The sequence below is a fragment of the Bombina bombina genome, chromosome 1 (assembly GCF_027579735.1).
Source record: "Bombina bombina isolate aBomBom1 chromosome 1, aBomBom1.pri, whole genome shotgun sequence".
NCBI lineage: Eukaryota > Metazoa > Chordata > Amphibia > Anura > Bombinatoridae > Bombina > Bombina bombina.
In genome coordinates this window covers 981,075,977-981,143,285 of record NC_069499.1, presented here as the reverse complement: position 1 = coordinate 981,143,285, position 67,309 = coordinate 981,075,977, and the positions used below count along the sequence as shown (strand labels likewise).

The 67,309-nt window shown below is 38.9% G+C and overlaps 1 protein-coding gene across 1 annotated transcript; it reads right to left on the bottom strand.

The window, feature by feature from the left end:
- Positions 1–30,131: 30,131 nt before the first annotated feature.
- MRGBP (MRG domain binding protein) lies at positions 30,132–46,067 on the bottom strand. The gene is made up of 5 exons (XM_053707722.1): positions 45,874–46,067; positions 43,347–43,468; positions 35,973–36,054; positions 32,858–32,932; positions 30,132–31,160 (listed from the first exon to the last, which is right to left on the bottom strand). The coding sequence occupies exons 1-5, from the start codon at positions 46,010–46,012 to the stop codon at positions 30,961–30,963; spliced, it is 618 nt and encodes a 205-aa protein (XP_053563697.1). The 5' UTR covers positions 46,013–46,067; the 3' UTR covers positions 30,132–30,960.
- Between the last annotated feature and the right edge of the window lie 21,242 nt (positions 46,068–67,309).

Here is a 67,309-nt window from a genome sequence, read left to right as displayed (position 1 = left end):
ATACACTTATACATACAGATACACACACACAGTTCTGGATACAGATAGACACACACACTACATCATATATGGGTATCTGTAATTCATTGTATGGGATCCTGGGGTTGGCAAGCACATTAGCTGGCAGTCTGCGGCTGCCACTGTTCGTTACCCTGGTATTAGCACTGCTCATTGTATAAAACTGAAGGCATGCTAGTATTATTACCCATGGTCAGAGTGTATACAGCCTTCTTACTCCTGCTTAACCCACACACCATTCCTTTTCCACAGGGAATCTAACAGGTATCTAACCCTGTGAGAGCAAAGCCAGCTGCTTCTGAGTATGGGCCCAATAGAATTAAAAAATTATTTTGTTTTAATGCATGGGGCAAATCGGGACAGATGGCTAGCAACCCGGGACAGGGGGACAGACCCCTAAAATCGGGACTGTCCCGCGAAAATTGGGACAGTTGGGGGGTATGGGTAGGTATCTGACGGTATTCTCCTAAAACTTTGGGGCTTGGTTAGAAGTCTGAAAATCAGAGCAATGAAATTAAAAAATAAGCAAAACTATAAAAAAAACTTAAAAAAAACTTAAAAAAAACTTTATGGGCTAAATAAATAGATCATCTACAAAACATGTATGCAACTAAAAATGAGTGTATAATGTCCCTTTAAACTTCCAGCTACATAACAACTTATTGCCTTCTACATCATTCTGCACTTCCTAAACACCTGCTATTTGATCATCATTAGCTCCATTTTGCTGCAGGAAAGAGTCAAAATAAATATGCTAGCTGATTTGAAGCCATTTTAATGTCAAGTTCATTCTCTAAAACCTTTAACTCTACAAAGGACCTTAAAGGGACACCAAATTAACCCCCACATCCTGTCCACACCACCCCAGTTTAACAAATCACTGCCACCACCAAGAACTCTGAATAAAGGGGTGTCTTGGAAACCCCAACTAACTAACACAAAATTAACAATTAGGTAACGCGTCTTTAACCTTGTCTCTTCAGAGTGTGAATTCAGATATTAGAGCCCAAAAACAGAATTCGATTTGTTTAATAACAAAAATACCAATACAGCTTACACAGTGCCAAATTATAAAAACATTCAAAATAACATATATGTGCAAAATACAGTTCTTTCAAATAAAATGGGACATAACAAAACACACAATATTTAAGCTTATTACCAAGTTCTTGGGATATGTGGAGAACCTGCATCCATGATGTTACTCCTTCTGGTCCCACACACTCTGACTAAGCTTTGGGTAACAGTCAGTTCTAACTCAGTATTTCCTTTATCTTGTCAAGGCCCCCGCCCTTGTTATAATTTACGATCATCCAACCCAAATTTTTTCTTTCCTGATTCAGATAGAGCATGCAATTTTAAGCAACTTTCTAATTTACTCCTACTATTAATTTTTCGTTCTCTTGCTATCTTTATTTGAAAAATAAAGCATCTAAGCCAAGGAGCCAGCCAATGTTTGATTCAGACACTGGACAGCACTTGTTTATTGGTGGGTGAATGTATCCACCAATCAGCAAGAACAACCCAGGTTGTTCACCAATAATGGGCCGGCATCTAAACTTACATTCTTGCTTTTCAAATAAAGATACCAAGAGAATGAAGAAAATTTGATAATAGGAGTAAATTAGAAAGTTGCTTAAAATCGCATGCTCTATCTGAATCCTGAAAGAAAAAAATTTGGATTCAGTGTCCCTTTAACTCACAGTATCAGAAGGTACCAGCCACCAAGAGGAGAGAGGAGGAGGGGGGTCTTCGATCACAGCATTCCTGAACACAGATGTTACACAAAGAAATAGCAGTTCAGATTAACCTGGCAATGCTAAGACCACAATACCACCTCTGCTGGGTGGCTGTTCCAGTTATCGACTACTGCACATGAGTGTATCATGACTGTTATTGTTTGAATAAAAATGAGGGCAGCTGAAGAGGCAAAGCTGTGGAAACATGAGGTAGGAATGACTTAGGAGGACGGGGCTAGGATATTGGAGGAGGAGGGGTATAAAAAAAATCCCAATTTTTGAAAATAAATAAATAAATAAAAAAGTTTATTGTGTGCAGAGGTTCACAGCAGGCAGAGGTGAGTCAATTTGGGACCAAATACAATGCTGTGAATATTATCCCTATTATTATTATTTGTATTATTATTATTTCAGTAGTGTACCTGCAAAGTGTATTTAGTGTTTAGACACAATAAATATTATGGAACCTCTATATCATTCTGATAATGTAATTCAGTATATATATATACCGTATATATAATAGCAGTTACCAACTTTGCAGGGGCAATGTTTGCAATTTAATAACACTCTGAATTATATCATGTGCAAAGGATAATATATATAAAACCTGAATCCTTTTAGTTCTGATTTGTCTATTAATTAAACTGAGACCAGATCAATAAAAAAACTTAGTTTATTAAAATAATTATTGGAAATAATAAGAAATATTTGAATAAAGCAAATCAGTAAGCATACATCATTACAATGATTTAACGATTATCAGGTTAAAACTAATGAAAACCGTCACTAAATTATTTTATTTGCAGTAGCTTGCGTGTATAATAGAGAAACAGAAACTTTTGTTATTTAAATTCTCAGGATAGCTGGCAAGAATCAGGAAAGCTAATAATTATGGCAAACCATAAGAAAATTATCTCATTACCGGATTCTGATTGACCCAGTGTTATTGTTGACCGATAAGACCAGGTTAACAGGAATTACCTACCAAAAACATTTGTGACTATAAAGGGCAAACCAGAATTTATTAACTCACCTGATTCAATAGGAAAACTTTGAATTTGAATATATATATATATATTTAGCATAAATCATTTTAACAAAACTGTTTCATGTGAGTTTGTTTCATACTTATCAACATTGTGGGATCCTTTATTGGGGGTCAGTGTAAAAAGACCCTCTTAGGTTACCCCTGAACCCTCTCTTGCCATTATCCTGACTTATCCATCTGGTCAGCTTAGCCTCTCATCTCCTCTGGATAGGGTGTGGTCATCATGCATGCTCAGTGTGGCCTCTTATGCCGTCTGCTTGTGTCCCCTTGTGCCTTTCACAGAGAGGAACTTTCCTGTAGCATATCAGTCTGATCCTGACTTAACAGTGCAGCCCAGCCCCGAAATACCAGGCAATCCCTCTCTGAACGAGAGAAACTACAAAACCCCAAACTATCACACCGGGACAGCAGAGCAGAAAGCAGAATTAGGGACTGTCCCGCACAAATCAGGACATTTGGGAGGTATGGATAGCCTCATTTTGGTGTGTTGTTGATGCTAGGGCTCATAGAACTATGTTTGTCTCAACTAATAAATCGTATATTAAAATAAATAGGAAAGTCTAAGAATATATGGTATTTTGTGAAATTCTATATAGGATGACTATTGGTAAAACTTATTTATGTTTTTGATTTGTTTTTTTGCATTTCATATGGTGGCATTTTTTATATTATGGTATTTCTGCAAACTAAAGGAAAAAAAAACAAGATACAATTTGTATGGGTGCCTCACAGAAAAAAAGTTGTGTGTAAGCGCAATGAGGGCCAAACAACTACAACAGCTGCATCACAGAGGTGTGGGCAGTGGAGTTAATTCCTTGACCAATGCGACATTGTAGAGTGTCTTCTGGCCACCTGAATGATGCTGATGTTTATGTGCATTGATCCCTGATATTATCACTTAAAGGGACATAATACTCATATGCTAAATTACTTGAAACTGATGCAGTATAACTGTAAAAAGCTGACAGGAAAATATCACCTGAGCATCTCTATGTAAAAAAGGAAGATATTTTACCTCACAATCTCTTCAGTTCAGCAGAGTAAGTTCTGTGTAAAAAGTTATACTCAGCTGCTCCCAGCTGCAGAAATGAACTGTAGCCAATCAGCATCAGCAGTGCTGAGGTCATGAACTCTTACTGTGATCTCATGAGATTTGACTTAACTCTCATGAGATTTCATAGTAAGCTTCCTTTACCTGATTGGTGAAATAATATGAGAGTGCACGAGGCTCATCCTTTCAGCTGTCCCAGGACAGACATACTAATATGCTGCTTAGAAATCCTTTACAATGGGATGTGGCTACTGAGGAACTTTTGAGGTAAAATATCTTTCTTTTTTACATAGAGATGTTCAGGTGATATTTTCTAGTCAGTTTTTTTTACAGCTATGCTGCATCACTTTCAAGTGTTTAAACATTTGGGTATTATGGCCCTTTAAATGTCTTTTGTTATTTTATTTTTTTTAGTCTAAAAATCTCTTTAAAAATAATTGTTATGCATATAATAGTACATTATTGTGTTTGTTTGTTTCTCCTGCATCTTTTATAGTCTAAATGAACACTAGTGTTTTTTGTCTTAATAGATACGAAAATATTGGTTCCCTTTTCCATATACTATTCCATCATTTTAATTACACAAAAACACAGAATATGAATAAAGTTATTACTATTTCTTCATATACAGTAATAAACAGATCAATCTATTAATTGTTAGTGATGCAGTCATTTTTCTTCCGGTTTACGGTTATCCTTTACGGCTCACTCAGTTCTCAATACTTAGTGAATAGGCTCAATGAATAAAAACACTGATATAAATAGGGAGTGCATTTTCTTGTTTTGTTGAATCTAAGGGAGTAATTACACAACACCCGTTCTCAAGAATTCAGTGGCATCCTCCTATGCATTTAAAATAATTAAAGGGACAGTCAACACCAGAATTGTTGTTGTTTTAAAAGATAGATAATCCCTTAATTACCAAATCCCCAGCTTTGCATAACCAACACAGTTATAATTATACATGTTTTACCTCTGTAATTACCTTGTATCTAAGCCTCAGCAGACTGCCCCCTTATTTCAGTTCTTTTGACAGACTTGCATTTTAGCCAATCAGAGCTGTCTCCATGGTAAATTCACGTGCATGAGCTCAATGTTATCTATATGAAACACGTGAACTAATGACCTCTAGTGGTGAAAAACTATCAAAATGCATTTAGAGTAAAGGCGGCCTTCAAGGTCTAAGAAATTAGCATATGAACCTCCTAGGTTTAGCTTTCAACTAAGAATACCAAGAGAACAAAGCACAATTGGTGATAAAAGTAAATTGGAAAGTTGATTAAAATGACATGCCCTATTTGAAACATGAAAGTTTTTTTTGGACTTCACTGTCCCTTTTAAGTAGTTTAATTTCTCTCATTTAAAGGAATTCACTTACTCTCCTCACATGCACAGTTTTTGTTACCCTATCATACAATAAAACATTAATTCCCCTCCTTCTGTGCATATATAACACAATTTACATATTTCATACAAGGGCACAGTAATTCCGCTCATTTATACAGAGACATAGTTATACCTCTCCAACATATAGCTATATTGTGATTTCTCTCCTCCAAGAACAGGGATATTAAAATCCTCCATATAAACACATTGATTAATTTTCTGTGTAATAGGTTTGGGGTGATTAGGTTAATAGGTTATGGCAGATTAGGGGTTAATAGTGTAGTGGTGCTAGGATGCGCTGGATGTGAGGGCACCTAAGGGGTTAATAGTTTAGAGACGCAGTATATGTATATACAATGTTTAAATTATTTGCATTTTCTTATATAATGCATATTATTTTAAAGGTACAGTCAACACAAACATTGTTATTGTTTAAAAATATAGATAATGCCTTTACTACCCATTCCCCAGCTTTGCACAAAAATTAACATACTTTATAACCTTTAAACCTCTAAATTTCTATCTGTTTCTGAGTCCCTAAAGAGAGTCCCATGATCACATGCTATTGTATTGATCATGGGACTGTCAAAGCAGTCAGAAGATGCTTAGAAACAAGGTAATCACAGAGGTAAAAAGTGTATTACTATAACCATGTTTTCTGTGCAAAACTGTGGAATAGGTTATAAAAGGATTATCTATCTTTTAAAACAATAAAAAAAAATTAAAGTGAATGTCAATTTTCAGCAATGAGTGCCTGGTTTTTAAAAATACTTTTAAAAACAGGGGCACTTTCATTGATGAAAAATTACATTGCACCTGATTTGTAGGAATACTTACCTTTTACTTCTAAAAAGCCAGATCGACGATCTCAGCCTCAGTTCCTCTGTACTGACGTCAGAAATGACAAAACCGGCTTCCTCCAATCATGGCTTGCACCCCAGAGCGTCCATCTCGTGATGCCCGGCTGTGATTGGAGGAAGCCAGTTTCGTCATTGCTGTGGTTGTACAGCAGGAAGAAGAAGGCGGGGATCATCGATCCGGCTTTGCAGAAGTAAAGGGTAAGTATTTCTACAAATCCGGTGCAATGTAAATTTTTATCAATGAAAGTGCCCCTGTTTTTAAAAGTATTTTTAAAACCCAGGCACTCATTGCTGAAAATTGACATTCACTTTAAGTTGACTAAATATTGTTTAGATTTTTTTTTAATTTTTTTTTTTTAACAATTATATTTATTTTTCTAAATATAATTATGTTAACAAAGTCAGTAGTCACAAATTCATTTTTTTACATAACGGCATGTCTTTTATAACATAATTATATTTAGAAAAATAATTATTAAAGTGAAGGTCAATTTTGATGAATTAGTGCCCGTTTTTTTTATAAAGCTATTAAAAACAAGGGCACTTTAATTCATCAAAATTGAAATTTCACTTGTTTTCTTCTAAAACTTACCTTTTAATCCTTACATCCGCTCCAGTGATTCCCCCGGCCGTTGGAAGCCTCTTCTTACGTCAGAAATGACGAATCCGGCTTCCTCCAATTACGGCTTCCCCCCGGGGGGATCATGACCCGAGGCAATGCCGTGATTGAAGGAAGTCGAATTCGTCATTTTGGACCAGCGAAGAGGGCTTGCGATGGGCGGAATGGGTGTCACATTCTAATAGAGATTTACATCCCATAAGTAAACCAACTAATGTCATATTCTAAGGGAGAGCCATGGCCTGTGAGGTACTTAGTGTCACATTGTAATCGGCCTCTTCTTAGGGTAAAAAAGAATAAAAATGACCTCATCAATACAATTTCTGTCTGAAACTGAATGCAGAAATGAATGAATAAGTAAAATTTAGTCTCCCATAATAACGTCACAGGTGAAAACATGAAGCATTAAAGGGACATGAAACCCACATTCCAATTTACTTCTACTATATAATATGCTTAATTCTTTAGATATCCTTTGTTGAAGAAATAGCAGATACTGAGCCTATTTAGAGAGAATGAAACAAATGATATAACAAGTAAATTGGAAATGTGTTTAATATTACATGCTCTTTCTAAATCATTAAAGAAAAAAAAACATAATTTATGTAAGAACTTGCCTGCTAAATTCACTTCTTTCATATTGGCAAGAGTCCATGAGCTAGTGACGTATGGGATATACAATCCTACCAGGAGAGGCAAAGTTTCCCAAACCTCAAAATGCCTATAAATACACCCCTCACCACACCCACAATTCAGTTTAATCTATAGCCAAGTAGTGGGGTGATAAAAAAGCATACAAAAAAGAGGAACTGGAAATATAATTGTGCTTTTATACAAAAAATCATAACCACCAGAAAAAGGGTGGGTCTCATGAACTCTTGCCAATATGAAAGAAATGAATTTATCAGGTAAGTTCTTACATAAATTATGTTTTCTTTCATGTAATTGGCAAGAGTCCATGAGCTAGTGACGTATGGAATAGAAATACCCAAGATGTGGAAGTCCACAGAAGAGTCACTAGAAAGGGAGGGATAAAATAAAAACAGCCATTTTCCGCTGAAAAAAAATAAATCCACAAAAAAATAAGTTTTTCTCATAAATTGAAAGAAAAAAAACTTAAAACATTAGCAGAAGAATCAAACTGAAACAGCTGCCTGAAGAACTTTTCTACCAAAGACTGTTTCAGAAGAAGCAAATACATCAAAATGGTAAAATTTAGTAAATGCATGCAAAGAAGACCAAGTTGTTGCTTTGCAAATCTGATCAACTGAAACTTCATTCTTAAAAGCCCAAAAAGGGGAAACTGATCTAGTAAAATGAGCTTTGATCCTCTGAGGCGGGGACTGTCCCTCCTCCAAATAAGCTTTATGAATCAAAAGCTTAAACCAAGAAATGGCAGAAGCTTTCTGACCTTTCCTAGAACCAGAGAAGACAACAAATAGACTAGAAGTATTCCTAAATTCTTTAGTAGCTTCAAAATAATATTTCAAAGCTCTTACAACATCCAAAGAATGCAAAGATCTTTCAAGAGCATTCTTGGGATTAGGACACAAGGAAGGAACAACAATTTCCCTACTAATGTTGTTAGAATTCACAACCTTAGAAAGAAATTTAAACAAAGGCCGGAATTCTAAAAGAATGCCAGAAGAATTTATGAGAACACCATGAAATATAGGTCTTCCAAACTCCATAATAAATCTTCATTGAAACAAACTTACGAGCCTATAGCATAGTATTAATCACTGAGTAAGGGAAACTTCTAGGACTAAGCACTAAGCGTTCAATTTCCATACTTAATTTAACGATTTGAGATCCTGATGGAAAAACGGACCTTGAGACAGAAGGTCTGGTCTTAGAAGAAGTGGCCAACGCTGGCAACTGGACATCCGAACTAGATCCGCATACCAAAACCTGTGAGGCCACGTTGGTGCTATCAGAAACACATATGATTGTTCCATAATGATCTTGGAGATCACTCTTGGAAGAAGAACTGGAGGCGGAAAGATATAAGCAGGTTGGTAAAACCAATGAACTGCTAAAGCATCCACCATCTTCACCTGAGGATCCCTGGACCTGGACAGGTACCTGGGAAGTTTCTTGTTTAGATGAGAAGCCATCAGATCTATTTCTGGAAGGCCCCACATCTGTACAATCTAACAAAATACATCTGGATGGAGAGACCACTCCCCCGAATGTATGGTCAATTTTGATGAATTAGTGCCCGTTTTTTTTATAAAGCTATTAAAAACAAGGGCACTTTAATTCATCAAAATTGAAATTTCACTTGTTTTCTTCTAAAACTTACCTTTTAATCCTTACATCCGCTCCAGTGATTCCCCCGGCCGTTGGAAGCCTCTTCTTACGTCAGAAATGACAAATCCGGCTTCCTCCAATTACGGCTTCCCCCCGGGGGGATCATGACCCGAGGCAATGCCGTGATTGAAGGAAGTCAAATTCGTCATTTTGGACCAGCGAAGAGGGCTTGCGATGGGCGGAATGGGTGTCACATTCTAATAGAGATTTACATCCCATAAGTAAACCAACTAATGTCATATTCTAAGGGAGAGCCATGGCCTGTGAGGTACTTAGTGTCACATTGTAATCGGCCTCTTCTTAGGGTAAAAAAGAATAAAAATGACCTCATCAATACAATTTCTGTCTGAAACTGAATGCAGAAATGAATGAATAAGTAAAATTTAGTCTCCCATAATAACGTCACAGGTGAAAACATGAAGCATTAAAGGGACATGAAACCCACATTCCAATTTACTTCTACTATATAATATGCTTAATTCTTTAGATATCCTTTGTTGAAGAAATAGCAGATACTGAGCCTATTTAGAGAGAATGAAACAAATGATATAACAAGTAAATTGGAAATGTGTTTAATATTACATGCTCTTTCTAAATCATTAAAGAAAAACAGAATTTATGTTTACCTGATAAATTACTTTCTCCAACGGTGTGTCCGGTCCACGGCGTCATCCTTACTTGTGGGGATATTCTCTTCCCCAACAGGAAATGGCAAAGAGCCCAGCAAAGCTGGTCACATGATCCCTCCTAGGCTCCGCCTACCCCAGTCATTCGACCGACGTTAAGGAGGAATATTTGCATAGGAGAAACCATATGGTACCGTGGTGACTGTAGTTAAAGAAAATAAATTATCAGACCTGATTAAAAAAACCAGGGCGGGCCGTGGACCGGACACACCGTTGGAGAAAGTAATTTATCAGGTAAACATAAATTCTGTTTTCTCCAACATAGGTGTGTCCGGTCCACGGCGTCATCCTTACTTGTGGGAACCAATACCAAAGCTTTAGGACACGGATGAAGGGAGGGAGCAAATCAGGTCACCTAAATGGAAGGCACCACGGCTTGCAAAACCTTTCTCCCAAAAATAGCCTCAGAAGAAGCAAAAGTATCAAACTTGTAAAATTTGGTAAAAGTGTGCAGTGAAGACCAAGTCGCTGCCCTACATATCTGATCAACAGAAGCCTCGTTCTTGAAGGCCCATGTGGAAGCCACAGCCCTAGTGGAATGAGCTGTGATTCTTTCGGGAGGCTGCCGTCCGGCAGTCTCGTAAGCCAATCTGATGATGCTTTTAATCCAAAAAGAGAGAGAGGTAGAAGTTGCTTTTTGACCTCTCCTTTTACCAGAATAAACAACAAACAAGGAAGATGTTTGTCTAAAATCCTTTGTAGCATCTAAATAGAATTTTAGAGCGCGAACAACATCCAAATTGTGCAACAAACGTTCCTTCTTTGAAACTGGTTTCGGACACAGAGAAGGTACGATAATCTCCTGGTTAATGTTTTTGTTAGAAACAACTTTTGGAAGAAAACCAGGTTTAGTACGTAAAACCACCTTATCTGCATGGAACACCAGATAAGGAGGAGAACACTGCAGAGCAGATAATTCTGAAACTCTTCTGGCAGAAGAAATTGCAACTAAAAACAAAACTTTCCAAGATAATAACTTAATATCAACGGAATGCAAGGGTTCAAACGGAACCCCCTGAAGAACTGAAAGAACTAAATTGAGACTCCAAGGAGGAGTCAAAGGTTTGTAAACAGGCTTAATTCTAACCAGAGCCTGAACAAAGGCTTGAACATCTGGCACAGCAGCCAGTCTTTCGGTTGCTAAAATCATTTTCCTCATACAAACAGAAATCTTCATCTCTTTTCTGTTTCTGAGTAAATAGTACATACCAGCACTATTTCAAAATAACAAACTCTTGATTGAATAATAAAAACTACAGTTAAACACTAAAAAACTCTAAGCCATCTCCGTGGAGATGTTGCCTGTACAACGGCAAAGAGAATGACTGGGGTAGGCGGAGCCTAGGAGGGATCATGTGACCAGCTTTGCTGGGCTCTTTGCCATTTCCTGTTGGGGAAGAGAATATCCCCACAAGTAAGGATGACGCCGTGGACCGGACACACCTATGTTGGAGAAAAAAAACATAATTTATGTAAGAACTTGCCTGCTAAATTCACTTCTTTCATATTGGCAAGAGTCCATGAGCTAGTGACGTATGGGATATACAATCCTACCAGGAGAGGCAAAGTTTCCCAAACCTCAAAATGCCTATAAATACACCCCTCACCACACCCACAATTCAGTTTAATCTATAGCCAAGTAGTGGGGTGATAAAAAAGGAGTAAAAAAGCATACAAAAAAGAGGAACTGGAAATATAATTGTGCTTTTATACAAAAAATCATAACCACCAGAAAAAGGGTGGGTCTCATGAACTCTTGCCAATATGAAAGAAATGAATTTATCAGGTAAGTTCTTACATAAATTATGTTTTCTTTCATGTAATTGGCAAGAGTCCATGAGCTAGTGACGTATGGAATAGAAATACCCAAGATGTGGAAGTCCACAGAAGAGTCACTAGAAAGGGAGGGATAAAATAAAAACAGCCCTTTTCCGCTGAAAAAAAATAAATCCACAAAAAAATAAGTTTTTCTCATAAATTGAAAGAAAAAAAACTTAAAACATTAGCAGAAGAATCAAACTGAAACAGCTGCCTGAAGAACTTTTCTACCAAAGACTGTTTCAGAAGAAGCAAATACATCAAAATGGTAAAATTTAGTAAATGCATGCAAAGAAGACCAAGTTGTTGCTTTGCAAATCTGATCAACTGAAACTTCATTCTTAAAAGCCCAAAAAGGGGAAACTGATCTAGTAAAATGAGCTTTGATCCTCTGAGGCGGGGACTGTCCCTCCTCCAAATAAGCTTTATGAATCAAAAGCTTAAACCAAGAAATGGCAGAAGCTTTCTGACCTTTCCTAGAACCAGAGAAGACAACAAATAGACTAGAAGTATTCCTAAATTCTTTAGTAGCTTCAAAATAATATTTCAAAGCTCTTACAACATCCAAAGAATGCAAAGATCTTTCAAGAGCATTCTTGGGATTAGGACACAAGGAAGGAACAACAATTTCCCTACTAATGTTGTTAGAATTCACAACCTTAGAAAGAAATTTAAACAAAGTCCGCAAAACAGCCTTATTCTGATTGAAAATCGGAAAAGGAGACTCACAAGAGAGAGCAGACAATTCAGAAACTCTTCTAACTGAAGAGATAGCCAAAAGAAACAACACTTTCCAAGAAAGTAGTTTAATACCTAAAGAATATATAGGCTCAAAATGAGGAGCCTGCAAAGTCTTCAAAACCAAATTAAGACTCCAAGGAGGAGAGATTAATTTAACAGGCTTGATACGAACCAAAGCCTGAACAAAACAGTGAATATCAGGAAGCTTAGCAATCTTTCTATGAAATAAAACAGAAATAGCAGATATTTGTCCCTTCAAAGTACTTGCAGACAAACCTTTATCCAAACCATCCTGAAGAAACTGTAAAATTCTAGGAATTCTAAAAGAATGCCAGAAGAATTTATGAGAACACCATGAAATATAGGTCTTCCAAACTCCATAATAAATCTTCATTGAAACAGACTTACGAGCCTATAGCATAGTATTAATCACTGAGTAAGGGAAACTTCTAGGACTAAGCACTAAGCGTTCAATTTCCATACTTAATTTAACGATTTGAGATCCTGATGGAAAAACGGACCTTGAGACAGAAGGTCTGGTCTTAGAAGAAGTGGCCAACGCTGGCAACTGGACATCCGAACTAGATCCGCATACCAAAACCTGTGAGGCCACGTTGGTGCTATCAGAAACACATATGATTGTTCCATAATGATCTTGGAGATCACTCTTGGAAGAAGAACTGGAGGCGGAAAGATATAAGCAGGTTGGTAAAACCAATGAACTGCTAAAGCATCCACCATCTTCACCTGAGGATCCCTGGACCTGGACAGGTACCTGGGAAGTTTCTTGTTTAGATGAGAAGCCATCAGATCTATTTCTGGAAGGCCCCACATCTGTACAATCTAACAAAATACATCTGGATGGAGAGACCACTCCCCCGAATGTAAGGTCTGATGGCTGAGATAATCCGCTTCCCAATTGTCTATACCTGGGATATGCACCTCAAGAAATTAGACAAGAGCTGGATTCTGCCCAAGAAAGTATCCAAGATACTTCTTTCATAGCTAGGGGACTGCAAGTCCCACCCTGATGATGATTGACATTTGCCACAGTTGTGATATTGTCTGTCTGAAAACAAATGAATGGTTCTCTCTTTAACAGAGACCAAACCTGAAGAGCCCTGAAAATAGCACAGAGTTCTAAAATATTGATTGGTAACCTCGCCTCTTGAGGTTTCCAAACCCCTTGTGCTGTCAGAGATCCCTAACCTGAAAGACTTGCATCTGTTGTAATCACAGTCCAGGTAGGACGAACAAAAGAGGCCCCCTGAATTAAACGATCATGGTCTAACCACCAAGTCAGATTGAGTTGAATGTTGGGATTGCGAGTATAATCCCTGCACCATTGATTCAACATACAAAGTTGCAGAGGTCTCATATGAAAACTAGCAAAGGGGATTGCGTCCGATACTGCAGTCATGAGACCTAAAACTTCCATGCACATAGCCACTGAAGGGAATGATTGAGACTGAAGGTTTCGACAAGCTGAAAACAATTTATTTAATTTGTCTCTTGTCTGTCATGGACACTGAATCTATCTGGAAACCTTAAAAGGTTACCCTTGTCTGAGGAATCAAGAAACTCTTTGGTAAATTGATCCTCCAACCATGTTTTTGAAGAAACAACACTAGTTGATTCGTGTGAGATTCGACTAAATGTAAAGACTGAGCTAGTACCAAGATATCATCCAAATAAGGAAACACCGCAATACCCTGTTCTCTGATTACAGATAAAAGGGCACGAGAACCTTCTAAAAGATCCTTGGAGCTGTTGCTAGGCCAAATGGAAGAGCAACAAATTGGTAATGCTTGTCTAGAAAAGAGAATCTCAGAAACCGATAGTGGTCTGGATGAATCTGAATGTGAAGATATGCATCCTGTAAGTCTATCATGGACATATAATGACCTTGCTAAACAAAAAGCAGAATAGTCCTTATAGTCACCATCTTGAAAGTTGGGACTCTTACAAAACGATTAAAAAACTTCAGATCCAGAACTAGCCTGAATTAATTTTCTTTCTTTGGGACAATTAATAGATTTGAATAAAACCCTAGACCCTGTTCCTGAAACGGAACTGGTATGATTACCCCTGAAAACTCTAGATCTGAAACACACATCAGAAAAGCCTGAGCCTTCACCGGATTTGCTGGAACGTAAGAGAGAAAAAATCTTCTCACAGGAGGTCTTACTCTGAATCCTATACAACACCCTTGAGAGACAATATTCTGAATCCACTGATTTTGAACAGAATCTGCCCAAATATCTTGAAATAATTTCAATCTGCCCCCCACCAGCTGAACTGGATCGAGGGCCGCACCTTCATGCATACTTGGGGCTGGCTTTGGTTTCTTAAAAGGCTTGGATTTATTCCAACTTGAAGAAGGTTTCCAATTGGAACCAGAGTCTTTAGGGGAAAACTCCCTTCCCCCCCCGTGATAGTTGAAATAATTGATTCCAACTGAGAACCAAATAAATTGTTTCCTTGGAAAGAAAGAGATAGTAATCTAGACTTAGATACCATGTCCGCATTCCAAGATTTGAGCCATAAAGATCATCTAGCTAAAAAAGCTAAAGGCATAGATTTAACATCAATTTTGATGATATAAAAATTGGCATCACAGATAAAATGATTAGCATGTGGAAGCAAACGAACAATGCTAGACAAATCAGGATCTGTTTCCTGTTGCGCTAGGCTATCCAACCAAAAGGCTGATGCATAGAAATGGCAGGCCTGAGAAGATAGCCAGAATATAAATACGCTTTCCTTACATAATATTCAAGTTTCCTATCTAAAGAATCTTTAAAAGAAGTACTGTCTAGTAGTACGTTTGGCAAGAGTAGAAATAGCCCCATCAACTTTGGGGATTTTCCCCCAAAACTCTAATCTAGCCGCTGGCAAAGGGTAAAACCTTTTAAACCTAGAAGAAGGAATGAAAGAAGTATCAGGCTTAACCCATTCCTTAGCAATCACATCAGAAATAGCATCAGGAACTGGAAAAACCTCAGGAGTAACCACAGGAGGTTTATAAACAGAATTTAAAATGTTTACTAATTTTGATATCAAGAGGACTAGACTCCTCAATATCCAAAGTAACCAACACTTCTTTTAACAAGGAACGAATATACTCAATCTTGAAAAGATAAGTAGATTTGTCAGTGTCAATGTCTGAGGTAGGATCTTCTGAATCAGAGAGATCCTCATCAGAAGTGTATATATCAGTATGTTGTCAGTCATTAGATATAATTTTTCATATCAACAGGGATATCGTGCACATTAGATGTTGAAGGGACAACAGAAACTTTACTAGTACTGATGGAAACATTTTCTGCGTGCAAAAACTTATCATGACAACTTTTACATACTACATCTGGAGATATAATCTCAGCTAATTTACAACAAATACACTTAGCTTTGGTAGAACTGTGATCAGGCAGCAGGGTTCCAATAGTTGCTTCTGAGACAGGATCAGATTGAGACATCTTGCTAAATGTAAAAGAAAAAACAACATTAAAGCAAAATTTACAATTTCCTTATATGGCAGTTTCAGGAATGGGAAAAAATGCAAACAGCATAGCCCTCTGAGCATATAGAAGGCAAGAGGCATATAGGAAGTGGGGCAAAAGGAAGTTAAGATTTTTTTTTTGGCGCCAACAACATCCGGAAATGACGCAACTCACGTCATCACAGACGCAACCTCGTGCAAGGAAACCTGGCGTCAACTAAGACGCCGGAAATGATTAACTTGCATCATCGAATTCTCGCGCCAAGAATGACGCAATAAATAACAGCATTTTGCACCCTCGCAAGCCTAATTTTGCCCTGGAAATTAAAAGAAAAAACAGTCAATTTGAAAAAAAGGACTATACCCCAGGTAAGACAAATAACTTCCTAAACATGCTTCCCAAACTGAAACTGAGTCTGCAAAAGGAAATATACATAGACCTGACTCATGGCAAATATAAGTAAAATACATATATTTAAAACTTTATATTAATACATAAAGCGCCAAACCATAGCTGAGAGTGTCTTAAATAATGAAAACATACTTACCAAAAACACCCATCCACATATAGCAGATATCCAAACCAGTACTGAAAAAGTATCAGCAGAGGTAATGGTATATAAGAGTATATCGTCAATCTGAAAAGGGAGGTAGGAGATGAATCCCTATGACGATAAGAGAGAACCGTTGAAAAGATTTCTCACGAGGAAAACCATACAATAAATAGGCAATACTCCCTTCACATCCCTCTGACAAACACTGTAATCTGAGAGGAATTGGGCTTCAGAATACTTAGAAGCGCTTATCATAGAAGAAATCATAGAAATCAAGCACAAACTTACTTCACCACCTCCATAGGGAGGCAAAGTTTGTAAAAACTGAATTGTGGGTGTGGTGAGGGGTGTATTTATAGGCATTTTGAGGTTTGGGAAAACTTTGACCCTCCTGGTAGGATTGTATATCCCATACGTCACTAGGTCATGGACTCTTGCCAATTACATGAAAGAAATTGTGTTTCACATACCTTTCATGTGTAATTTCACCTAGACTAACATTTTAGGACTGTTCTTCAAAGAAGAGAGAAGCTGAATCCCACTAGCATTTATTCCTTCTTATTTAACAAAAAACAGAATTTATGCTTACCTGATGAATTACTTTCTCCAACGGTGTGTCCGGTCCACGGCGTCATCCATAACTTGTGGGAATATTCTCTTCCCCAACAGGAAATGGCAAAGAGCACAGCAAAAGCTGTCCATATAGTCCCTCCCAGGCTCCGCCCCCCCAGTCATTCGACCGACGGTTAGGAGAAAAAAAGGAGAAACTATAGGGTGCCGTGGTGACTGTAGTGTATAGAGAAAGAAATTTTTCAAACCTGATTAAAAAACCAGGGCGGGCTGTGGACCGGACACACCGTTGGAGAAAGTAATTTATCAGGTAAGCATAAATTTTGTTTTCTCCAACATTGGTGTGTCCGGTCCACGGCGTCATCCATAACTTGTGGGAACCAATGCCAAAGCTTTAGGACACGGATGAAGGGAGGGAGCAAATCAGGTTACCTAAACAGAAGGCACCACGGCTTGCAAAACCTTTCTCCCAAAAATAGCCTCCGAAGAAGCAAAAGTATCAAATTTGTAGAATTTGGCAAAAGTGTGCAGAGAAACCAAGTCGCTGCCTTACATATCTGATCAACAGAAGCCTCGTTCTTAAAGGCCCATGTGGAAGCCACAGCCCTAGTAGAGTGGGCTGTGATTCGTTCAGGAGGCTGCCGTCCGGCAGTCTCATAAGCCAATCGGATGATGCTTTTCAGCCAGAAAGAAAGAGAGGTAGCAGTAGCTTTTTGTCCTCTCCTCTTACCAGAATAAACGACAAACAAAGAAGAAGTTTGTCTGAAATCCTTTGTTGCTTCTAAATAGAACTTTAAAGCACGGACTACATCTAAATTGTGTAACAAACGTTCCTTCTTTGAAACTGGATTCGGACACAAAGAAGGAACAACTATTTCCTGGTTAATATTCTTGTTGGAAACAACTTTTGGAAGAAAACCAGGCTTGGTACGCAAAACAACCTTATCTGAATGGAACACTAGATAGGGTGGATCACACTGCAAAGCAGATAATTCGGAAACTCTTCTAGCAGAAGAAATAGCAACCAAAAACAGAACTTTCCAAGATAGTAACTTGATATCTATGGAATGTAAGGGTTCAAACGGAACCCCTTGAAGAACTGAAAGAACTAAATTTAGACTCCAGGGAGGAGTCAAGGGTCTGTAAACAGGCTTGATCCTGACCAAGGAGAAATAAAAAACAGAGGGGCGCCTCATGTGTGGTATAGTCTGATTGAAGACATAAGAAAAAGCAACAGAATAGCCAAATGAGTACTCACATACTCCACGAGCACACTCATGTGCTGGTAGGGGCAGGCTGTAGATTTAGATGGGTGTGACAGCTCACCCTTTCAAGGATACTTCCAATACTGTAGTTCTGCAACAGGTGTAAAACAAACAGAGAGCACTATATGTGCAGACCATTAAGGATGATACATAGAAATGTGCTTTATAGTATAAAGTGGGTACTCACATACTCCCAAAGCACACCAATGTGCTGGTAGATACAGGCTGCAGATTCAGGCAGGTGTGGCAGCTCACCCAAACAAACGATCTTTTGGTATTGATGCAGTGAAAACAAAGGCAGGTTTAATGCTTCTCAGTAGCTGTGCACTTAATAGTGATTGCAGGCAGATGGTAGGAAATGAGATCCACTCCAAAAGTAAAAATTTGCAAATATTTATTAAAAACAAAAATTTAAAAACAACACCAGGGTTGTTATACAAAGTGGATTACAGGGTCACCCAGTTGGCCCCAATAATTGCAACGCGTTTCTCGGTTGGCAAACCGTTTCATCAGGCATATCATAATCATTCCTACCTCTGCCTTTTATACCCTACAAACAAACAATTGTGTCCATTCTAAGAGGTGTGTTCCTAATTGATTCTCACCTGTGTGAGCTATCAGGTGATCCTGACCAAAGCCTGTACAAAAGCTTGTACATCTGGCACAGCTGCCAGTCGTTTGTGTAACAAGACAGATAGAGTAGAAATCTGTCCTTTTAGAGAACTCGCTGACAATCCTTTATCCAAACCTTCTTGGAGAAAGGAGAGGATCCTGGGAATTTTAATCTTACTCCATGAGAATCCCTTGGATTCACACCAACAGATATATCTTTTCCATATTTTATGGTAAATATTTCTAGTCACAGGTTTTCTGGCTTGGACCAGAGTATCTATCACTGAATCTGAAAACCCGCGCTTGGATAAAATCAAGCGTTCAATTTCCAAGCAGTCAGCTGGAGAGAAACTAGATTTGGATGTTCGAATGGACCTTGTACTAGAAGATCCTGTCTCAAAGGTAGCTTCCATGGTGGAGCCGATGACATATTCACTAGGTCTGCATACCAAGTCCTGCGTGGCCACGCAGGAGCTATCAGAATCACCGAGGCCTTCTCCTGTTTGATCCTGGCTACAAGCCTGGGAAGGAGAGGGAACGGTGGAAACGCATAAGCTAAGTTGAACGACCAAGGCGCCACTAATGCATCCACTAGAGTCGCCTTGGGATCCCTGGATCTGGACCCGTAGCAAGGAACCTTGAAGTTCTGACGAGACACCATCAGATCCATGTCTGGAATGCCCCATAATTGAGTCAACTGGGCAAACACCTCCGGGTGAAGTTCCCACTCCCCCGGATGGAGAGTCTGACGACTCAGATAATCCGCCTCCCAGGTGTCTACTCCTGGGATGTGGATTGCAGATAGGTGGCAGGAGTGATCCTCCGCCCATTTGATGATTTTGGACACCTCTCTCATCGCCAAGGAACTCCTTGTTCCCCCCTGATGGTTGATGTAAGCAACAGTCGTCATGTTGTCTGACTGGAATCTTATGAATCCGGCCTTCGCTAGTTGAGGCCAAGCCCGGAGAGCATTGAATATCGCTCTCAGTTCCAGAATGTTTATCGGGAGAAGAGACTCTTCCCGAGACCATAGACCCTGAGCTTTCAGGGAATCCCAGACCGCGCCCCAGCCTAATAGACTGGCGTCGGTCGTCACAATGACCCACTCTGGTCTGCGGAAACTCATTCCCTGGGACAGGTGATCCTGGGTCAACCACCAACGGAGTGAGTCTCTGGTCATCTGGTCTACTTGAATCATTGGAGACAAGTCTGTATAGTCCCCATTCCACTGCTTGAGCATGCACAGTTGTAATGGTCTTAGATGAATTAGAGCAAAAGGAACTATGTTCATTGCTGCAACCATCAACCCTACTACTTCCATGCACTGAGCTATGGAAGGCTGCAGAATAGAGTGAAGAACTTGACAAACGTTTAGAAGCTTTGACTTTCTGACTTCTGTCAGGAAGATCTTCATTTCTAAAGAATCTATTATTGTTCCCAAGAAGGGAACTCTTGTCGACGGAGACAGGGAACTCTTTTCTACGTTCACCTTCCACCCGTGAGATCTGAGAAAGGCTAGAACAATGTCTGTATGAGCCTTTGCTTTGGAAAGAGACGACGCTTGGATTAGAATGTCGTCCAGATAAGGTGCCACTGCAATACCCCTTGGTCTTAAAACCGCTAGAAGGGACCCTAGCACCTTTGTGAAAATCCTTGGAGCAGTGGCTAGCCCGAATGGGAGAGCCACGAACTGGTAATGCTCGTCCAGAAAGGCGAACCTTAGGAACTGATGATGATCTTTGTGGATAGGAATATGTAGATATGCATCCTTTAAATCCACGGTAGTCATAAATTGACCCTCCTGGATTGTAGGTAAAATTGTTCGAATGGTTTCCATTTTGAACGATGGAACTCTGAGAAATTTGTTTAGAATTTTTAAATCCAGAATTGGTCTGAAAGTTCCCTCTTTTTTGGGAACTACAAACAGATTTGAGTAAAACCCCTGACCTTGTTCCACAGTTGGAACTGGGTGTATCACTCCCATCTTTAACAGGTCTTCTACACAATGTAAGAATGCCTGTCTCTTTATTTGGTTTGAAGATAAGTGAGACATGTGGAACCTTCCCCTTGGGGGTAGGTCCTTGAATTCCAGAAGATAACCCTGAGAGACTATTTCTAGTGCCCAGGGATCCTGAACATCTCTTGTCCAAGCCTGAGCGAAGAGAGAGAGTCTGCCCCCTACTAGATCCGGTCCCGGATCGGGGGCTACCCCTTCATGCTGTTTTGGTAGCAGCAGCAGGCTTCTTGGCCTGTTTATCTTTGTTCCAGCCTTGCATTGGTTTCCAAGCTGGTTTAGTCTGGGAAGCGTTACCCTCTTGTCTAGAGGCTGCCGAGTTGGAAGCCGGTCCGTTCCTGAAATTGCGAAAGGAACGAAAATTGGACTTATTCTTAGCCTTGAAAGGTTTATCTTGTGGGAGGGCATGGCCCTTTCCCCCAGTGATGTCTGAAATAATCTCTTTCAATTCTGGCCCAAAAAGGGTCTTACCTTTGAAAGGGATATTAAGCAATTTTGTCTTGGAAGATACATCCGCCGACCAAGACTTTAGCCAGAGCGCTCTGCGCGGCACAATTGCAAACCCTGAATTTTTCGCCGCTAATCTCGCTAACTGCAAAGCGGCGTCTAAAATAAAGGAATTAGCTAACTTAAGTGCGTGAATTCTGTCCATGACTTCCTCATACGGAGTCTCCCTACTGAGCGACTTTTCCAGTTCCTCGAACCAGAACCACGCCGCTGTAGTGACAGGAATAATGCACGAAATAGGTTGAAGGAGGTAACCTTGCTGTACAAAAATCTTTTTAAGCAAACCCTCCAATTTTTTATCCATAGGATCTTTGAAAGCACAATTGTCCTCAATAGGAATGGTCGTGCGTTTGGCTAGTGTAGAAACCGCCCCCTCGACCTTAGGGACTGTTTGCCATAAGTCCTTCCTGGGGTCGACCATAGGGAACAATTTCTTAAATATAGGAGGAGGGACAAAAGGTATGCCTGGCTTCTCCCACTCCTTATTCACTATGTCCGCCACCCGTTTAGGTATCGGAAAAGCATCAGGGTGCACCGGGACCTCAAGGAACTTGTCCATCTTGCACAATTTTTCTGGGATGACCATATTGTCACAATCATCCAGAGTAGATAGCACCTCCTTAAGTAATGCGCGGAGATGCTCTAATTTAAATGTCACAACATCAGGTTCTGCCTGCTGAGAAATTCTTCCTGTATCAGAAATTTCCCCATCTGACAAACCCTCCCTCACTGCCACTTCAGATTGGTGTGAGGGTATGACAGAAAAATTATCATCAGCGCCCTCCTGCTCTACAGTGTTTAAAACAGAGCAATCACGCTTTCTCTGAAATGCTGGCATTTTGGATAAAATATTTGCTATGGAGTTATCCATTACTGCCGTCAATTGTTGCATAGTAACAAGCATTGGCGCGCTAGAAGTACTAGGGGTCGCCTGGGCGGGGATAACTGGTATAGACACAGAAGGAGATGATGTAGAACTATGTCTACTTCCTTCATCTGAGGAATCATCCTGGGCAACTTTACTATTTGTGACAGTACTGTCCTTACTTTGTTTGGACGCTGTGGCACAATTATCACACATATTTGAAGGGGGAATCACATTGGCTTCCATACATACAGAACATGATCTATCTGAAGGCACAGACATGTTAAACAGGCTTAAACTGGTTAATAAAGCACAAAAACCGTTTTAAAACAAAACCGTTACTGTCTCTTTAAATGTTAAACAGGGCACACTTTATTACTGAATATGTGAAAAACTATGAAGGAATTATCCAATCTTTACCAAATTTTCACCACAGTGTCTTAATGCATTCAAAGTATTGCACCCCAATTTTCAAGCTGTTAACCCTTAAAATGAGGAAACCGGAGCCGTTTACAATTTTAACCCCCTTACAGTCCCAGCCACAGCCTTTGCTGCGACTTCACCAATCCCAGGGGGGTATACGATACCAAATGAAGCCTTCTCGGAACGTTTTCAGTGGATTCCAGACCCTCACACATGCAGCTGCATGTACTGTTCTCAAAAGTAACTGCGCAGTAATGGCGCGAAAATGAGGCTCTGCCTACTACAGAGAAAGGCCCTTCCTGACTGGGAAGGTGTCTTAACAAGTGCCTGGCGCTAAAAAACGTTCCCCAATGTTATAAAAGTGTGAAATTCAACTTCAAACTGCATATAATCCTTAAATAAAGCAATCGATTTAGCCCCTAAAAGTGTCTACCAGTTTATAGCCCATAATAAGCCCTTTATTCTGTTTGAGACTAAGAAAATGGCTTACCGATCCCCATGAGGGAAAAATGACAGCCTTCCAGCATTACACAGTCTTGTTAGAAAAATTGCTAGTCATACCTTGAGCAGAAAAGTCTGCAAACTGTTCCCCCCAACTGAAGTTCTCTCAGCTCAACAGTCCTGTGTGGGAACAGCAATCGATTTTAGTTACTGCTGCTAAAATCATACTCCTCTTTTAAACAGAACTCTTCATCTCTTTCTGTTTCAGAGTAAATAGTACATACCAGCACTATTTTAAAATAAACTCTTGATAGAAGAATAAAAAACTACAACTAAACACCACATACTCTTCACCATCTCCGTGGAGATGCTACTTGTTCAGAGCGGCAAAGAGAATGACTGGGGGGGCGGAGCCTGAGAGGGACTATATGGACAGCTTTTGCTGTGCTCTTTGCCATTTCCTGTTGGGGAAGAGAATATTCCCACAAGTTATGGATGACGCCGTGGACCGGACACACCAATGTTGGAGAAATAACTTTTTGTGTTTTTTTTTTTTAAAACTAGATATACAAAAACCTGGAAACTGTGGCCTAGTTCTCTTTCATTGATGGCGTCCAGACAAACACATAGGGTTATCCATATTATTAAATCAATCATTCAACCAATCAAAAATAAATACTGTACCTAGTGACTAAAATAATGGGCTAAAAAATAGGGGGATAAAACATGCTGAAAGCTGATGCAACTTCAGGAATTTCTTTGTAATCTTTTAAATTCTTATAAAAAGTGACTTGCTGATACATGATGTTATGGATACAGACATAAAATTTTGCAGCGGAGTAGTTTGAATTCTGTAGTCTAGATCAGTGATTTTTAACCTTTTTTTTGCCGTGGCACACCACCATCCCAAAATGTAAAAACAAATCACACATTGTAGCCTAATACAGCATATATATATATACACATACACACAAACACACACATACTGTATGTATTGTGCTGTTATGCCATGCCTTCTACAAACTACCCCTGCACTGGGAGTAAAAAACAAGCAAAGTTTAAAAATATGTCACACTGTTGTCAGTCTGCCGTGGCACACCTGAGGATCTCTCACGTTGTAGACAATGATATAAAATCACTATATATATATATATATATATATATATATATATATATATATATATATATATATATATATATATATATATATATATATATATATATAAGGTTTTCAAGGGGCTTTTTCACATCTGAGCAATGAGGGGGGAAAAAATTGAACACTATGGGTAGAAAAGTTATTTTATTTACTTGTATCTCACTATAAAGGAAATTATCTTCTTTAGAGCTTAAAATATGTTAAACAGTTTTGATTTACTTAAATAAAAAGAGAGAAGCGCTCAACCTGGGAACGAACAATAGCATAATAGCTTGTTCTATGGCAAGTTACCACCCTAGAAGCAGCCTCTTTTTGCTCAATATGTGCCTTTCACAGAGAAGAACTTTCCTGTAGCATATCAGTCTGATCCTGACTTCACAGTACAGTCCAGCCCCGAAATACCAGGCAATCCCTCTCTGAACAAGAGAAACAGCAAAACCCCAGACGTACGTTTCGGCCTATTGTGGGCCTCGTCAGTGAGGTGCAGCCATATCCCTCTAGGCACACTGAGCAACGGGTCCACGTCTGGATTCCCGCATCACACTTAGGGAGACTTCCCCAAGTGTCATAATTTGCATAAATAAAAAGAGAGAAGCGCTCAACCTGGGAACGAACAATAGCATAATAGCTTGTTCTATGGCAAGTTACCACCCTAGAAGCAGCCTCTTTTTGCTCAATATGTGCCTTTCACAGAGAAGAACTTTCCTGTAGCATATCAGTCTGATCCTGACTTCACAGTACAGTCCAGCCCCGAAATACCAGGCAATCCCTCTCTGAACAAGAGAAACAGCAAAACCCCAGACGTACGTTTCGGCCTATTGTGGGCCTCGTCAGTGAGGTGCAGCCATATCCCTCTAGGCACACTGAGCAACGGGTCCACGTCTGGATTCCCGCATCACACTTAGGGAGACTTCCCCAAGTGTCATAATTTGCATAAATAAAAAGAGAGAAGCGCTCAACCTGGGAACGAACAATAGCATAATAGCTTGTTCTATGACTAGTTACCACCCAAAAAAAAAAAAAAAAAAAAAAAGAGGCTGCTTCCGGGTGGTAAATTGCCATAGAACAAGCCACTGAGCTGTTGTTCGTTCCTGGTAGAGCGCTTCTCTCTTTGTATGCAAATTATTATGACCCTGGGGAAGTCTCCCTATGGGTGATGGGGGAAACCAGACGTGGACTCCTTGCCCAGTGTGCTTAGAGGAATGTGGCTGCACCTCACTGACGAGGCCCATAGGAGGCCGAAACGATCGTCTGGGGTTGTCATGTTCCTTGTTCAGAGGAGAATTGCCTGGTATTTCGGGGCTGGACTGACCTTACTTGGCGGGATCAGACTGATATACTTCAGGAAAGTTTTCTTCTGTGAAAAGCACACTGGTCTAAAAGAGGCTGCTTCCGGGTGGTAAATTGCCATAGAACAAGCCACTGAGCTGTTGTTCGTTCCTGGTAGAGCGCTTCTCTCTTTGTATGCAAATTATTATGACCCTGGGGAAGTCTCCCTATGGGTGATGGGGGAAACCAGACGTGGACTCCTTGCCCAGTGTGCTTAGAGGAATGTGGCTGCACCTCACTGACGAGGCCCATAGGAGGCCGAAACGATCGTCTGGGGTTGTCATGTTCCTTGTTCAGAGGAGAATTGCCTGGTATTTCGGGGCTGGACTGACCTTACTTGGCGGGATCAGACTGATATACTTCAGGAAAGTTTTCTTCTGTGAAAAGCACACTGGTCTAAAAGAGGCTGCTTCCGGGTGGTAAATTGCCATAGAACAAGCCACTGAGCTGTTGTTCGTTCCTGGTAGAGCGCTTCTCTCTTTGTATGCAAATTATTATGACCCTGGGGAAGTCTCCCTATGGGTGATGGGGGAAACCAGACGTGGACTCCTTGCCCAGTGTGCTTAGAGGAATGTGGCTGCACCTCACTGACGAGGCCCATAGGAGGCCGAAACGATCGTCTGGGGTTGTCATGTTCCTTGTTCAGAGGAGAATTGCCTGGTATTTCGGGGCTGGACTGACCTTACTTGGCGGGATCAGACTGATATACTTCAGGAAAGTTTTCTTCTGTGAAAAGCACACTGGTCTAAAAGAGGCTGCTTCCGGGTGGTAAATTGCCATAGAACAAGCCACTGAGCTGTTGTTCGTTCCTGGTAGAGCGCTTCTCTCTTTGTATGCAAATTATTATGACCCTGGGGAAGTCTCCCTATGGGTGATGGGGGAAACCAGACGTGGACTCCTTGCCCAGTGTGCTTAGAGGAATGTGGCTGCACCTCACTGACGAGGCCCATAGGAGGCCGACACGATCGTCTGGGGTTGTCATGTTCCTTGTTCAGAGGAGAATTGCCTGGTATTTCGGGGCTGGACTGACCTTACTTGGCGGGATCAGACTGATATACTTCAGGAAAGTTTTCTTCTGTGAAAAGCACACTGGTCTAAAAGAGGCTGCTTCCGGGTGGTAAATCGCCATAGAACAAGCCACTGAGCTGTTGTTCGTTCCTGGTAGAGCGCTTCTCTCTTTGTATGCAAATTATTATGACCCTGGGGAAGTCTCCCTATGGGTGATGGGGGAAACCAGACGTGGACTCCTTGCCCAGTGTGCTTAGAGGAATGTGGCTGCACCTCACTGACGAGGCCCATAGGAGGCCGAAACGATCGTCTGGGGTTGTCATGTTCCTTGTTCAGAGGAGAATTGCCTGGTATTTCGGGGCTGGACTGACCTTACTTGGCGGGATCAGACTGATATACTTCAGGAAAGTTTTCTTCTGTGAAAAGCACACTGGTCTAAAAGAGGCTGCTTCCGGGTGGTAAATTGCCATAGAACAAGCCACTGAGCTGTTGTTCGTTCCTGGTAGAGCGCTTCTCTCTTTGTATGCAAATTATTATGACCCTGGGGAAGTCTCCCTATGGGTGATGGGGGAAACCAGACGTGGACTCCTTGCCCAGTGTGCTTAGAGGAATGTGGCTGCACCTCACTGACGAGGCCCATAGGAGGCCGAAACGATCGTCTGGGGTTGTCATGTTCCTTGTTCAGAGGAGAATTGCCTGGTATTTCGGGGCTGGACTGACCTTACTTGGCGGGATCAGACTGATATACTTCAGGAAAGTTTTCTTCTGTGAAAAGCACACTGGTCTAAAAGAGGCTGCTTCCGGGTGGTAAATTGCCATAGAACAAGCCACTGAGCTGTTGTTCGTTCCTGGTAGAGCGCTTCTCTCTTTGTATGCAAGTTTTGATTTACTGTTCTCTTTAAAATATCTTTACGTTTCTGAGGCAATCACGGATAGAAATGTACCTGCCTTCCATTTTGTCCACTGGCTTGACTTACATAACCAATTAATTATAATTAGGAAAAATAAATAGTTAATTTCAATATAATTTATTTGCCACGGGATTGGGCTTTGTGATCAATATAGAGAAAGCAGTTGTAACCATACACAAAAAAATATATATTTTAGGGATCAATATTATTTAATTAAGTTGAAGACAGAGAGGTTTTTAAAGACGAGCTGAGGGAAGTCAGCAAATCTATGTATTGTTTTCAAGGACAGTGATGGTTAAACTTGGCACCCCTGATGTTTCAGAACTACATTCAACTAGACTGCACTATGCCTAAGCATCATGGGAAATTAGGTTTTAAAACATCTGGGGTGCCAAGTTTAACCATCACTGTTCTAAGAGAAGCCTTGTTTTCTTGCATCCCTCCTCCTTTAAAGCATTTCTTCTTAAACATTGGACCACCTACATTTTTTTAGTGTGTCCCTTCAAGTTAGATAATGTACTGTGTACAGGCGGACAGGAGAGCAGGAATGATCACTGGTACAACAATAGGCTAAGATGGAATTAGTAACAAATCAACAGCAGTGAAGCAATTGGGCATAAAGGAATAAGAGACTGGTGTTGACCTCTGCTTGACCTTCAAATGTAGCCTCCGTTTGGCTAAATGTCCAACTCTTCACACAACCTTGTTCATTAAGGAAAATCCATTTAGATTCAATTCTTTGTATGTTTTCTGTATTATGACGTAGACACATACATTTTTTAACAGTTTTACAGTGGGTATTGAAAAGGATGATTTTAGGAGGGTGTGATCCTTTTTCCAACTCAGTGATTCTGTTTTTGAATTGTCTTTATTTTTGCCTGACATGTTGGTGCTGTATCTTTCACTTGGATGTTATAAGTTGCACTGAGTAATTACAACTGGATAAACAAAAACTACGTCTGTCTTTACTTCAGGCTGCAAAGCAACAAAATCTGATTATTTTCAAGGGGGGAGATTCTTTTCAATACCCACTGTAAATGTACACAGACATTTTAGTCACTTGGCCAAAAAATGCAAAGATTATATATTTTTGTTGCGTGCATTAATCAAAAGAATTAGAGGCAACATTGCTTGAAGAGTACACACTGTGCTTGGGCGTTGCTCATTGCCACACACAGGGTAAAAGCATACATGATAAATACCTGGAGTTAGACCAATAGTCTAATCATTAGTAATTGGTGGGCCTGTGCACATGCAATTTTAAGCAACTTTCTAATTTTCTACTATTATCAATTTTTCTTCGTTCTCTAGCTCTTTTCTAATCCTCTCCCTCCTAATGGTGTCCACCATCTTAGGTACTGGCAGCTATCTGCTAGTACCCAGGTTATAGATACATTGTTATGTTTTTTTAAATGTTTTTCTGTAGTGTAGCGGTCCAACCAACCCCCCTCCGATTGCTAATACAGGCCCCCCCCACCTAAAGTCATAATTGTTTTCTGTAGCGTAGCATTCCCTTTCCCCCTCTCACAATAATTTTTCTGTAGTGTAGGGTCCTTTCCCCTCCTCCCTCCACTGCTGTGCTGCCCACCTGCCTCCCTCCCACCAGCACAAACGGAAGTTTGTTACAGACAGTGACAGAGACTGTGTCACTGCCTGTAACAACCGGGCAATCTGCCTTCATATGGAACTGGAGCACCAATCGTGTTACGGTTCAAAATGCAGACAGATACCTGCAGCTCAGGGACAGCAACTCCTAGCTGTAACTTTACAGCCAGGGCTGCGGTAACTCCCTTAAGCAAGGACATGTATGTATGTATATATATATATATATATATATATATATATATATATATATATATATTATGCGGTACAATCAACGTACATATACATCCTTTTGGGTGAAGGGGTTAATACTCCTTAAGCTCAAAATCTTTACCTTTCAAAAACACAAACTCATGATCTGCATCGAATCTCACAATTTGGTAATGAAAAAACAAAAGTGCAGGATTAATAACAAACAAAATAGCGATTTTGTGGGTTTAGAGCTTACATCACAGGTTGAAGGGGCCTGTAAATTATATTAGATTCCTTTTAACAGTTTTTAGTGATGCTAATAGGCGACGTGTTCAATTAACATGTTGTGCTCCAAACCCACAGAGATAAGTTTATGTCTTAAAGTATTTAAAGGGATACTAAACCAAAAAAATTTCAGATAGAGGATGCAATTTTAAGCAACTTTCTAGTTTACTCCTATTATCAATTTTTCTTCGTTCTCTTGGTATCTTTTTTTGAAAAGAAGTAATGTAAGCTTAGAAGCCCAGCCATTTTTGGTCCAGCAGCTGGTTAAAGCTTGCCGATTGGTGTCTTAATGTAGACAACAATCAGCAAGCCCTACCCAGGTTCTGAACCAAAAATGGTCCGGCTCCACATCTTACATTCCTGCTTTTCCAAATAAAGATAGCAAGAGAAAGAAGAAAAATTGATAATAGGAGTAAAATAGAACGTTGCATGCTCTATCTGAACCATGAAAGAAAAAATGTGGGTTTAGTATCCCTTTAAACAAGGGCATTATCGGTATAGTGGCATGTGTAGTTGTTGGGTTATTGATTTGGCTAACTTTTGTTATACACACTGTCTTTATGAATGCCTTACCTTCATAAATAGTTGCAAATAAAACAAAAACACACGAGTCATGACGACTTGAAATTACTTTTTATATAAACAACAATAAAAATATTAAAACGAGTTTTAAATAGGGGTGTAAACAAGCTAACAGCTGTATGCTAAAATACTAGGTAATGCTAAATGAAGAACAGGAGAGTGTTGCACAAGTTCTCTTAAAGACCCTGCAAACACAGTGCATTTTACAATCGCCAAATTTCCTGTTCAACAACTCCAAGGCACTACTTTTGTAGTTCTAATGACAATAACTGTACATCCTTATTCCAAGTAAAAGTTCAAATATCTCAGTATAAACAGCTTATTACTCTCTCAACCATGTACGCTTAAGAACAGCTCATCTACTCTCCTGCTGTAACGGAGGGGCAGATTTGGGAAGTATATCGCGCAACCAACATAATAGAATGTGCAACTGCAACCTAATGAGATAGTAATCCAAAAAACTAGTTGCTACTTATATGAAAAGCTCATGTTGGTTCTTTTAAAATGTGCCATATTAAATTAAAAAATATTGCGGCAGATGTCATTTCCCCCACCCAAAACACAATTGCCCACCTCTTTTTTCTCTCCATGTAACGGATGTCTGAGGTATATTAACATGAGGAGGGCATAATCATTTTCACTCAAAACCTGCTATTTTTAATAGCAGGACAGCAGCCTTTTTAAGAAGGTAGTTCGTTCATGTCACCTTTTCTCTGACTCCGCAAACCATCTGAACATCTAATCTCCATTTAGTACAAAAGTAGTCAGCACAAATAAATATTGATGCTTCTACATCATGAACCCAAGCATCCTTCTTCACCATCATCTTCAATGTCATCATCATCTGCCACTCAGGCCTTCTCCTATGTGCGTCTCCGCTTGTTGGCGTTCGGACTGGAAGGATTGCTGTTGGCATTCACAACTTTCTCAGTGAGCCGACTCCTCTTACGTTTGTCCCCTGATTCCTTGGAGCTTGATTCTGACAAAGTTCTCTCTTTTTCTTTTGCAACTGGTTTGTCCAGTGCTTTCACTGTGCTCATGGAGGAGTTTCCAAAAGCGGAAGCTTTAATTTAAAAGAAAAACAAGTTAGAATGTTACTTTTTAATATTCCAATATTATGCGTAATAATATTTTCTTGTTAGATAATACATTTTAATAGAAGATAAATAACATGAATTCCATTTGTGACCGCCTTTTAAAACAGTAAACCATAAGCCTTCCATTGAAGAAAGTGTATATATATATATATATATATATATATATATATATATTATATATATATATATATATATATATATATATATATATATATACACACACAGGTGGTCCTCGGTTTACGACAGTTCAATTGGCGCCGTTTCATGTCATGTGACTGCTATTCAAAAGCATTGAGAAGCAGTGCATTGATTAAAATAGCCAGTCGGTGGAGCTGTCTATAAATCAGTCCAGACTGGAATGCATAGAAAGAACGGTTTGCAAAAAAATGCATGTAAATTCTGTGTTGTGTGATTTTTTATTAGGTTTATAATGCTGTTTTAGCAAATGTTTTTGTTCATTTAACTTAGTTTAATTATATATTCTGTGTTGTGTGATTATTTAATTAGGTTTATAATGCTGTTTAGCATTTAAAGTCTTCATTTCAAAGCTTTAAAAATAATCTATTAGGTCTTACTTATGACAATTTTGATAGGGGCCTGGAACCTAACTCCCTCATGTCCTATTGACTTACATTATAAACTGGGTTTCAATTTACAACAGTTTCGATTTACAACCATTCCTTCTGGAACCTAACCCCGGCGTAAACTGAGGGCTACCTGTATTATATATATATATATATATATATATATATAAAATTATCAGTTATTGGTAGAGCGCCAACAGATTCTGCAGCACCATAAACATAGGTATGGCATGCAAAGTAGCATTTACAGAGAACAAGTGGGTAGAGGGCCCTGCCAAGAGGTCCACTGTTGTAAATCAGCTCTCATGAAGGTGATCTACGAAACAGCTGGGCTTGTAGGCTTGCATGATAAGGGGGTTGAAGGTTGATGACAAATGGAAGAGATAAACTGAGGTAAGAAAGGTCAGTGTGTATTGTATACATCCCTGAGCTGTAGGACTTTAAAGGGACAGTTCACCCCAAACTTTTCTCCCCTTTAAATTATTCCCAATGATCCTTTTAACCTGCTAGAGTCTATTAAATTGGTTACAAGTAGCTCCTTTACTCCTATTTCAGCATTTTAAATAGCTGATTTAGCCTGTGGTATCGCCACCTATACTGAACAAATTAATACTGGAGTATAGGATATTGAATAGCCTAAGTATACACAGCCAGCAGAAGAGATTACACTCTCAGTGGGATGCAGGATAGTTAAGTAATAAAATGATCATTTTCCATTGTTCTCTCTATGTATTGAGCTTTGGTGTTCCAGCCAAATAAAAGATAAAGGAAGCAAGTCTGTTTACACAAACTTACAAGATGAAGAGCGACGTGTAAGGAAGATCAGCTTGGCAGAGGGATTTATTATGGATTGTAAAGGAGTTAGCAGCTGGGGAGACCAGAAAGGGCGGGGTTGCAATAGTGTGTGTGCGTATATATATATATATATATAATATATTAAAGACGGGAAATTACTGACTTATCACAAAGAAAATCTTTTTGCAGGTATTTCATTAACAGTGTCTCATTGCCCAGGGATAAATAATCCTGCTTCGTAAAATACCACCCAGACATCATCTAGTCTCTAAGAAGTTGCTCACCTTCCTCTGAAGATGTCTGGAGATCTGCATCCTCTTTGTGCTCCTCCTTCACCTGTTCCTCAGGGGCCACCTTACCTGAAATAAGAAAGAAGTTATTAGAGACTGTGCAACTGGTAAAACAGTCCAGTTTTGACTTTGATTGACAAAATTAAACAGAAAAAAAAAATTCAAATATGTCGAGCAACTAAAGGAAATTCAATTCAAAATTTTAAAATTCCCCATAAATTGCTTAAATTATGTGTAGTTAAAATAAAAAAAGTTTTTTTTAGGCTTTTTATGTACCCAGCAGAATCCACAACCTTAAAGGGCCAGTTTACTCACAAATTTTCTCCCCTTTAATTTGTTACCAAAGATCCACTTTACCTGCTCGGGTGTATTACATTTTTTACAAGTATTTCCATTACCCTTATATTGGCATTTGAAATGGTTTATTTAGCCTGTGGTATCCCCACCCATCCTGAAAGTTTTTGGCCTCAAGGCCAAGCTGTGTTAACACAGTCAGTGGAAGAAATTTCACTGCCAGTGGCTTATAGAAGAGATAAGGTAATAAAATGTTAATTTTCCATTGTTCTCTACAAGTATTAGTGATTGGTTTATGGACAGAAAAAAGATAAAGCATGTATGTGTACACAATGTGATAAAGTAATGAGATCAGATATCTACAAGCTCAACCCATTTTATTAAGTTGTGGCTTCAAAACACAAAATCAGCTATTTAATATACACAAATAAGCCTTAAAGTGTCAGTAAACATTAAAAATAATGTTATATAATTCTGCACATAGTGCAGAATTATATAACATTATATTAGCGCAACCTTTATAAAACAAAATTCCCCCTTTGAATTTTAAAGCAGGAGCGAGCTGCACTTAGTGCTATGGCACGGTCGGGCTGGGCTGTGACTATACAGCTGGCCCGATGCGCTGTTTGAAAAAAACCAGACCCGCTCAGCAGATCATAGAGAGCCGGTCTGTAAAACAGCAGGTTTTTTTTTAAATTCAAAAGGGGGAATTTTGTTTTATAAAGGTTGCGCTAATATAATGTTATATAATTCTGCACTATGTGCAGAATTATATAACATTATTTTTAAGGTTTACTGTCCCTTTAAAAAAGCAAATCTCATACATTTTATATGGTAAAAAAGTAATTGGAAACACATTAAAGGAACACTCAAGTCAAAATTTAACTTTCATTACTCAGAAAGAGCCGCAATTTTAAACAACTTTCTAATTTACTATCATTAACAAAATGTGCAGTCTTTTTATATTTACACTTTTTGAGTCACCAACTCCTACTGAGCATGTGCAAGAATTCACAGAATATACGTATATGCATTTGTGATTGGCTGATGGCTGTCACATGATACAGGGGGAGTGGAAATAGACATAACTTTGTAATTTGTCAGAAAAAAAATCTAGTACTCGTTTGAAGTTTAGACTAAGAGCTATTCTATTGTCTTTTTATTGTGCATCTGTTGATTATGGAAATCTACTGTATTTATCGGTCCTTTAAGGGAAAACAATTTTATAGTATACTGTCCCTTTAACCCTGCAAAATGTTACAGTGATTGCTTGATCACTGTAGGGGCTCATTTATATCTGCTACTTACTGCAAAAGAGACAAGATAAATTATTACAAAAAGAAGTTTTTCAAGTTCCATGTACTTTGAATGAAAATCAATGCAAATTTGGCTAACAAAAGGAATCTTTTAAATGGCTGTTAAATGTTTTATTTTTTTATTTGAATACAGAGTTTTTACAATACAGAATATTTGTGCGTTTGTTGCCTGGTGTCACATTCCACAGCCTAAATTGCACTCTCTCTAACTCATCAGGGTTCAACTAGGATTGTGCTATTTATTTGCACAATTTTCACAGTTCACAAATTGCACTTAGAGAAGTAGGGGGAGTAACATGTACACTACAACTTATTCACTTGTTCCTGACACATTTTTCAGTGAAATTAGCTTGAAAGTGAAACACCAGGAAGATTCAAGCCCTGTTTTATACTGAACTGTTTTTTGTCGGTGTCTGTTTCATAGAGCATGGAACTACATTTTAAGGACATTCAATACAATAATGTAGAAATAAAACATCACAATATACATCACTTATTTTCTGTTCAATGGACACCTTGTAAATTACTTCAATTGAACAACTGTAGAAAAATGTTGCAACATACATTGCTTTTGAATGCAGTTTTTTAGTATTCAAACTGCACCCACCACGTGGCTTATTTGGAGGACCCCTTTACAACTATTTCTACTCCTCCTGTATCATGTGAAAGCCATCAACCAATCACAAATGCATATACGTATTTTCTGTGAATTCTTGAACACGCTCACTAAGAGCTGATGACTCAAAAAGTGTAAATATTAGAAAAAAAAAAAAGCTGTGCACATTTTGTTAATGGAAGTAAATTGGAAAATTGTTTAAAATTGCTATTCTATCAGAATCATGAAAGTTTAATTTAGACTTGAGTGTCCCTTTAAAGGGATATGAAACCCAAAACTTTTCATTTGTGTGTCAGACAGAGCATACCATTTTAAACATAATTCCAATTTACTTCTATTATCAAATTTGCTTTGTTACCATGGTATTCTTTGTTGAAGAGATACGTAGGTAGGCATTTGGAACAATATGGCAGGAAATAGTGCTGCATTCTAGTGCTCTTGCAAATGGATAACATTTTTGCAAAACTGCTGCCATAAAGTGCTCCATAAATGGGCCCGTTCCTAACCATGTCCCTGCTTTTCAATAAACGATACCAAGAGAACAAAGACAAATTGATAATAGAAGTAAATTAGAAAGTTGTTTAAAACCGCATGCTCTATCTGAATTATGAAAGAAACATTTGGGGTTTCATATCCCTTTAAAAGCACTGCACACAAAACATAAACACTAAAGTTTCACATTAAAAAAATAGTAGTAGGAAATACGTTATCCGATATCTAGAGGGGGAGAGAAAATGTGAACCAAAAAAATAAGAGTGTGATTTTATTTTTAATTTTGAGTTGTGGCTTTTATGTGGCACTTGACTGTATATTCAGTGGGTCCTTGTTTTTTTATTAGATTAAAAAAAAAAAATCTCTGTCTTTTGGTTGATCATGAACTTACCTTCCTTCACCTCTTGGATAATATCTTCAGGTAGAATAAAGTTCTTCTCTGAGTTTGGAAATGGAAGGATCTCAGATTCATGCTGTGGACACAAAAATAAAATAAAATGAATGCCCAAAACACAGTAAAATCTGAAAATCAGTTAGACCAAGCATTTTTAGAAAATAGCTTTACTTTGCCGAAATACCGTAATAGGGGAAAACGCAACCATATAAAATGCAGTAAATATAAAAAAAAAATTACATTTTTTTGTCATCTATGGTGTGCATAGAAAATAGCACCACAGGCGTCATTATTTCCTAAATATCTTTAAAGGGACAGTCTAGTCAAAATTAAACTTTCATTAATCAGATAGGGCATACAATTTTAAACAACTTTCCAATTTACTATTATCAAATTTGCTTTGTTCTATTGGTATTTTTTGTTGAAAGCTAAACCTAGGGAGGCTCATTTGCTAATGTCTAAGCCCTTGAAGGCCACCTCTAATTTTAGTGCATTTTGACAGTTTTTTTTAGCTAGCCAGTGCTAGTTCATATGTGCCATATAGATAACATTGTCCTCACTCCTGTAGAGTTACCTAGGAGTCAGAACTGATTTGCTAAAATGCATGTCTGTCAAAAGAACTGAAAAAAGGGGCAGTCTGCAGAGACTTAGATACAAGGTAATCACAGAGGTAAAAAAGTATATTAATATAACCGTGTTTATGCAAAACTGGGGAATGTGTAATAAAGGGATTATCTATCGTTTTAAACAATAACAATTGTGGAGTAGATGTCCCTTTAACGCACATTTTATTGCAAATTTAGCATTAGTTCACCATCCCAAAACCACAAAAAAATAGTATTCTATACCTATATTATTGAATTAATTAAATCAAAAGAGAACATTTATTATTGTTGTCACTATTCACCCTCTTGCAATTTATACAGAAAATGAGTAGGTATAAAATATCTAACCATACAAACATTAAATACATTTAAAATAACACAAAATTCTGATTCCAGAGAGATGTGACTTAAAGGGCCATGATACCAAAATGCTGAAACACTTAAAAGTGATGAAGCATAGCTGTAAAAAGCTGACTAGAAAATATCACCTGAACATCTCTATGTAAAAAAGAAAGATATTTTACCTTAAAAATGTCACAAGTATTCATACCCCATTGCAAAGGACATTAAGCAGCAAATAAGTATGTCTGTCCCAGGACAGGCAAAGGAAGGAGCCTTGTGCACACTCATGTTATTTCCCTATTCAGTTTAAGGACATTTACTATGAGATCTCATGAGAGTTAAGTCAAATCTCATGAGATTACAGTAAAATAGTTCATGACCTCAGCACTGTTGATGCTGATTAGCTGTTGTTCATTTCTTCATTTTTTTTTACCTGCAGCTGGACAGCAGCTGAAGTGTAACTTTTACACAGGACTTACTCTGGTGAGCTGAGGAAAGTGCGGCAAAAAGTGTGCGTGGTCGGACGTGGGCGGGGGCGCGAGAGAGAGAGAGACAAAAAGAGATGGGAAAGTGCTAAAGAGAGGGGAGGGGAAAGAGCAAAAGAGAGAGCAAAAGAGAGGGGGAGAGAGCAAAAGAGAGGGGGAGAGAGCAAAAGAGAGGGGGAGAGAGAGAGAGCAAAAGAGAGGGGGAGAGAGAGAGAGAGAGAGCAAAAGAGAGGGGGAGAGAGAGAGAGAGAGAGCAAAAGAGAGGGGGAGAGAGAGAGAGCAAAAGAGAGGGGGAGAGAGAGCAAAAGAGAGGGGGAGAGAGAGAGAGAGAGAGAGAGAGAGAGAGCAAAAGAGAGGGGGAGAGAGAGAGAGAGAGCAAAAGAGAGGGGGAGAGAGAGAGCAAAAGAGAGGGGGAGAGAGAGAGAGAGCAAAAGAGAGGGGGAGAGAGAGAGAGAGCAAAAGAGAGGGGGGGAGAGAGAGAGAGCAAAAGAGAGGGGGAGAGAGAGAGAGAGCAAAAGAGAGGGGGAGAGAGAGAGAGAGCAAAAGAGAGGGGGAGAGAGAGAGAGAGAGCAAAAGAGAGGGGGAGAGAGAGAGAGAGCAAAAGAGAGGGGGGGAGAGAGAGAGAGCAAAAGAGAGGGGGGGAGAGAGAGAGAGCAAAAGAGAGGGGGAGAGAGAGAGAGAGAGAGCAAAAGAGAGGGGGAGAGAGAGAGCAAAAGAGAGGGGGAGAGAGAGAGAGAGCAAAAGAGAGGGGGAGAGAGAGAGAAAGCAAAAGAGAGGGGGAGAGAGAGAGAAAGCAAAAGAGAGGGGGAGAGAGAGAGCAAAAGAGAGGGGGAGAGAGAGAGAGAGAGAGCAAAAGAGAGGGGGAGAGAGAGAGAGAGAGAGCAAAAGAGAGGGGGAGAGAGAGAGAGAGCAAAAGAGAGGGGGAGAGAGAGAGCAAAAGAGAGGGGGAGAGAGAGAGAGAGAGCAAAAGAGAGGGGGAGAGAGAGTGAGCAAAAGAGAGGGGGAGAGAGAGTGAGCAAAAGAGAGGGGGAGAGAGAGAGAGCAAAAGAGAGGGAGAGAGAGAGAGAGAGAGCAAAAGAGAGGGGGAGAGAGAGAGAGCAAAAGAGAGGGAGAGAGAGCAAAAGAGAGGGGGAGAGAGAGAGAGAGAGCAAAAGAGAGGGGGAGAGAGAGAGAGAGAGAGCAAAAGAGAGGGGAGAGAGAGCAAAAGAGAGGGGAGAGAGAGAGAGAGAGAGCAAAAGAGAGGGGGAGAGAGAGAGAGAGAGAGCAAAAGAGAGGGGGAGAGAGAGAGAGAGAGAGAGAGCAAAAGAGAGGGGGAGAGAGAGAGAGAGAGAGAGAGCAAAAGAGAGGGGGAGAGAGAGAGAGAGCAAAAGAGAGGGGAGAGAGAGCAAAAGAGAGGGGAGAGAGAGCAAAAGAGAGGGGAGAGAGAGCAAAAGAGAGGGGAGAGAGCAAAAGAGGGGAAAGAGCAAAACAAAGGGTAGAGAGAACAAAAGAGAGGGGGAGAGAGGGAGCAAAAGAGAGGTGGAGCTAGAGAGAGCGCAAAAGAAAGGGGGAGAGAGCAAAAGAGAGGGGGGAGAGCAAAAGAGAGGGGGGAGAGCAAAAGAGAGGGGGGAGAGCAAAAGAGAGGGGGGAGAGCAAAAGAGAGGGGGGAGAGCAAAAGAGAGGGGGGAGAGCAAAAGAGAGGGGGGAGAGCAAAAGAGAGGGGGGAGAGCAAAAGAGAGGGGGGAGAGCAAAAGAGAGGGGGGAGAGAGAGCAAAAGAGGGATGGAGAGAGAGAGCAAAAGAGGGATGGAGAAAGAGAGCAAAAGAGGGATGGAGAAAGAGAGCAAAAGAGGGGAAAGAGCAAAACAAAGGGTAGAGAGAGCAAAAGAGAGGTGGAGCAAGAGAGAGCGCAAAAGAGGGGGAGAGAGAGCAAAAGAGAGGGGGGGAGAGAGCAAAAGAGAGGGGGGGAGAGAGAGAGAGCAAAAGAGAGGGGGAGGTAGGGAGAGAGAGCAGGGGGTGGGACCGCTGTACTGCAAAAAATGGCCCGTGTACCCTAATACATTATTTTAAAAGCTTTGAAATGAAGACTATAAATGCTAGGCAGAATTATAAACCTAATAAAATAATCACACAACACAGAATATATAATTAAACTAAGTTAAATGAACAAAAACATTTGCTAAACAGCATTATAAACCTAATAAAATAATCACACAACACAGACTTCACTTGCATTTTTCTGCAAACAGTTCTTTCTATGCATTCCAATCTGGACTGAGTTATAGACAGGAAGATCTTGTTCCTTTGAAATCTGCTCGATAGCTCAGGTCTGGTTAAACTGATTAATTTCAGCTTGCTTGTCTTTGCTGCAACACAAGCAGAAAGCTCCACCTACTGGCTATTTTAATAAATGCAATGCTTCTCAAAGCTTTTCAATAGCAGCCACATGACTGGAAAAAAAGGTTGTTATTCTGAAACGGTGTAAATTGAACCGTTGTAAAACGAGGGCCACCTGTATGTATGTATATGCCGAAGTCATCCTATATAGAATTTCACAAAATATCACATATTCAGTCATCTAATTCTCCCATTTATTTTAATTTCTTAAAGGTTTTTTTTTATTAATTCAGAGAAACATATCTCAATGAGCCATAACATCAACAATATAAAAATGAGGCTAGCGGTTACTGCCAGGTTATCATTATGACAATCACTTCATAGCTATAAGGACAAGAAACCCCTTATTTGAATCTTGAAACCTCACTCTTTGAAATTTAGGCTTTTAAGATATATTATAGTGTTGGTAGGGTAATAAAGGTCTCGTAAAAGCGATATAACCTCCAAAATTGAACCTATGCTGAGAGGTATCTGTAAATGTTATGACAATCAGTTGTCAGCTGGCAGACACAGGGCCATTTGTTGTAGAGTAAAATTGTTGCTTTCAAATAAATGGTCTGGAGTTTATGTATTTAATATGCAAGCTGAAGAACTGATTCAGAGGTTGTCTGATCAAGGATACTTTATACATGAATTAAATTGTATGTTGGAGGAGGTCAAACTGGGTCATGTTGTCAAATACAAGCACTAATTTGTTTAACAGGCAATCATTTTTCTAATAATTTGATGAGATTTGTGACATTTTGAAGTGTAATCTTCACATATTGAGAAATTATGAGGTTTTGGCATTGAAACTTGACAAGTGTAAATTTGTATCTAAAAAGCAATCTACTTTGTCAACCAGATTGGCTCCCAGTCTAGTAACAAGTAGGGGTAGAAATCGTAATACTTGGTTAAAGGATTACTTTCTGTTATAATTTTTAAGCTAAACAACTAACATATTAAAGTTAATAAACATTAATTAAAACCTACTGACCTATATTTTCTCCAAAACGAAGTTTCATAACGTTCTAAAAGTTATATATTTTATTCCCCGATGATGTCACGTTATCCTGCCCACTATTTTCAGCACTGTGTGTTCAAAATACTTAAACCAATGAAATGGTGTTTAAAGCGCCATTTTGAAACCTAGGTATTGTAAGCGGATTGGTACAGAGCAAAGGATACCCACGGAGTGGGTTTGGAAAACAATTAAATTTGCAGACAAGATTTCTGATATACGGTAGAGATATGTTAATGAAATGCTATTGATAAAAAGCGTATTAGGGGTAGTTAGTTAGTAACAGGCATAGAAAATATTTACTTACAGTGGCCCTTTAACTTCTAGGGGGTAGTTATAGGTGTGGAAGGAAAAACGATCACACATGTAGCGACATCCAGATAGGATCTGTTTTTAACAGCAGTTACAGGTGAAGAATTTAATATCAAGTTTTATGCAAATTGTGGCACAAATTATGTAGTGTAATTGATGGAATGCAATTTTTGACGCATGCAGTACGTCGGACAAACGACTTGAGCTTTAAGATCTAGAGTGGAGGAGCATCTCTGTGATATTAAGGGATATAAGGACTCAGCAGTGACATTTCAATAATTTGCATTTCACTACTATACCAAATCTTGAGTGTATGTGTTAAAGACAGAGAAACACTGCCACCTAGAGACAGAAACAAATATAAACTCTTAAGTCAGATGATTACAAATTCTCACTCAGATTAATTAGTTTCTTTCTTTTATCAATAAAGAACTGTATATCTGTAACACATTACCTTGTATTTTACATGAATTTCATCGATGGTAACAATTATGTGGATTTGGCACCTATATTTATAAACTGTATTTTCAGCAAGTATTATAATTTGCCATTTTATCTTTTGTATTGTTTTATTTTAATTATGTATATGCATGAATTAATATTTTATTTCCAGTGGCTATGTAAGGGTTAAAAGAGGAGTCGCATGGTGATGATTTCATTTATGAGTAAGCGTTGTGTAAGGACATTTCAATGCACTTGATATCTCTGTGTTCTGTACACTCAGCTGAATGTTTGTGGGTTGGCGGCAACGATATTACTGGATAGTAGTGAGGAAGTGCCAACCTTGTAAATATGATAGTGAATGGAGAAATGTAATGGGACATATGTATCTATATCAGTAAGTATGCACTGTATCACAAAAGACATGTTTACAAATCCTTTAAAGGGACATCAAATCCAAAATGTTTATTTCACTTTTCAGATAGATCAAACAATTTTAAACAACTGTCCAATTTACTTCTATTACCTAATTTGCTTTATTATCTTAGTATCCTTTGTTGAAGCAGTAATGCACTACTGGGAGCTAGCTGAAAGCCAATGACAAGAAGCATATATGCGCAGCTTCTCATCCTACCTAGGTATACTTTTAAACAAAGGATAAAAAAAGAACTAAACAACTTAGATAATAGAAATAAAGTGGAAAGTTATTTAAAAGTGCATGCTCTGTCTGAATCATAAAAGAAAAAAAAATATGTGGGTTTCATGTCCCTTTAACACCATCATTTTGCTTAATAAAGCTCCAGCTTCTCCCGGTCGTCACAAAGCCGTTTCTGACGTCAGAAATGATGGCTCGGTCATCCTCCAATCACGGCTTCCCTTCGGAAGAGTCAGTGTCTGATTCAAAGCCATGATTGGAGGAAGCCGGATTCATCATTTTAGACCCAGGAAGAGGCTTTGCGACGGGCGGAGGAAGCTGGAGTGGCTGTCAAGATTAAAAGATAAGTATTTTTCACAACAGTAAATTTGGATGAATTAAAGTGCCCCTGTTTTTAATCGAATTTTAAAAAAACGGACACTTTAGCATCAAAATTTACATTCACTTTAATCAATTCAACCTAGTCTAACTTTTTCAGGTGCTCCTGTTTTTAAAGAGAAGGTTTGTAGTGCACATAAATTATTTTATTATTTCTTAGATAACTGCTGCCAAAGACAAAAAGTTTCCTTATTTTTCTTTTCGTTTTTTTTAAGAAACTTTTAGTTGGCCAGCACCAATTCCAATGAACCACTGTTTACACGAAAGGCTTAGTAATATGCTAACCCTCATTTTCAGTAATGTTTCTGATGCAATATACAACAGAGGATGTGAAAAATGATGCCCACCACACAAAACCCCACAACAAGTCCATACATACTGCCATAAATTTCAGTTTTCTGTTTACGCCACCATCAACTTGAAAGAGAAGATGATTAATCAGTATGCAAAATACATTCAAGTGCTATAAAACCAACTATTTTCTTTCTTCCATCTAAGCAAGAATGTTTTAAAATGTATTGAAGTGATTTGTTATTTGAAACATGGATGTTCCTGTGCTGAATAAACCACTTTTTTTTTTTATGTGGGACTGCTGTCCCTGTTAACCAATGACCAGTAGAGTCCTCACCTCACTGTACACAACCATGCACGTCCTGTTAGGTTTGCTTTTACTAACTGTTGTTTGTATGAAAAAGGTAAACTTCTTTGATATACATAATAGAAATAGTGTTGTAAACTGGGTCCCATGATTCTGAATATGGATGCTCCTAATACTTACCAAAGCTTGCATGTCATACATGGTGCGGAGATGGTCCCAGATGACTTTAGAAGAGATCTGACGGCCGATATTCTGGCTAAACTTATCCCGGATGCATATCATATGGAAATGGCGGTTCACTCCTGCACAGTGGGAAAGTAAAATAAAAAAATATCTAAATGTATTCTAAATTTCTTGTTACTTAAAGGGACAGTGTACTGTAAAACTGTGTCTCGTTTAATGCATTCCCAGTGATCCATTTTAGCTGCAGGAGTGTATTAAATTGCTTACAAATATGTCCTTTATCTTTATTTTGTCATTTGAAGTAGCTGCTTTTTCTTGTTTCCCCATCTGTACGGAAAATTTCAGTACTAAAATATGGATTATAAAAAGCTATGTTAACAAGAAGATGGCAAAGAAATTACAGTCCTATTGGGTGTTGGAGAGATTGGTAGTAAAATTATCATTTTTTACTGATGCACAGTGACCTATTTATCTTATCTCTGTTTACTAGAAATGTGCATTCGGCAGTTTCCTTCACTGTCGAATGTGAACCGAGGAAGCTTCTTTCAGTATTCAGCTATTTTTGTAGCCGAATATCCTCTTGTGCAAGTGAAACCCACTAAGATCTGGTTTTGCACAGATCTTATTGTGTTTCACTTGCACATGAGGAAATTCTGTTCCAAAAAGTGCTGAATACCAAAAGCAGCCTCCTACTTCTACTGTTTACACAAAAGCTAGTATCAAAAATGATCATTTTACTACCAATCTCTGTAACACCCATTAGGACGGTAATTTATTTGCCATCTTCTTGTTAACATAGCTTTTTTATAATCCATATTTTAGTACTGAAATTTTCAGTACAGATGGGGAAACAAGAAAAAGCAGCTACTTCAAATGACAAAATAAAGTTAAAGGACATATTTGTAAACAATTTAATACACTCCTGCAGCTAAAATGGATCACTGGGAATGCATTAAACAAGACACCGTTTTACAGTACACTGTCCCTTATAATGCTCTCTGAAGACTTTTCTGTTCAGAGAAGCCTACCACCCAACTCAATAATATTTCTCTTACCTAACAACATTTCCCTCATCTAACTCTGCATTAACATCTTTCTCAATCTTGCATGGGAATAGGGCCCTCAATTCCTCCTGTATGTGTTTGCAAATGTTGTCCTGTCTCTTAGAAGTTTGATATTATTGTTTTATTTAAATGAACTGTATCCATGGACAGCGCTGCAGAATATGATGGTGCGTCATAAAGTATAATAATAAATAATAGAGCTAAAGATAAGAAAAGGGTCTCCGATTTACCTTAAAGCTAAGTCCATTTAAATGGGTTGTGGTTTTAACAAAATAGCTATTTCATATAGAAAGTAAACCTAAAGGAGCATGTTACCATACATTTTATACTCTGCAGCTGGTATAACAAGTCACTGAAAACTTATTAAGGAAAACAAAGTTTAGAGTGCACCGCCCCTTTAAACAAGCTTAGGAATAAATACATCAAACTAGTTGGCCATTGGGATGGGGAACCTTAGCCCTCCTGATATCTCAGAACTACATTACCCATGATGCTTAGGTACCCTGAAGTCCAGTTGAGCATCATGGGAAATGTCGTTCTGAAACATCTGGAGGAACAAGGTTCCCCATAGCTAACGCTCACTTGAGAATTGCAGCTCCAAACCAGGGCACATTCAGTGTTCCACTTACAACTGACATATATCTGCAGCTGCCAATCACCATCAAAGTACTGTTCAGGATCGCCAATATGTTATCTATTATTAATAAAGATTAATCATATTTGTGTTTTTTTGCCTATGTCAACTCATACTGGCAAGACTTCAAAAAAATATAGGCTGTCAATTTTAAAAGAAAGATATGAGATAAAGTGTGAAAAAGTAACTACATTTGTGACCATCCTAAAATAATGCATCATTCAACAACATTGATATTAACTCATATAATAGTTATATTTGTTTGTTATAGTGGTAAGAGCTACTTGTAAATCAAACTCTGGTAACTTTGGTGCCAAAACCCCTAAGTTCCTAACCATAACCCTAGTGATTTGGTCATCCCTATCGCCCTACCTTTGACACCCCCTTCCTAGATGAGTAACACGTTTATTTTGCTTAGCATTTATTAGTAGTAGTAACGCTCTCCACTGAGACAAATCTTTAAATTTCGCAAATGATTTAATACTAGATATATCCAGTAATGTGCAGTGTACTGCTCTCTCCATGCTTACACGTTCGTCTCCTTTGTGCCGCAGTCATTTACATTGTTCAGCCTACGGAAGAGGGGAGGGGGCGTTAACCCATTGACTGCCAGAACGTTGCAACATATTGCGACCAAATTATTAAAACGCATAATTCCCCGATTCATCATTGTATTCGTTTACATACACAAAATTGACAGTGATTGATGCATTAAGTTCATATGACCCGTATATCTAGATTTCATGCCCGGGTAAATTGTCGAGTCGCATAGCTCCCCCCCCTACATAAAATCTTGCCGGGGGTTAAACTAAGGCCTTGTGCTTACCGACAGGTTTGTGTCCAAGCATAGCGTGGAAAAGGCAAACCTCGACCTCGGGACTCCATACTACAGGCTCCTCCACTGGGACATCAGAAACTGGCTCCGGTCTCTCCACTACACAATCCGCAACTTCAGTCTCACCCATCACCGCAGCCGCAGCCAGGAGAGAGCGGAGATCGGCGGCCTCTCCCGGAGCACGGGGTACTGCACCGTGAACAGCGACACCTGATGACAAATTAGAGGAACTGCACTCGGGATTCAACACTTACCTGGCCAGCAAGTGACACCAATAGAAGAATAAAGAGAAAAATCACTTTTATATGTATAAGAAAATCTATTGTATTATGCAGTTAATTATTTCAGCATTATAAATAAATGTTGTCGCCCTTACTTTTTTAAAAAACGAATCCCTTAAATACCAGGGAAATATTTTGAGTTCCAAAGTTAACATTTTTCACTGTTGTGGACTGCTCGGTTTAAAACAATATTACCGTTTTCATTATTCATTTTCCCAAAGAATAGGTTTTTTTCAAGCAAAAAACTGTCAATTTATAGGTATATGGTTGAAATACTGTAAATATTGTCTAACGAAGAGTACATTCAAACAAAACACAGCAATTGCTTTGGCAAATACAATCATATTTAACTATAATAAATACAGGAGTTTCTCTCTGTAGCGAAACTAGGGTTTCTTGGAAAAAAACAACTAACCATGTAAAATTATGTTGTGTCTCAAATTATCACACCTTAAAAAGAGTGTTTATTTCTATATTTTTATTTTGTATAACCTTTTTTATTACTATTTTAAGCTACTTCCTCACTCTGCCACCACTCCAAAACACAACACTTTCGAATGGCATCATATTTTATTGTTTGACCAAAAATAAATATATTGGGGTGTAATTAAAAAAAATTGAGTTAGGTATTTTAAACAAATTATTTTGTTTGTCATTCTCCAGGTACCATCCTAGGTCACTACTCTGACCTTTAGAATGTATAAAGATTTGGCAAGTCATAGGGCTCAAGTCCAAGTCAAGTCTTGAGTCATTGCTGTCTAAGTCAAGTCACAAGTTTTCCTTGATTGTGTTGAGTCGAGTCACAAGTCATCAAATTTGTGACTTGAGTCCAAGTCAAGTCCAAGTTATGCGAGTCAAGTGCACATCTCTGGTTACTATGGGATCACATTGCAGCTGACCATTGGATGTAAACACAACTAATTTATCAATCCCTTCAGTGTGCAAAATAACTGGGGAATGTCAGACAATTTACCTCCGGAGTACAGAGTCCCATTTGTTCTTCATTCCTACTGGCTAGCTAGTAGCCTTGGGGGTAATTGGAAAGGAACTGGATGTTTTAATTGCAAAAACTACATGCTGTATTTTGGTACTGCATTTTATTTTTGCACTACTGTTGCAAAGGGGTTAAACACATAGATAAAATCTTCATCGGAAAGTGCAGAAAACTGGTCCTGAGCGGGAAATATCTGTTGAGCAAATCAGCAGCAGCAATTGCATGGTCTTGACACTCATCAGCTGTGTTCAGCTTGGGACCTGCAGTGCTTGTGGCTGTTGCGCAGGGCTTTATATATGTGTTTAACCTAACCTATTTGTTGGGGTTAAATACATATAGTTCCACAGTAAGTAGTGCAAAAATTAAATGCTCTAACAAACCAGAGGTTGTAATTTTAGTTTTAAGTTTAACATATTGGTTTTGAACTGGTGAGAAACCACCCAAAAAGCAAATATAGTATAGATCAGATCTGGGCATTGTGCGGCCCACGGGCCACATCCGGCCCTTTGGCTGCCCCAGTCCAGCCGTTGGCGTAAGCAGGGCCGGTGCTTTCATAAGGCAGCCCAAAAGGCTGCCCTAGGGTGGCAGAGCAGGAGGGGCGCACAAATCAGAGTCCCTGGCTTCTGGTCGGGGGCTCGCATTTTTTAAATACTTATTACATGTCACTTCCTCCCAGCACTCTGTGGCAGCAGTGCAACAGGGAAGAGAGGAGATCCTTATTTTGAAGATGACTGCAATTTTTTTTTTTCAATTTACAGGTGTCTACAAGAGATTCTGAGTTAGCGGTTAGCCCTCAAAAATGTCAACTCACATTAAAAAAAGGAAAGATTGATACAGAATGTAGGGTTTTTAACAAGACATGGACTTTTAAGTATTTTTTTTTTTTTTTTACTGAAGTCAAAGGTAAAGCCATGTGCTTAGTTTGTGGAGTACAGATCTCTATGTTTAAGGAATACAATTTGAGTCGCTACTACGTGACTAAACACACAGAGAAATACAAGAACGTGACTGATGCAGAGAGGGCACAGGCATCTAATGCTTTGCTAACTAAGCTGCAAAACCAACAAGGACTTTTTACCAAGCTTCACACATCCAGGGATGGAGCAGTCAAGACCAGTTATGTGATATCCCACAAAATCGCAAAAAAACAGCAGGCCATTTTCTGATGGGCAGTTTATCAGAGTGTTTGGTGGACTCTGCAAAACTAATACACCCACTTGCCAACAAGGAATCCCGACCATCAACTGATCACCTCCGCAGGTACTCATCCATGTAAGGAGCACTGCATGTTGAGTTTTCAAGGCGATTTCAAGACTTTACCTGCAGTGTGGATAATACACCCAGCGATGTTCAGCTCAAACTCATTGACCTGCAGTCTGATACACTACTGGCCGAGCACTTTGGGCTAGATTTATCAAAACTGAGGCGTACAGGGGCGCGTATACGCGCCCCTGTACACCTCAGCTCGCCTGTGGTGGGGCAAAATTACCTGCAGGTATTCACCATTGTACAATGTGCTCACGTGCAATCCCGCCCCCTGCCCACGCACAGCCAATCACGCGTGGGCAGGAGCTGTCAATCTCCTCGGTCGGACTTGACCGCAGAGATTGAATTTCTCCACCTTAGAGGTGGCGAAGATGTTAGGGAAGCGGCGGTCTGGTTACCGCTGCTTGTTAAATTACAGCGAGCAAGTTCTTGTGAGATGCGAAGGTTTGTTGCGGCTACAGGGCTACAGACCTACTAGTTCCCAAGTGACAAATCAGGGGACAGTACAAGTAGGTAAAAGTAAAAAAGGCTTTATTGTGTGCACTTAAAAACAGAAAGAGCCGTAGCTCTAGACAATAGCATACACTGGCAAGAAGGGGTAACAGTGCAGCACACTTTCGTGTGTCTCCAACACACTTGTTCACTGCTATGTTATTGCCGCCACTGTTACTCCTATTTAAAGGAACAATATACTCTAATTGAAAGTAAAAACAAAAGTTAACCCCTTGTTGACATATTGAATTAAGTGTTATACTGAGCTAATGACAGAAAAAGAGGGCACAATTAAGGGGACACAATTAGCTATGTTTTAGGAATATTGGTATGAAAAGTGTCAGTAATGTTCAATAAAAAGCTAAACTGTATTCTAAGTTGAAATATACTTAAAAAATATATATATTTTCCCCAATTCACCCTTTCCTGGAAATTTACCATACAGAGATTAGAAAAAAGGAATGGTTATATTAGCTGTTAGTAATACATCTACAAGTACACTTATTCTTGAATTGCTGGATGTGTTATCCCCTTTACTAGGCTGTCCTGAATTGGTGCAATGTACCCTGTTGTTAATTTGTTTATTGTTTAGTGTATATATACCTCCCTAATACTTGGCTATCCAGCTTTTATATGATATAGATGGTATGGATGGCATTACATACAGAAAGTGTGAGTCTGGATTAGTTGATATTAAATAAAAAGATTAACATCACTCTCTTTATTAATGCCTTGTGGATGTCTTGTGTTAAGTAGAAAAATCCATTGGGCTTCCTTGTAGTCCAGCCTTTGAATTCTGTCACCACCCCTTTTATGTGGTGGTACATGATCAATTACCTGTATAGACATTAGGGCAGCTGAATGTTCTGATTTAAAGTGTCTTTCTACTGGTGTAAATGTGTCTGGGTCTTCGATGTCCCTGACATGTTCCTGAGCCCTATCCCTGACAAGTCGTTTAGTCTGTGATATTATCAAACAATCCCTACCAATACTTGCAACAGACACAAATTTAGAACACATAGCAGCAGAAGGTTGCAGGTGTGTAGCAAGAAAAAGTAAGACTATTGGCAACATAATAGCACCCTCTGACCTAGCTAATGTAAGTACCCGTACCTGGCTCCCACAAAGATTTGGCTTTTTTAAATGCAGGGCACAAAGATGTAAAACCTGTAGCCATGAATGGAAGGAGTGAATTTTACCTCCACAGCAACAAATCGTACATATAATATTAGATACAATTTAAATTGCAAATCTAATCATGTGATTTACTTATTGACCTGTAGGGGATGTAACAACCAATATGTCGGGAAGACTAAACGACTTGTCAGGGATAGGGCTCAGGAACATGTCAGGGACATCGAAGACCCAGACACATTTACACCGGTAGCAAGACACTTTAAATCAGAACATTCGGGTAATGCTGCCCTAATGTCTATACAGGCAATTGATCATGTACCACCACATAAAAGGGGTGGTGACAGAATTCAAAGGCTGGACTACAAGGAAGCCCAATGGATTTTTCTACTTAACACAAGACATCCACAAGGCATTAATAAAGAGAGTGATGTTAATCTTTTTATTTAATATCAACTAATCCAGACTCACACTTTCTGTATGTAATGCCATCCATACCATCTATATCATATAAAAGCTGGATAGCCAAGTATTAGGGAGGTATATATACACTAAACAATAAACAAATTAACAACAGGGTACATTACACCAATTCAGGACAGCCTAGTAAAGGGGATAACACATCCAGCAATTCAAGAATAAGTATATTTCAACTTAGAATAAAGTTTAGGTTTTTATTGAACATTACTGACACTTTTCATACCAATATTCCTAAAACATAGCTAATTGTGTCCTCTTAATTGTGCCCTCTTTTTCTGTCATTAGTTCAGTATAACACTTAATTCAATATGTCAACAAGGGGTTAACTTTTGTTTTTACTTTCAATTAGAGTGTATTGTTCCTTTAAATAGGAGTAACAGTGGCGGCAATAACATAGCAGTGAACAAGTGTGTTGGAGACACACGAAACATGTCTGCTGTGCTGCACTGTTACCCCTTTTTGCAAGTGTATGCTATTGTCTAGAGCTACGGCTCTTTCTGTTTTTAAGTGCACACAATAAAGCCATTTTTACTTTTACCTACTTGTACTGTCCCCTGCTTTGTCGCTTGGGAACTAGTAGGTCTGTAGCCCTGTAGCCGCAACAAACCTTCGCATCTTTGAACACAGTTGCGCCCCTGACAGAGGCGTGTCGGCTGGGCTCCCTACTTCCGGATTCAACAGATCAGGCTGCACGGAGGAGCAGAACGGATGCCACATACGGACACGCTGAAGCGACGTTGCTCAGTGAACGGACCACAAACCCCATAGGAACAGTAAGCGCCACACTTGTGAATTTTCTCTTTAAGTTCTTGTGAGAACTTGCAGCCGTAGGGCTTTGATAAATCGAACCCTTTAATTCAGTATCACTGCTGCATTTATACTCTTCTCTCAAAGAGGAGAACTTTTTAGCAAATGAGAAGGCGTGCTCAGAAGATGTTAGTTCTCTTTGGATCTACCTACATATGTTAGCAAACATTTTCAGTGATGAAGTTCAACAAATCCAGATACAGATCCTCTCTCATTGCCGATCACCTGTCAGCGCTGTCCTTCGGATATCCACCTCAGATATTTAACCAGACTTCAGTGCACTTGTTCAAGCCCAAGACAGACTGGATTTCTCTCACTGAACAAGAAAACATCAAAAGCACTTATTGTTTTTTTTTGTATAAAGTTAATTAATTGCTGGGTGGGGTAATACACAGTTCAATAGATGCCCTACAGAGACCGATCGAGGAGGATTTCCGGTGGCAGGAGTTGTACAGAGCAGAGCACGCGCTGAGTTTGGCGTGCAGTGAGGAGAGTGGGACTCTGATACTCTATTCTAAACATCCCCCCGTGCAGCTGCTCCCATTGTTGGTGTCTCGAACACCCTAGGGAGATGGGCTATAGTACCTAAGCCCCGGCAGGAAATTCTTAAAACTGACCTATTCCTGGCTCTCAGGTCAGAGCCACATTTGTGCTAAAGAGCTACAACAATAAAAGGGAAAGCGGCATCTGAGTTTCTCACCTGTGCCTAAGCTGAGCCCAAGTTCAAGGTGTTGGAGTTGGCGTCTGGCTTGTTTGGCCCACAGTACCCGAACCGGACCCCCATGGAGGGGTCGGAGTGTCGCACCCGAGGAGAATTGGGCAGCCGCGGAGCGGATCCTGAAGAGTTGGTGTGCTCGCTGTGGGGTCACTTCAGTGGCCTCCTAGAGCGCTGTTTGGGGCTGATTCCCGGTGCCGGATCAGAAAGGTGGTGATCCCCAGGTCTTTGGCGAGCCGTAATTCGGATAGGCTCGGGCAGAAGGGGTTTGCCCAATTGGAGGTCCCGGAGTTGCCGAGCCCCCCGGTGTGCCCAATAGGAGACAAAGGCTTGTGAACGAGTCAGGTGATCTGGCTAACCTGATCTACGGAGGCCCTACAGGGTCAAAGTAAACGCCGAAAAAGTTCCAGGCTGAATAGGGATTGAAAACCCCTGTTTGCAGCCCGGCATCGTGTAATATTACAGCACGGACATCTTCTGAATAAGCAGGTTGCTCTGGACGGTGTGTCAGGTAATCGATAAGGCCAATCTAGTCTGGGTGTGCAAGCCTGTAGAAGGGTAAAAAGATCCGGGACTCACCCTGCGTATCTGTGTGTCTGCAATGTCTGGACTAATTTTGTAAACTTTATAACCGTACAAAGACTCTCTTTTGCTTACAGTCTTACATGTAATACAATATAAAGGGGAAAATTGTGTTCAAAAGGGGGACAGAAAAGTAAAAAAGAAAGGGGATAAACATTGTCTATTAGTTGTTCATGCTTCAGTTTTTTGATGTTCCTTTATTTTGATTTCTGATGTGCTTTGCAGTTATTTCTGATGCTATGTAATAGATGTTAACTTCACTGCCTAGGTTGCATAGTGTAAAAATTTCTATTTGTTAACCCCTAGCTTAGCCCCAATTTAAAGTGTGATAATGGCGGCAGTAGAATACTGTTTAGTCTGGTGTCAAGTGATTTGTTTATAGCAGGCTCTTTTGTCTTTTTTTCCACATATATTTTTTTCTGTTTTTTTCCTTTTTTTTTTTTTTTTTTTTTTGTTGTTTTTCTGTGTTTTTGATTGATAGAAACAGTTAGCTATTAAGAAGGTGGAGGGAAGGGAAGGGGGGGTCTTCACAATTGTGTATTTAGATTCTTAAGGATTTACAAAATCACGTACTGGGTACCAGGTGAGTACCTGGTTTTGTATGGTGTGTTGTGCAGCATATGCACTATTTTGAATGGAAAGATATATCACTCAGGTGAAATCTATTTCACCCATAATGCCTGCGAAAGCGAAAGATAAAAAAAGTAATAAAACAGCTGATACCAGTCTAGATAACCCTATGGATTCCAGTAAGAGTGTGTTTGATATGCAAGAGCTTACCGTTAAACTCCTGGAAGTGTTCTCGCCCCAATTTGAAGCAATTAAAAAGGAATTAGGGTCTATTTCTACTGAAATAGTCACGTTATCATCTGAAGTGAAACTTTTTTCAAACAGATTAACAGAGGCTGAGTCTAGAATCTCGGATTTAGAAGATCAGGGCCACATTTCAGCAGAGATTATTAAAAAACAAGATTCTAAAATCAGAAATATGCAGCTTCGCCTGGAGGATCTTGAGGATCGCTCCCGGCGTAATAATATTAGATTAGTTGGCCTACCAGAAGTCTCAGAATTTGATGATCTTTTAAAATTCACGTCTACTACACTCCCCCTGGCTCTGGGGATGCCCCCCCAATCAGTTCCACTTATAATTGAACGAGCGCATAGACTGGGCCCTAAGAAAGACCCCTTGGATGGAGCTTTAAAAAAATAGAGTTTGTTTATTTAAACTTCTAAAATATCAAGACAAGATTGAACTTATGAGACTGTTTAAAACAGCAGAACCGCTTTTTTTTGGTAATAGCAGGATACTAATGTTTCAAGATTTTTCCTCTGAGACTTCGTCGAGGAGGAGAACTATGGCCCCGCATTGTACACAACTTATAAATAAAGGGATAAAAGCACGGATGATCTATCCAGCTCGAATCATAGTTGAAGATCGAGGTACCAGACGCTCATTTGACGAGGTCTCAGAGGTAAAAAAATATATAGAATCCTTGTGAGCAGAGGCTAGATGTGGTTTGGTACTCAAATAAGATGTTAGATGAATAATATTTTGAAGGTGTGATAATGTTTAAGCCAAACTTAATGTCAATTTTAATTATGATTAGCGCATTGGTTATTTGTTATATGTACTTTGTGTCTCGTTGTGTTTTTTTTTTTTTTTTTTTCTCCTCTCCCTTCCTCCTGGCCCTCCCCTTTTGTTTCCTGGCATTATTTTTAAGGTATTTTATATGGCCATTCCGGGCAGTTTTCTTTTTCTTGATAGACGGATGCTGAATGGGTGAGGGACTCAAAGTACTCTCTTGGAATATAGGGGGAATAACTTCCCCCATTAAGCGTAAATTAGTTATTAAAAAATTAGCTACCCATAAACCGGATATAGTTCTCCTACAGGAGACACATCTTAATCAACAAGAAGCAGCGAAACTGAAAATAAAGTGGGTAGGGGAAGTCATCTCAACAGCAAGTCGAGCTAGAAAATGTGGGTTAGCTATCCTTCTTCATAAGGATCTTGATTATAAAATAATTAAAGTAGAAGTGGACGAAGCAGCTAGGTATATCCTTCTTCAAATTCATCTAAAAAACGTCAAACTGGTGATTTTTAATGTATATGCCCCAAATAACTTTTCCAGAGAATTCTGGGAAAATATAAAGCTGAAACTATTTCCTTATGTCTCTGAGAACGTAATTCTAGGGAGAGATTTTAATGCAACTCTTTGTCCTACCCTAGATAGATTCTCAAAAAAAAATATCGCAGTCCATAATAGATATGCGAAATTTTTAAAACAATGGTGCTCAAGGTTGAAATTAGTAGATGTTTGGCGTCTAAAAAATCCTGACAAGCTGCTATATTCTTGTGAGTCTTTAGCACACGGAACATTTTCAAGAATAGACTTCTTTTTAATTTCAGAAACATTAGCCTTACAAGAAATAGAGGCCGAGATAGGAGAAATTAGCATATAAGATCATGCCATCATCTCATTATCTTTTATAGCAGGTAACAAAGAAAGGATTAAAACACTTAGATTTATCTTTCCTCGCTATCTATGTAATAACCCTAAATTTGTTAATTATATGAAAGCCTCTTGGCAGCGCTATTATGCTGAAAATTCAAGTTATTCTCACAAGATTGAAATCTGTTGGGAAGCTTTTAAAGCTGTATTACGAGGTGAAATCCAGGTTTATGTAAGTATAGGTAAGAAGAAGAGCAGAATAAGAGAAACTCAAATTTTAAATCAGGTTAGGAATGCTTTCACAATATATTGTGCAAATCCTACAGCGGGGAATTGGGGGAAATATAGAGATAAGAAAAAGGAAAGAGATCTTTTCTTGAAACAAAAATTAGTAGAGGAAGAAACCAAAATAAGTCTTCACTTTAAAGGTGTACATGGGTACTCGGCCAAATTTCTGGCCAAACTTACTAAAAGTAGAAAAAAGAAAAATCTTATATTGGCAATCCAAACGGATAAAGGTAGAGTTACAGAAACTAAGGAGATCTTAGAAATTTTCTATACTTATTATCAACAGCTCTACTCTGAAACTGCAATAAACAATGTCAATCACAACAATTTTTGGGATATGATAAAGGCCCCTAAAATATCTAATGAGGATTTGTTAGTGATAAATGCCCCAATTTCAATACAAGAAATCAGAAAAGCTATAGATAATTTAAAAATGAACAAAGCAGCGGGTCCTGATGGATTCCCCGCTGAATTCTATAAATGTATGAGTGAAGAGGCATCATTGATACTAGAAAAACTTTTCAATTCTTATTTTTGTACAATGAATCCTATATCCAATTATTTCTCTTCAGCGAATATTTCTCTCATTCTAAAGAAAGGTAAAAACCCGGAAGACCCGGCTTCCTACAGACCAATTTCTGTCTTAAATATAGATTATAAAATATTAATGGCAATTATTGCGGGAAGAATCTCTAAATGTTTACATAATATTATTCATCCAGATCAAACTGGATTTATGATAGACAGAAATCCAACAAAAAATATACGTAAAGTAATTAATCTGTTGGATTACGCGTGGAATGTAGATCAGGGTTGGAAGAAACCGGTATGGCAAGATGCGGCTATTCTTTCCCTGGATGCTATTAAAGCCTTTGATTCAATTATTTGGGAATATTTATTCAGAACATTAGAGCAATTTGGGTTTAAGGGAGAATTTTTACACTTCATTCATAGAATTTATTATAATCCAATATCTTTTTTACTTATTAATGGGACCCTTTCATCCAAAATAACTTTACAAAGGGGCACTAGGCAGGGGTGTCCGTTGTCCCCCCTGCTTTTTAATATTGCATTAGAACCTCTAGCAATTCGGTTCAGGGAAGTGTTAATGGGATGCCAGTTTGGTATACATTCCCTGAAAATCTTGTTGTATGCGGATGACGTGTTATTATTTCTAGCCAATGTTCAGCAGTCTATCTTATTAGTTTTACAAACTCTGAAACTCTTCAGTTCGTTCTCTGGGTATAAGATAAACTTAGAGAAGAGTGAATTATTGTGCTTTAATAATAGACTGATAGTAACACCTAGTATTCCCTTTAAACAGGTCGATGCTATTAAATATCTAGGCCTCAAAAACAATGCATCATGTACCACCAAATAAAAGGGGTGGTGACAGAATTCAAAGGCTGGACTACAAGGAAGCCCAATGGATTTTTCTACTTAACACAAGACATCCACAAGGCATTAATAAAGAGAGTGATGTTAATCTTTTTATTTAATATCAACTAATCCAGACTCACACTTTCTGTATGTAATGCCATCCATACCATCTATATCATATAAAAGCTGGATAGCCAAGTATTAGGGAGGCATATATACACTAAACAATAAACAAATTAACAACAGGGTACATTACACCAATTCAGGACAGCCTAGTAAAGGGGATAACACATCCAGCAATTCAAGAATAAGTGTACTTGTAGATGTATTACTAACAGCTAATATAACCATTCCTTTTTTCTAATCTCTATATGGTAAATTTCCAGGAAAGGGTGAATTGGGGAAAATATATATATATTTTTAAGTATATTTCAACTTAGAATAAAGTTTAGGTTTTTATTGAACATTACTGACACTTTTCATACCAATATTCCTAAAACATAGCTAATTGTGTCCTCTTAATTGTGCCCTCTTTTTCTGTCATTAGTTCAGTATAACACTTAATTCAATATGTCAACAAGGGGTTAACTTTTGTTTTTACTTTCAATTAGAGTGTATTGTTCCTTTAAATAGGAGTAACAGTGGCGGCAATAACATAGCAGTGAACAAGTGTGTTGGAGACACACGAAACATGTCTGCTGTGCTGCACTGTTACCCCTTTTTGCAAGTGTATGCTATTGTCTAGAGCTACGGCTCTTTCTGTTTTTAAGTGCACACAATAAAGCCATTTTTACTTTTACCTACTTGTACTGTCCCCTGCTTTGTCACTTGGGAACTAGTAGGTCTGTAGCCCTGTAGCCGCAACAAACCTTTGCATCTTTGAACACAGTTGCGCCCCTGACAGAGGCGTGTCGGCTGGGCTCCCTACTTCCGGATTCAACAGATCAGGCTGCACGGAGGAGCAGAACGGATGCCACATACGGACACGCTGAAGCGACGTTGCTCAGTGAACGGACCACAAACCCCATAGGAACGGTAAGCGCCACAATTCTGAATTTTCTCTTTAAGTTCTTGTGAGAACTTGCAGCCGTAGGGCTTTGATAAATCAAACCCTTTAATTCAGTATCACTGCTGCATTTATACTCTTCTCTCAAAGAGGAGAACTTTTTAGCAAATGAGAAGGCGTGCTCAGAAGATGTTAGTTCTCTTTGGATCTACCTACATATGTTAGCAAACATTTTCAGTGATGAAGTTCAACAAATCCAGATACAGATCCTCTCTCATTGCCGATCACCTGTCAGCGCTGTCCTTCGGATATCCACCTCAGATATTTAACCAGACTTCAGTGCACTTGTTCAAGCCCAAGACAGACTGGATTTCTCTCACTGAACAAGAAAACATCAAAAGCACTTATTGTTTTTTTTTGTATAAAGTTAATTAATTGCTGGGTGGGGTAATACACAGTTCAATAGATGCCCTACAGAGACCGATCGAGGAGGATTTCCGGTGGCAGGAGTTGTACAGAGCAGAGCACGCGCTGAGTTTGGCGTGCAGTGAGGAGAGTGGGACTCTGATACTCTATTCTAAACATCCCCCCGTGCAGCTGCTCCCGTTGTTGGTGTCTCGAACACCCTAGGGAGATGGGCTATAGTACCTAAGCCCCGGCAGGAAATTCTTAAAACTGACCTATTCCTGGCTCTCAGGTCAGAGCCACATTTGCGCTAAAGAGCTACAACAATAAAAGGGAAAGCGGCATCTGAGTTTCTCACCTGTGCCTAAGCTGAGCCCAAGTTCAAGGTGTTGGAGTTGGCGTCTGGCTTGTTTGGCCCACAGTACCCGAACCGGACCCCCATGGAGGGGTCGGAGTGTCGCACCCGAGGAGAATTGGGCAGCCGCGGAGCGGATCCTGAAGAGTTGGTGTGCTCGCTGTGGGGTCACTTCAGTGGCCTCCTAGAGCGCTGTTTGGGGCTGATTCCCGGTGCCGGATCGGAAAGGTGGTGATCCCCAGGTCTTTGGCGAGCCGTAATTCGGATAGGCTCGGGCAGAAGGGGTTTGCCCAATTGGAGGTCCCGGAGTTGCCGAGCCCCCTGGTGTGCCCAATAGGAGACAAAGGCTTGTGAACGAGTCAGGTGATCTGGCTAACCTGATCTACGGAGGCCCTACAGGGTCAGAGTAAACGCCGAAAAAGTTCCAGGCTGAATAGGGATTGAAAACCCCTGTTTGCAGCCCGGCATCGTGTAATATTACAGCACGGACATCTTCTGAATAAGCAGGTTGCTCTGGACGGTGTGTCAGGTAATCGATAAGGCCAATCTAGTCTGGGTGTGCAAGCCTGTAGAAGGGTAAAAAGATCCGGGACTCACCCTGCGTATCTGTGTGTCTGCAATGTCTGGACTAATTTTTTAAACTTTATAACCGTACAAAGACTCTCTTTTGCTTACAGTCTTACATGTAATACAATATAAAGGGGAAAATTGTGTTCAAAAGGGGGACAGAAAAGTAAAAAAGAAAGGGGATAAACATTGTCTATTAGTTGTTCATGCTTCAGTTTTTTGATGTTCCTTTATTTTGATTTCTGATGTGCTTTGCAGTTATTTCTGATGCTATGTAATAGATGTTAACTTCACTGCCTAGGTTGCATAGTGTAAAAATTTCTATTTGTTAACCCCTAGGTTAGCCCCAATTTAAAGTGTGATAATGGCGGCAGTAGAATACTGTTTAGTCTGGTGTCAAGTGATTTGTTTATAGCAGGCTCTTTTGTCTTTTTTTCCACATATATTTTTTTCTTTTTTTTCCCTTTTTTTTGTTTTTTTTTTTGTTGTTTTTCTGTGTTTTTGATTGATATAAACAGTTAGCTATTAAGAAGGTGGAGGGAAGGGAAGGGGGGGTCTTCACAATTGTGTATTTAGATTCTTAAGGATTTATAAAATCACGTACTGGGTACCAGGTGAGTACCTGGTTTTGTATGGTGTGTTGTGCAGCATATGCACTATTTTGAATGGAAAGATATATCACTCAGGTGAAATCTATTTCACCCATAATGCCTGCGAAAGCGAAAGATAAAAAAAAGTAATAAAACAGCTGATACCAGTCTAGATAACCCTATGGATTCCAGTAAGAGTGTGTTTGATATGCAAGAGCTTACCGTTAAACTCCTGGAAGTGTTCTCGCCCCAATTTGAAGCAATTAAAAAGGAATTAGGGTCTATTTCTACTGAAATAGTCACGTTATCATCTGAAGTGAAACTTTTTTCAAACAGATTAACAGAGGCTGAGTCTAGAATCTCGGATTTAGAAGATCAGGGCCACATTTCAGCAGAGATTATTAAAAAACAAGATTCTAAAATCAGAAATATGCAGCTTCGCCTGGAGGATCTTGAGGATCGCTCCCGGCGTAATAATATTAGATTAGTTGGCCTACCAGAAGTCTCAGAATTTGATGATCTTTTAAAATTCACGTCTACTACACTCCCCCTGGCTCTGGGGATGCCCCCCCAATCAGTTCCACTTATAATTGAACGAGCGCATAGACTGGGCCCTAAGAAAGACCCCTTGGATGGAGCTTTAAAAAATAGAGTTTGTTTATTTAAACTTCTAAAATATCAAGACAAGATTGAACTTATGAGACTGTTTAAAACAGCAGAACCCCTTTTTTTTGGTAATAGCAGGATACTAATGTTTCAAGATTTTTCCTCTGAGACTTCGTCGAGGAGGAGAACTATGGCCCCGCATTGTACACAACTTATAAATAAAGGGATAAAAGCACGGATGATCTATCCAGCTCGAATCATAGTTGAAGATCGAGGTACCAGACGCTCATTTGACGAGGTCTCAGAGGTAAAAAAATATATAGAATCCTTGTGAGCAGAGGCTAGATGTGGTTTGGTACTCAAATAAGATGTTAGATGAATAATATTTTGAAGGTGTGATAATGTTTAAGCCAAACTTAATGTCAATTTTAATTATGATTAGCGCATTGGTTATTTGTTATATGTACTTTGTGTCTCGTTGTGTTTTTTTTTTTTTCTCCTCTCCCTTCCTCCTGGCCCTCCCCTTTTGTTTCCTGGCATTATTTTTAAGGTATTTTATATGGCCATTCCGGGCAGTTTTCTTTTTCTTGATAGACGGATGCTGAATGGGTGAGGGACTCAAAGTACTCTCTTGGAATATAGGGGGAATAACTTCCCCCATTAAGCGTAAATTAGTTATTAAAAAATTAGCTACCCATAAACCGGATATAGTTCTCCTACAGGAGACACATCTTAATCAACAAGAAGCAGCGAAACTGAAAATAAAGTGGGTAGGGGAAGTCATCTCAACAGCAAGTCGAGCTAGAAAATGTGGGTTAGCTATCCTTCTTCATAAGGATCTTGATTATAAAATAATTAAAGTAGAAGTGGACGAAGCAGCTAGGTATATCCTTCTTCAAATTCATCTAAAAAACGTCAAACTGGTGATTTTTAATGTATATGCCCCAAATAACTTTTCCAGAGAATTCTGGGAAAATATAAAGCTGAAACTATTTCCTTATGTCTCTGAGAACGTAATTCTAGGGAGAGATTTTAATGCAACTCTTTGTCCTACCCTAGATAGATTCTCAAAAAAAAATATCGCAGTCCATAATAGATATGCGAAATTTTTAAAACAATGGTGCTCAAGGTTGAAATTAGTAGATGTTTGGCGTCTAAAAAATCCTGACAAGCTGCTATATTCTTGTGAGTCTTTAGCACACGGAACATTTTCAAGAATAGACTTCTTTTTAATTTCAGAAACATTAGCCTTACAAGAAATAGAGGCCGAGATAGGAGAAATTAGCATATCAGATCATGCCATCATCTCATTATCTTTTATAGCAGGTAACAAAGAAAGGATTAAAACACTTAGATTTATCTTTCCTCGCTATCTATGTAATAACCCTAAATTTGTTAATTATATGAAAGCCTCTTGGCAGCGCTATTATGCTGAAAATTCAAGTTATTCTCACAAGATTGAAATCTGTTGGGAAGCTTTTAAAGCTGTATTACGAGGTGAAATCCAGGTTTATGTAAGTATAGGTAAGAAGAAGAGCAGAATAAGAGAAACTCAAATTTTAAATCAGGTTAGGAATGCTTTCACAATATATTGTGCAAATCCTACAGCGGGGAATTGGGGGAAATATAGAGATAAGAAAAAGGAAAGAGATCTTTTCTTGAAACAAAAATTAGTAGAGGAAGAAACCAAAATAAGTCTTCACTTTAAAGGTGTACATGGGTACTCGGCCAAATTTCTGGCCAAACTTACTAAAAGTAGAAAAAAGAAAAATCTTATATTGGCAATCCAAACGGATAAAGGTAGAGTTACAGAAACTAAGGAGATCTTAGAAATTTTCTATACTTATTATCAACAGCTCTACTCTGAAACTGCAATAAACAATGTCAATCACAACAATTTTTGGGATATGATAAAGGCCCTTAAAATATCTAATGAGGATTTGTTAGTGATAAATGCCCCAATTTCAATACAAGAAATCAGAAAAGCTATAGATAATTTAAAAATGAACAAAGCAGCGGGTCCTGATGGATTCCCCGCTGAATTCTATAAATGTATGAGTGAAGAGGCATCATTGATACTAGAAAAACTTTTCAATTCTTATTTTTGTACAATGAATCCTATATCCAATTATTTCTCTTCGGCGAATATTTCTCTCATTCTAAAGAAAGGTAAAAACCCGGAAGACCCGGCTTCCTACAGACCAATTTCTGTCTTAAATATAGATTATAAAATATTAATGGCAATTATTGCGGGAAGAATCTCTAAATGTTTACATAATATTATTCATCCAGATCAAACTGGATTTATGATAGACAGAAATCCAACAAAAAATATACGTAAAGTAATTAATCTGTTGGATTACGCGTGGAATGTAGATCAGGGTTGGAAGAAACCGGTATGGCAAGATGCGGCTATTCTTTCCCTGGATGCTATTAAAGCCTTTGATTCAATTATTTGGGAATATTTATTCAGAACATTAGAGCAATTTGGGTTTAAGGGAGAATTTTTACACTTCATTCATAGAATTTATTATAATCCAATATCTTTTTTACTTATTAATGGGACCCTTTCATCCAAAATAACTTTACAAAGGGGCACTAGGCAGGGGTGTCCGTTGTCCCCCCTGCTTTTTAATATTGCATTAGAACCTCTAGCAATTCGGTTCAGGGAAGTGTTAATGGGATGCCAGTTTGGTATACATTCCCTGAAAATCTTGTTGTATGCGGATGACGTGTTATTATTTCTAGCCAATGTTCAGCAGTCTATCTTATTAGTTTTACAAACTCTGAAACTCTTCAGTTCGTTCTCTGGGTATAAGATAAACTTAGAGAAGAGTGAATTATTGTGCTTTAATAATAGACTGATAGTAACACCTAGTGTTCCCTTTAAACAGGTCGATGCTATTAAATATCTAGGCCTGGTTTTACACAGGAATCCTAGCTGCTGGTATAAAGCTAATTTTGAACCACTGTTTCAAAAGATTGCTGCTGATTTACAACTATGGGTTGCATTTCCACTGTCTCTGACAGCGCGCGTTAGGTTAATCAAATCTATCATTTTTCCACGTCTGTTATACCCGCTTCAGAACTTACAGTTGTTTATCTTAAATAAGGATCTTAAGTTAATTAACTCCTTATTTTCTAAATTTATCTGGAATAACAAAAAATCACGATTGGCCTTGGGGAGACTTATGCAAACTCCTGGAGGGGCTGGTTTAGCGTTACCTAATCTTAAACTCTACAATTTGGCGGCGTTGGTTAAAATAGCAATAGACTGGATTGCCGGCTCTAATATCGTTTCTTCCGAAGAGATAGAATCATTTGTAATTGCACCATTTTCATTAAAAGCGATCTTGCATTGCAAAGTACAGAAATTGCCGCAGAATATTAGCTGCCTTATCTCTATAAAGAATGTAGTATATGCATGGCAAAAGACCTGCGCAATTTTAGATTTGGACTACTCTTTTTCTGATTTCTTACCTATTGTAAGTAACCCGAGTTTTCTTCCAGGGATGTATCAAAAAGTATTTAGAGACTGGGCAGAAAAAGGTTTACTCTTTGTGAAACAATTTCTTGACGAAAATTATCATATAGTACCTGCTGAAGATATTTTTAGTAAGTACAGTATACCTAGATCCAATTTATTTGCGTATTTTCAAATCTATCATTTTATTTTAGATCAGAAGTGGCGGCCTACATCCACAATAGCTTGGCCCGATATTAAACTTTGTATACAAAAATTCACTACAGGTGATGCCTCGATCTCTTTGTTGTATGATATCATGTTGAATAAGCAGAGTCTGCCCATTAGGGATAATCTATGTAAATTTTGGTCTGCAAGAATTCCTGTGATAGATTTTGAAAATATTTCTCAAAGCTTTAATTTGCTGCAGAAATGCAAAGTACCAATGGCCTGGAAAGAATCACATATGAAGCTGATTAATGACTTTTATATTTCACCATGGAAGATGAAAAAGTTTTATCCTTTATCGGTCAATATCTGCCCACGTTGCGCATATTTTAAGGCAGATATACTCCATATGTTTTGGTCTTGCCCTATGGTCAGACAATTATGGCTGAAGATAATTTATTGGTTTAATAAATTATACAAAGTTACAATATTGCTTGCAGTAGAGGATATTTTCTTTCTATACCCTTTCAATGATGATTTTAATAGGAACACCATAGAAAGCCTAAATACAGTTATATTAGCAGTTAGATTCTGTATACTTAAAAATTGGAAAAGTAAGCGTCTATTAGGACTAGCTGAGGTGTTTAAAATATTTCAGGAGCAGATTGTTTTTGAATCTTTCCATCTCCATGATGCCTCTGAGAAAAGAATTAAGAAGTTCTTATGGAAATGGTCACCGGTTATCTTAACCTATCCAAGTGTTATTCAAAAAATGATTCTCTCCCCCTTTCTAGCATCAGTAAGTTTTGCAGAATTGACTCTATTAAATGTCTTTCCACATAATTGGATCAAGTAGCCTGGATGGGTCGATATGGAGGGATAGTTGGAGGGGGGGGGGGGGAGAGGAGGAGAGGATTGTTCCCTTTTTTTTTTTATATATGTGTATATCTATATGACTTGGTTATGTGTTGAATCTGTAAACAAGGTGATGTAAAAACCCTTTAAAAGTTCAGCAGTGTATGTTAATAACGACAAATCTTGATAAGGGTATTAGGCATTGATGGTCAATTTATATAATGAAGCAATTATTTTCTCATGTGTACATTGTCCCTTTTTTTCCCTCTGTTTTCAGCTCTGCTTCTTTATGTTACTTTTGTTGATTTTCGCCCTGCGTGGTGTAAAGAATTGTAATTTGATTTGTTTTTGTTTGACATACGCTGTTGGTTACCTATAAATAAAAGTTTAAAAAAAAAAAAAAAATTAATTGCTGGTCTTTACTATACTACAAAACATAAACATTTTCAGTATAGTTTTTGTGAAGGTTAAAAGTTTATGTTAAAAATAAAATTAAATAGTGACTGATAATGATTGGTGTTTCTACAATTTTGTTACTGCTATATTTGACCTATTCCACATTTTCATAACCCTATAGTTATAGTAACATGTATTCAGCTAATCAAAACCATATAATTTACTGCTTTTTATAAAGCGATAAAAAAGCAATAAAATTAATAAGTTCAGCCTATTGGTTTGGCCTTCCACTACCGTCCCAGTTTCTCATGTGGCCCCTTGGAACAATTAATTGCCCACACCTGGGATAGATGGTAAATACACATTTGAGTATCATCAGTGCTTATTGGTGTGCCAAGAAATAATGCTAAAATGGGCAGAATTCTGTGGGACAAGCAGGCCTAGTGGTTTCCTCTTCTTCCCTCCCCAGCACAGAAAGTGTTTTGCTGCTCTGAGCAAAGGGAGCATATGATATGGGCAGCCAAAGCCTGGAGATGATGTGCCAGAGATAAGAATGGACAGAGAACTGGGACAAGAAAAGGGATGAGTACTATTTCCAGCAGAGGGGGTGGTTTCCCTTCAATGAGATCCCCTTTGGAATATGAAGTACTTTACTTAATAAACTGACCACAATCATTTTTACTTAGGGTCCAATTATGGGATAAATGATCCCTGCTGCATTAAGACATGCAATAATATTGAGAATTTATGGATGTGGCTGGGGGTCAGTAACTGGACCCTGTGTTATAGAAAAGGATGTCATCCCAGTTTGTCATATGGCCCCTTGGAAACCCAGCAAAAGGGTTAAACACACAGTAGAAGTATTGCTGGTCCCAGGGTCGGCTCCAGAACAAATTAAATGGGGGGGCATTTTTTTTTTCACGAGGGGGCACGCATTTACAAAGCATGTATGAGAGTCAAAATAAGAGCAGATTTACATATTCTGCAGGAAAGTATAGCTTCAGGCTGGCTTATCCCCCACTAATAACATTTGGAGAATATGTGCTAAATCACTAGGTAAAAGAATGAAGTCTAAATCCTACGCAGTGCACCAAAGCAGAGCCATTAAACTTGAGACCCCCAGTGCAATAGCTCCTTAAAAACAATTCACCCCTTAATCACCATGATCCAAAACCCTTAAACTCATTCTCAAATCTTAATCATGTCCCCTAAACAGCCAAGCACCCTAAACCCCTTTGTTTGCAATAGCAGTGAGGATACTAGGTTTTCAGGTACTGGTAATTTTGTAGATTAGATTTAGCTATACCTGTTTCGCAATAACTAACGGATATCAGGCTACTTAATACAACCTACGTACTGTGAACCTATAAGAATATGATTGTATCTTATAAATATAAGTCTATATGGCTATCGGCTTCTATTGACACCGGGCCTAAGATCACAGTGCACTTTTGAGGAGTCGATAGGTAGCCATTTATAGACATATTTATATGATACACTCATATTCTTTTCATGGTCTATTGTTTAAGAAAAGGAGTAACTCACGATAGTTAGGTCAAATTAATAGGGTTAAAGACAAGTCCAAAAAGTCTCTAATTAACTTCCAATTCCAAATAAGAGGTTAAGACATGGAGCTCCATGCAGATTCGTGATTCAACCTCACAGTTCGGCAGCTAACTCAGCCCCCAGCATGCAGCATTTCATAACAATTCAGTATTTCAATTATTATTTTTAAAGCGTATGATCATATCAATATTTTTTGAGGTGGCACAACATTCCATTTGGGTAGGCATTGACCCCCAATGCCCCCCCTTGGAGCTGACCCTGGCTGGTCCTGAGCAGAAACCGCCACTGATCCAGTCAGTAGTGCTAGTCACACAGCTGACTGCTTATTGGATCAGTGTCAGTTTCCTCTCTGATCTAGCAGTGCTCTGTGGGCCCCAAGCAGTACGTCTACTGTTTTTAACCCCTTTGCGGAATTAAACACCCAGAAAAAGTATTGCTTGGGGCATTTTTCGACTGTTAATGGATTTTACGCTCCAACATTTCACTGAGACATACCCAAGCAAACACTGCCTCTCCCATATACCCACACACAAATATACACTGGTGTTCAAAAGTTTGGGGTCACTAAGACATTTAAT

Coding starts and splice junctions, on each gene's coding strand:
- MRGBP (XM_053707722.1), bottom strand. CDS start 46,012: ATGGGTGAGACTGAAGTTGCGGATTGTGTAGTGGAGAGACCGGAGCCA. Junction 32,933..35,972: donor TATCCAAGAGGTGAAGGAAG/GTAAGTTCATGA, acceptor TTCTTATTTCAG/GTAAGGTGGCCCCTGAGGAA. Junction 31,161..32,857: donor CCAGACATCTTCAGAGGAAG/GTGAGCAACTTC, acceptor TTTAAATTAAAG/CTTCCGCTTTTGGAAACTCC.